The 72,089-nt window shown below is 43.4% G+C and overlaps 1 protein-coding gene across 1 annotated transcript; it reads right to left on the bottom strand.

The window, feature by feature from the left end:
- Positions 1-32,881: 32,881 nt before the first annotated feature.
- On the bottom strand, positions 32,882-41,125 carry LOC124719629 (ankyrin repeat domain-containing protein 65-like). Its single transcript, XM_047244845.1, has 2 exons — positions 41,019-41,125; positions 32,882-33,266 (listed from the first exon to the last, which is right to left on the bottom strand). Exons 1-2 carry the CDS (start codon positions 41,123-41,125, stop codon positions 32,882-32,884), a joined length of 492 nt encoding a protein of 163 aa, XP_047100801.1.
- Positions 41,126-72,089: the final 30,964 nt, after the last annotated feature.

Here is a 72,089-nt window from a genome sequence, read left to right as displayed (position 1 = left end):
GTTATTATGACGACGATGTGTATTATGCTGTAGAGGTATGTTTATGATTAATAGGCTGATGCTATATGAGTCATTTGATTATGCTACGTATCTGTTATGATGAAATATTGAAGAAGTGTTGACAAATAAGGTAAGGAATAATGAGTAGTGGTTAGGGACTCTGGTTTGTGAAAAAGGATGTTGGAAACCAAGAATCGTACTTTAAGAGTTATGAAATGTATGTAAATGCGTGAATGTATTACAATACCGACGAAAATTTTTTGGACAATGTTATATTCATAGGATTTTGTTTCTACACATTTGCAACGCAAATTCTTGACCTGTGAAATATTTTTATATGAGACTGTCACTGTAGCAGAAACTGCTGTCGTAAATATTTCCGTAAGAAAGTTAAGTGACCACCTGCACGTAATGCGTCGTGGGCACCCAGCTGTGTCAGACGCCTGGAGAAAAAGCCATTAGTGGTGCCTTTTCAGCGGCACAGGCAGAAAAAAAAGGGGAGGCCATTATCCTCGCTATTGACACACCTTTGTAGAAAGCATCGCATATACGACATGCTCAAACTTGAAAACATATGATTATACTGTGGAGCTCTTAATTTATGATATTTACTAAAATGGCTAATGAAATGATGAGAAACATTTCACGGCTATTGTCTTGCTAGTTGAGAAAAATGCCATATGGCTTGCTTTATGTATTTATTTACTCGTTTTGTTTAATATCAAGTTTCTAGCTGCTGCAGCATTGGTTAAAATAAAATTTAATAGATGTACTAATATAAATACTTTATGCCTAAAGATCCAGTAAATAATTTTATGATCTATTCAAAAAAACGAAGGAGCATAAAAAGACGTTTCCCTTCACAGGAATTGCATACGGAATTTTCTTTTCAACTACTTGGTAATTTTTTTGGTAGAATAACTTCTTGTGGTGCACCACTTTAATTACATAGACATTAAGATGTGAATATACATTTCCATTGTCTGCATTATTGTCTTCAGTATAATGTTTTTTTCTGCTTGAGCAATGTCATGTTTAGACATAAGTTATTTCATTTGCTGCTGCTGTTTGCCAGGCATAGTGTTACTGAATTTGACTTTGTGTTACTCTTCTAAGCCAGTTTTACTACGGATTTATTTTCCTTGTTTGCTGCACAGTGCCTTATATTAGTTGTAATATTGCAATTGCTTTGCCTATTTAAATTTTTTGTCATTGATGTTCATGTTAATTGTTTTGTGCTGCTGCATTGCCTCGTCCCTTAGTTTAGCATCTGAGCTCAGTAGATTTAATTTAGCTTAAGAGGGGGTAGCCTATAAGAGAATAGGTTGCGATGACTTTGAAGAAATGCATTGAGAGGTTATACAAGAAAAATAGAGAAAGCATCTTGCATAGGATTTTTTTGGGTGGAGCAAATATCGAAATAAGACGAAAGATCTATGGAATGAAGTTTTGGGTTGGACTGCAGTACCAAATGTTACATTGAAAACGAACCCTGTCCTTTCCTTTTGTGTTATCCCACTATGTATTTGTGTACCCTTGTGTATTTGTTTTCTTCCTGTCTCTGTGTAGTTTCATAGAATTTTTTTTTCTTCTAATACTAAGCTACATTCACTATGATGAGGAATACTGTTATCCTCAAATATAATTGGCATTAATAATATGTTACTTACCTTGTAAATATGCTTAGATATTATTTATTCTGTTTTGTTTTAATGCTCATGTGTAAAGTTGATGTTTCAAAAGTTATTCTGATCTTTTATGTATGTACTCATGTCATAATTCCTGTAACACTGATGTATATGTTATTTCGATTCTTTTGTAAAGCTTGTACTACAAATGTTATCTGTATTTTTATGTTCTTTAATGATGTATTTTGTACCTTGTAATTGTATTCTTATGTTATAAAATTGTAATTGACACCAGTTCATCATATTATTAACTTGTAAGTTCCATTTCACTGCACACGTTTCTGTTGGTCATAGTATATGGACAATATGTGAGAAGTAGGGACTATTAGTGTTTGCACATGTGTTAATAATTCAGCAAGGGACTGGATAATAGCATTGCTGGTTCTAAGGACAATTCAAAAAACTTTGTGAGTGCACAAGTGGTGGTTATGAACTTGCTATATTCTCCGCAAGACTCTTCGATGGTGATTGTGCACCTGCACAGTCACAACAGATGGCTGCTGGCCATCTCTACAAGGACTACAGTGGGTCTGCATCTTTGATGACCCACCAATACCATTATTTCTACAAGGACTACAGTGGGTCTACACCTTTGCTGACTCACCAATACCATTATTTCTACAAGGACTGCAGTGGGTCTGCACATCTGGTGGCCCACCAATACCATAATCTCTACCAAGACTACAGTGGGTCTACTCTGTGATGACCTACCTACCAATATTCTTCAAGTTCGAATGACTCTGCTGTGGGTTTGCTCTGTTGTGGCCCATTACCTGTCTGCATGTCAAGAATCAGCACAGTCTTTCCGTTGGAAGGACAACACTACTCCTTCAACACTGCATGGAAATCCACTACTTCCATGTGCATTTTATTTTACTGCACAGACTTTGAGAAAAACACTGCAATTTTACTGTAATGAATGATCAGGACTGTCTTTATGGACTGTAAGAAAATTTTAGCTTTTGACCAACATTGTATTAATAAGTGTGTGCATTTGATATTTTTCTTACTGTAATTATGACAAATTTTTTCAAATCTGTATTGGCCAGTGCCCAAAACAATTTGTGGAATTTTTTGTGGGGAGCATGGGGGCTATGTAAGTAGGCTGTTTAGGTTTTTATATTGGTAACGCCACATAGCGCTCGGTATGAAAATCACTGGCTGTGCTGTGTGCAGTCTGTGGCTAGTTTGCATTGTTGTCTGCCATTGTAGTGTTGGGCAGCGGCAGCTGGATGTGAACAGCGCATAGCGTTGTGCAGTTGGAGGTGAGCCGCCAGCAGTGGTGGATGTGGGGAGAGAGATGGCGGAGTTTTGAAATTTGTAAGACTGGATGTCAATTATGACTATTAAGGTAAATACATTGTTCATTCTCTATTAAAATCTTTCATTTGCTAACTATGCCTATCAGTAGTTAGTGCCTTCAGTAGTTTGAATCTTTTATTTAGCTGGCAGTAGTGGAGGTCGCTGTATTGCAGTAGTTCGAGTAACCAAGATTTTTGTGAGGTAAGCGATTTGTGAAAGGTACAGGTTAATGTTAGTCAGGGCCATTCCTTTGCAGGGATTTCTGAAAGTCAGATTGCGTTGCGCTAAAAAATATTGTGTGTCAGTTTAAGCACAGTCGTGTATAATTGTTCAAAGGGGACGTTTCAACTTGCTTGCATAAACTGTGATAATAATTAATTTAATGCATGAAACTTCCTTGCACATTAAAACTGTGTGCCGGACCGAGACTCGAACTCGGGACCTTTGCCTTTCGCGGGCAAGTGCTCCACCAACTGAGCTACCCAAGCACGACTCACGCCCCATCCTCACAGCTGTACTTCTGCCAGTACCTCGTCTCCTACCTTCCAAACTTAACAGAAGCTCTCCTGCAAATACAGGAAGTTTGGAAGGTAGGAGACGAGGTACTGCCAGAAGTACAGCTGTGAGGATGGGGCGTGAGTCGTGCTTGGGTAGCTCAGTCGGTGGAGCACTTGCCCGCAAAAGGCAAAGGTCCCGAGTTCACTCATCAAACAAAAGCGGACAATTGATACACTCGTTAATATTTCTGTCAAACTGATTTCATGGCTAGTGCATGTCCCACTAAGGTCTCGTTTTCAAGACCCAACGTGAAATGCCTTCCCCTTGTTTTCTAACACAAGATTTACTAAGAAGATAGTAATAACTCAACATTATTGTAAAATGAATAGAGCACATCCACAACTCAAAATTTCTACAAAAATAATAATAATACCATAACTAGTAATGAGTAAATTTTCCATAAAATAACTTTTTTTTGCTAATTTTTCTCTGTAAATGACTAGATCGTACAATCAATGCTTATTCCCAATCTATTCTGCCACACGTACAGATGTAGTGTACAAAGACTCAGAAAAAGCTAAACTGCAACAATAAACAGTGCAAGAAACAACTAACGAAATGCGACTGATAGACTCTCGAAAAATATATATACAAAGAAAAGCACCAAATGAAATAATTACCTGGACAGTACAGTAACAGAAATATAAAAGCAAAGAATGGATTGTCTCGTCTTTACAAGTAAAACGCAAACTGTAATTGTAAAACGAAAATTGTTATTTTGTAAATAAAAGTCTATATACGTTCCAAAAAAAAAAGTTCGAGTCTCGGTCCGGCACACAGTTTTAATCTGCCAGGAAGTTTCATATCAGCGCACACTCCGTTGCAGAGTGAAAATCTCATTCTGGAATTATTTTATGCCTGTTTGTTTTTAATGTTGTTGCTTTCTTTTTTCTTACCTCAATTTCTTTGCGATATAACTTGTGGCTATTTAATTCGCGTGAGCTGCTATGAAATTTTATTGTATGTATGTCTATTATCTTTCTTTTCTGCGATACATTCTTTGCTTTACGAGTAAAGCTCACTGCCTTCAGATGTAGCGTCTGTGACTTACGTAAGACGTCGGTCAAAGCCATAGAGTAGAAAAATCTCTGGAGTGTGCACTGCGTGATGCTCACGTTGTCAACATTAAGCAGAAATTATCACGTGATCTCGGCATGACTGTTTTTAAGAACAGTTCATCTTGCCCATTGAGTCCCGTCAAAATGTTCCACAATGCATTTCAAATGGTGGCATTCAGTCAAGCCGTCAACAGACCGTCGCATCTCGTCACGTCACGGCAGGTCAACGATTTTCGGGAAGAAAATGTCGACGGTATCATCGTCTGCTAACGTCCTAAGTTAACCTATTTTGCCGCACTCACAGGTGTTATAGTAGTGGATATTGTGCTTTGTATCTTCTTAATATTTCTTTTATTATTGTGCTTTATTTTCGTGGCAAATTGTAAATGTTTCATGCCGACTTGGAGGTTTTTTGCAATGGATGTTTTTACACAAGCAGTGTGAGATATCCGAAAGAGACAAAACTATTTAGGTTTGCCAGTAACAGAACAGATGCTCACTTTCCCACAGCACAGAAATGTCGACGTTTTGAAATGTTGTTTCACGTCTCAGCACAAACGAAACCGATCAAGAACATACCTTATGAGGTTTTCATTGGCCATTAACAACCTTGTTTCCTCAGTTGCAATACTATACTCTCACACGGACTAAGCGAACTGACGTGACATGACGTGACAGGCAGTGTGAACACACGCTGACGTGACGGTGCAGCGAGACGACGCCCGCTCATTTTAATCATCAAAGCTGAGAGAAGAATTTGTTCCAGGTATCGAATGCAAATTGTTATGGCGTCTACAAAACACCTGTCCCAAATACACAGCGCATACGAAGGGACCCTGTCGGTACTAAGGATATGGCGGCATTCCAACTTTGTGGGACGTTTTACGGACAGACCTACGCCGCCCCGAGGTCACGTGCCCACTGTGGCAATGTGTGTCGACAACAGAAAATCAAATCCGTGCATCCGAATGCTCACTCTGTGGTCAAAGCGGAGGGTGAAACGGGACACTAGAATTTATTCATTGCTTTTTTACCGTTTGTGTGTCATTAAATGAGGCGTCTTTATCGTCCTTGCGCCAATGAAATTCGTATCCTTAACACTAGTTCAATGGTGTCACGTTATGTTGGCTTCTCATCTCCCTGGAACTGAAATAGTAGAGACTGCACGAATTCGAGCTGCTGATACTTTGATTCATTTCGCTGTCGACTTTGGCAAAGGCAAATTCTCGTACTTTTCTGTAGTATGGTACATATGACACATGGACATGTTTCTCATTTAAACCTGTGTATGATGTGGGTATTCCTTTTGCCATGGTGTCACATTTTCATGCTATGAAGTGCTGTTTACACCTTGTAGACACAGAAAACACTGATCTTCCAAAGATGTATTTGTAAGTGTATTCACAGAAAACATAGTTATTCCAAAGATGTATGATTTTATGTACCTATGATCTTCCTGTGAACATGTGTCATCGTACAGGGACATACAATGCATGCTATTCATCTGTGGCCATCAGTCAATCACTATCTTCCATAGTATATTTTCAGACCAAATTCCCCAAACATGTAACTACTGTACTAATGTTCATTCTGTGGCTCGATTATTTAATGACTGGAAAACATATTTGCTACCTGTTTCTCATATATTTAGACGATTTTGGATTTTCTGCATGCTGCACATCCATTTCAATAGATCTCAACGATGACTTCACTTAACAATGTCTAATTATACCGAATGAACGTGATAATGACTTAAGAACAAAACCACGATATTAATATAGGACAAGGAAGTCTGTACAGTCAGAAGGCGGAAGAATCATTCAAGAGCTGTGATCGTCATTGATTAATGCTGTGTTTCATTTCGGTGATATGTAATTTACAGCAGTGAGCATCATTAACCCGTGACCTCTTACACACTTGTGTATCCTATTATCTGATAGGTTCGCCGACGACGAGTTCATCTAGCAGCCTACACATGAGCAATATCTCGCTGGCAATGTCACCAGCAGTTGTTCCTAGTAATTGGTCACAAAACACACCAGCGATTTATATAGCAATTTTAATCAGTAATTCGAACGATACAAAGTCTGGAACACCTGCTATCGAAAATTATCTGCAGTGATTAGCAAAACGTCGTATGTGGATTAATACTCGCAGAAAAACAAGAGTTGAAATGTAGTAACGTTGTTTTGGGATGTTACCGACTGGAAATTGAAACATGTCAATTAAAATGGCGTTCAGACTTAAACTATCTGCTTTTCTTCCTTTTCCATTATCTTGGTATTTCTAACAAGGCGTCAGGATTAACACATTGCAGCTTATATGTGTTATGGACATTTTATGCTGTACTACATTGTTGTCAGTTAATTTTTCTCAAAATTTCCCTGGAAAGAACTACTCACGACAAATCAAACCTATTTGTGAAAAATGCGTGTTTCTCCTAACTCGTACACATTTTTAAGGCATAATATCCAGGAACCCATAACAGAGAGAAAAAAATCGTAGATGCAAGTTTGGAGAAAAATGCTCTACAAAATCTATTGACACTGCTTCTACCGAAATTTCCACTGGAAAGTAGACATATAGGGAAAAAGATTTTGTCGCGATTTCGGCTGGTTTTTCGAATGTGACCACATGCACACGTCCGCTCTAATGTCGAGACCTTAGATTTTACAGCAGGGGTAAGTTAATATAACATACTAAAAATCTGGAACTACCGGAATAAATGCGATCGCGGATTAATGGCATTGAGCTACAGGTTGTTCGGAATTTCCGGTTACAAACTTCTAATACTTGTAGAGGGGAGTGGGTACATAATATTTTGAACAAAAACCCGTGGCCGAAAACGTACGGTTTGTGTTCAGCTGTTGAATTCATCCACTTCTACTTGAGGAATTGTATTATGCGTTGTTGTTGTGGTCTTCAGTCCAGAGACTGGTTTGATGCAGCTCTCCATGCAGCTATCCTGTGCAAACTTCTTCATCTCCAAGTACGTATTGCAACCTACATCCTTCTGAATCTCCTTAGTGTATTCATCTCTTCGTCTCCCTCTGCGACTTTTACCCACAGCGCTGCCCTCCAATACTAAATTGGTGATCCCTTGATGCCTCAGAGCATGTCCTGCCAACCCATTCCTTATTCTAGTCAAGTTGTGCCACAAATTTCTCTTCTCCACAATTCTGTTCAGTACCTCCTCATTGCTTATGTGATCTACCCATCTGATCTTCAGCATTCTTCTGTAGCACCAAATTCCGAAATCATCTATTCTCTTCTTGTCTTAACTATTTATTGTCCATGTTTCACTTCCATACATGGCTACACTCCATACAAATACCTGCAGAAACGACTTCCTGACACTTAAATCTATACTCGATGATAACAAATTTCTCTTCTTCAGGAACGCTTTCCTTGCCATTGCCAGTCTACTTTTTATACTTCGATCATCATCAGTTATTTTGCTCCCCAGATAGCAAAAGTCATTTACTACTTTAAGTGTCTCATTTCCTAATCTAATTCCCTCAGCATCACATGATTTAATTTGACTACATTCCATTATCCTCGTTTTGCTTTTGTTGATGCTCATCTTATATCCTCCTTTCAAGACACTGTCCATACCGCTCAAATGCTCTTCCAGGTCCTTTGCTGTCTCTGACAGAATTACGATGTCATCGGAAAACCTCAAAGTTTTTATTTCTTCTCCATGGATTTTAATTCCTACACCAAATTTTTCCTTTGTTTCCTTTACTGCTTGCTCAATATACAGATTGAATAACATCAGGGATAAGCTACAATCCTGTCTCATTCCCTTTACACCCACTGCTTCCGTTTCATGCCCCATAACTCTTATAACTGCCATCTGGTTTCTGTACAAACTGTAAATAGCATTTCGCTTCCTGTATTTGACCCCTGCCACCTTCAGAATTTGAAAGAGAGTATTCCAATCAACATAGTCAAAAGCTTTCACTATGTCTACAAATGCTAGAAACGTAGGTTTGCCTTTTCTTAATCTATCTTCTCAGGTAAGTCGTAGGGTCAGAATTGCCTCACGTGTTCCAACATTTCTATGGAATCCAAACTGATCTTCCCCGAGGTCAGCTCCTACCAGTTTTTCCATTCGTCTGTAAAGAATTCGTGTTAGTATTTTGCAGCCATGACTTATTAAGCTGATCGATCGGTAATTTTCACATCTGACAACACATTCTTTCTTTGGGATTGGAATTATTATATTTTTCTTGAAGTGTGAAGTCTTGAAGGCCTGTCTCATACATCTTGATCACCAGATGGTAGAGTTTTGTCAGAGCTTGCTCTCCCAAGGCCATCAATAGTTCAAATGGAATGTTGTCTACTCCCAGGCCTTGTTTCGACTTAGGTCTTTTAGTTCTCTGTCAAACTCTTCACGCAGTATCATGTCTCCCTTTCCATCTTCAACTACGACCTTTTCCATTTCTGTAATATTGTCCTCAAGTACATCAACCTTGTATTGACCCTCTATATACTCCTTCCACCTTTCTGCATCCCCTTCTTTGCTTAGAACTGGTTTTCGATCTGAGCTCTTGATATTCATACAAGTGGTTCTCTTTTCTCCAATGTTCTCATTAATTTTACTGTAGGTAGTATCTATCTTCCCCTCAGTGAGATAAGCCTCTACATCCTTACATTTGTCCTCTAGCCATACCTGCTTAGCCATTTTGCACTTCCTGTTGATCTCATTTTTGAGACGTTTGTATTTCTTTTTGCCTGTTTCATTACTGTATTTTTATATTTTCTCCTTTCATCGATTAAATTCACTATTTTTTCTGTTACCCAAGGATTTCTACTAGCCCTCGTCTTTTTATCTACTTGATCCTCTGCTGCCTTTACTATTTCAACTCTCAAAGCTACCCATTCTTCTTCTACTGTATTTCTTTCTCCCGTTGTTGTCAATTGTTACCTAACGCTCTCTCTGAAACCCTCTACAACCTCTGATTCTTTCAGGTTATCCAGGTCCCATCTCCTTAAATGCCCACCCTTTTGCAGTTTGTTTAGTTTTGATCTACAGTTCATAACCAATAGATTGTGGTCAGAATCCACATCTGCCCCTGGAAATGTCTTACAATTTAAAACCTGGTTCCTAAATCTTTGTCTTGCCATCATATAATCTACCTGAAGCAGTCCAGTGTCTCCAGGCCTCTTCCATGTATACAACTTTCTTTCACGATTCTTGAACCAAGTGTTAGCTATGATTAAGTTATGATCTGTGCGAAATTCTACCAGGCGGGGTCCTCTTTCATTCCTTACCCCCATTCCATATTCACCTATTACTTACCCTTCTCTTCCTTTTCCTACTATCGAATTCCAGTCACTTATGACTATTAAATTTTCGTCTCCCTTCACTATCTGAATAATTTCTTCTATCTCATCATACATTTCATCAATTTCTTCGTCATCTTCGGAGCTAGTCGGCATATAAACTTGTACTACTATGGTAGGCGTGGGCTTAGTGTCTATCTTTGTTACAATAATGTGCTCACTGTACTGTTTGCAGTAGCTTACCCGCGCTCCTATTTTTTTATTCATTATTAAACCTGCTCCCTATTTGATTTTGTATTTATAACCCCGTATTCACCTGACCTGAAGTCTTGTTCCTCCTGCCACCGAATTTCACTAATTCCCACTATATTTAACTTTAACTTATCCATTTACCTTTTTAAATTTTCTAACCTACCCGCTCGATTGAGACGTAACACATTACAATTATTGGGTAACAGTTCGAAAGGAAGCATAACGAAACATCCACTTATCACTATAATACATTAGTTTGTATCAACACACTACGCCCTTCCTTACACGTCGGTGATTATATACAAGCATCGGAGTCATGCTGGCTTTCATATTCTTTGCAGCAACACCCTCATACTGAAATTTTTAGATAGCTATTTACAGCTCCTCTCAAAATACGGAAAGTAAAGAGCTGGCCGTAGAAGCGATTTGCTTCACGGTATCGAAGATGAAGAAGAGGTCACAGCTCTTAAGGTAAGTGCTTTAGAGCACACGTTTGCTAAGGCTTTTTTGTTTCGAATGATTGCCGCTGGAATATCCGCGAATATCGAAGGTCCCTGCTGAGACACCTTCTGCATTTGTGTCTGTGAGGTATATTGTAGCGCTAACAGTAGCCCGGCAGAGTCATTTCAGGCTTCACAATATAGTTGGCGGCACTGCTGCACAAACTGGTTGTCACCAACCCGACACCACAGCACCACAGCTACCGATTCGTTCAGTACAGCGTTTTCGAATTCAGATCATTCGTGTGCCGCGCAAGGTATGATGAAGATAAAAATGTCGTCAGCGTCAAAGTAGGTGCCATCAAATTCGTAACACGTATTTCCTGATTCGCATATCGGAAAAACCCAAGCCACAAAAGGCAATCGATATGACTAGAAAGGCATGCTGTTATGGCATTGACGACAACACATCTAAGTTTTCTATATTGTTTGTGAAAGACAATCAATAGTTACTGTATTGGTTCTGCCTATGAAGGTTGTAATGTATACTGACTATTGTGGAACAGGGAGAAACAGAGAGAGAGACAAAACGCTAAAAAACTATCTGCTTTTCGAGCACATATGTGATTCATACATGTTAAATGGCGTAAGACAAATGTCACGAACGACATACGAACATTTCAGCTCATTTTCCACCTGATCTGAAGGCGAGTAACTCACACCGCAAAAATTCGCAACTGCGACTGGTTACCATCACAGCTGTCTCCGCTCTCCTGCTGACTGGTGAATTATTCTTACCTTTGCGCCGAGAAAACTTCCTTGTCCACACTGAGAACTGAAATTCAAATCCCGTGTTACCGATTTCTTTAAAAGAAAACTAGTAACTTCGAATTCTCTTTTAATGCAGGTGTCTATTACAGAACAACCGTGACAAATGCCGAAAAGGAATAAATAAGATTTACTGTTTGTTAGAGCCGCGTTTGTCGACCTTTTCGACTCTTTGGCACACCAACTTACGTGACACCCCTGCATCTGACCATTTCTCGTAGATGCAGAAAAGCGAACACATTATGTTAATACAACATGCTTGTAATAATGATGAGTGATTTCTTACGAATTCAGCTATTCTAAGAAATGGTTTCGCGATAAATTTTTTGTGGTCAAGATGTTTTATCTGCGGACCACGGGAACAAAAAGGACTCTGCCCGAACACGCTTTGAAGGCACAACGGTTCCGACCGGCCGCCGTGTCATCCGAGGCTCACAGGCATTACTGGATGCAGGTAGGGATGGGCATGTGGAGAGCACCCCGCTCTCCAGGCTGTTGCCAGTTCTGGTGACCTATGTCGCTGCTTCTCACTCGAGTAGCTCCTCAGTTTGCCTCACGAGGGCTGAGAGCGCCCCGCCTGCCAGCAGCACTCTGCAGACCCGGACAGTGACCCAGCCAGGTGCCAGCCAAGCCCGACAGCGCTTAACTCAGGTGATCAGATGGGAACCGGTATTACCACTGCGGCGAGGCCGTTTGCTGGAAGATCAGAAGGCACTGAGGATCCTACGACACACCTGACATGTATTTGTGTATATCGTGTCGCAGCGGCTGCGTGTTGTCTAACCACAGTGTAGACTAACATGTTACTCTCATCACACTGGTGCCCGTTTTCCTTATGCACAGCGACGGCAGCGCCCCAAGCGGACAGTAACCTGCACTCCTGAAGACGATAAGGGATGAGAGCGGGTAGTGTCGTGTGTGATGACTTACAACACAGTTTTCACAAGAGGCAGTCTGTGTAGTGCAGTAAAAATCGGCATTAACTAAAAAACTACGCCGTATTTGTCTCTCTCTAGTTTGCTAAAGACCTCGCGAGATACAGAGTGGTACATTGAGCGGGGTTTACACGGGCACGTATCGGTCGCGCACGTTGACTTACACATGTAAAGGTGCACGTGTGGACACCTAAAATAGCACGTCGTAGCAACTGGCGCATGTGGAGATGAAAACTGAAACCAGGTGTACCTAGTATCTTGGCTCGTTTTGACTTTATCCATTCACCTTCCTTCGTGCAAAATTTGAACCTATTTATACCAGTTAAAAGTACAGAAGCTGCACGTTTCAAAAAATTCCCGGATAAACGTGTTTTCTGCATGTTATTGCACACAAAGTGCTATCGGTGCAACTACAAATGGCACCATTAGCTGTGCATTAGTTTCATCCCAATTAAAATCTTCTGCAAAACGAATTAATAGCATTGCACAACTTGCCTGGGCGCCAGCTCGGGGTCGTCGTTCGAACCTCTCTTAATACAGTACACTGTAACGTAGCTGCAGTAAGACAGATGTCGAATGGCTACACAAATGGCCGCCGGTTCCAAGTAATCCAAAGGCAGTTAACCCTATGCAGCCAGCTCAGGCAGGAACCGAGCACCAAAACCTCCCTCCCTCCCTCCCCCCTCCCACACACACACTGTTACAGTGCTCCTGCGTTGTAATGATAAGTAGCCCGGGACGGGAAAAACAGTCTCGTAGCGAACGTAATTCAATGATTACTGTCAGTCATAACAAAAAAGTTAAGCGAACTGTCGATTTGAAAACAGCTACTGCGATGGTACTAGTCCCATATTACCCAGTATACGTATTGGCAAAAATGTTACTCCAATTTTATCCAGTTAATGAATTTTTCGCCCCTGTATTTTGGACGGTGCGTCTTTTTTAGTAAGCCAAAATTAAACTTCCTGGCAGATTAAAACTGTGTGCCGAGATTTGATCTCGGTCTGCCAGGAAGATTTATATCAGCGCTGACTCCACTGCAGAGTGAAAATCTCACTCTGGAAGCCAAAATTAGACGCACCTGTGCAACTGTGTTTTGTTAGTTTGCTGAGGATGACAACCAGATTCGCAGTGTGTCTCAAACTAACCGGTGCTCTTTCGCCCTGCACTCAACACAGAGCATTTTCTTAGAGCAGGGTTGCCCAATCTGTGGCCTGTGGAACATTGGTGCTCCGCGAGGACAGAAAATGTGCTCCACGAAAAAATGTTTATAACATGGCGTTTTTTTCGTCAACACCTTGACGATATTAATTTTCACTCTATTTTATTATGATTACTGTGTTATTAGTCATGAGTTAAATTGAAGTAAACACTGAATGAAACTAATCCTTCTCATTTTTTAAAGTTTCATTAACATTCAAAACAAAAAAGGCGTTCCGTAAAAGTACCAGCATTCTCGAAGAGTTCCGTCAGAGGAAACGTTTGGATACCCCTGTGTTAGTTGGGTACTTGATATTACGTTGCAGTGTTTGTGCCACGCCTTGTCCGTCTCTGTGCTATATTCGGAGTAGATAAAAGTGAGGCAAAGTACCTTAGGTTTCAGAGCAGTGTGTTCTGTACGAAGCTTAACAGAGCGGCACTACGAATGGAACCCTATACGAAATGGGCAGTGGCGAAATACTCCGTGTTGGTGAAAGAGATGTAGGAGAGACGAGCACTACCGCAAAAGACAATGACAACAGACTCTTTCTCTCTCAGGAGTTTTCCATCTTCAAGATGTCCTCTATGAAAATGGGTAGGTCGTAGATTTGTGTTTACAGACAGGAAAAGTAATATTGTTGAGTTTACTGGATTACAGCGAACGACGTTGTTTGCTCCTTCTTCTACATTCGAGGCATACGAGGGTTTGTAAGGGTGAGTGACGCGTGTAGGTAGAGTGCACAACACGAGGACATTAAGACGAGGAATGGAGAACGAAGCAGCCGGCCTCGGCGGCCGTCGAACTGGAAGCTTTGGACCGAAGTTCGCCTCGTGCGCAGCTGTGCGCCGCCGGTGTACTGCGGTGCTTCGTGAGGAAAGCCTTCGTGCGGCGAGCACGGCGCGGCTGAGTCCGCGGGGGACGCAGCCGGGAAGCTGCTCCAGCGGCAGGGGGGGGGACCCTCACGTCTGGAGCAAGGTGCGGAAACTTAGGGGCGGTACGTTTTTGTAGTACACTCCGCAAACGAAAGTAAAGTAGAATAATACACATTACTTTGTTGTACCAACCAACTAGGAAAGTGTTTTCAAGGCCGTTCCGCTCCCCAGACAGGGTGGAATGGACCTCGACCTTTTCTTTCTTTTTTTTTTTTTTTTTTAAGTTTCTTCGATGACACGTCTTAGAGGTGAGCTGGGATCCACCGTCCTCGCTGCCTGTGCCAGCACACGAGTCACCAGCCCACTGTTTGCTCTTCTGTCGGGCAATCCGTCCCTCAGTTGGAGTCCAGTACAATTCCTTGCGATATGTTCGTGCCGCATCTTCGTCGTCTTCGGATGTTTCATTTTCTGTAGAGTCAATTTGTTTTTCTTTTGTGTTCCTCTCCTGTAAGGGAAGACATCTTTCTTTTCCTTTCTTCTTCTCTTCTCCAGCCAGCAGCCTGATCTCTGCTCTATTCTGTTCAGATTCTTTAGCTTAAGTGGTTTCTTGGTCTCTTGTTGTACCTCATTCTCGTAGGCAGATCATGTGAGAATGGCGGTTCGACCTGTCTTTCTCGTCACTCTCAGCTGCTCTGAATACTGGCGTGACATTTTCCGGGGTAAAACCAGGGACGGTTGACCCAGTGGAGTTACTTATGGACGAATTTGGAGCGTCAGGCGTCAAAGAACACTGACGGCTTTGCTCCAGCTCAGTATTTTGTAATCTGGCGCTGCAGTCAGCTTGCACGAGTCCACGAGATGCGTCTGGGGAGTCAGCGGGAGCGTCAGTGTGTGGGTTTTGCTGAACGGTCGGCTGAAGGCTTCTCAGTGGCTGCGGAATACCAGTCGTCGCGGCTGGTCGCAAGTCACCGCCTGAAAAGGCGTCGAGGATCGTTGGACAAACACCAGTCTTCTGAAATCAGTTCATTGCAGTTATCATGTTGGCAGCAAACACGTAGGATGAGATTTGCCACAACATAACATATTTCCCCGGGTTCTATCTTAACCACCTTCTCAGTTTGTCATCATAATATGGGCATTTGGAGCCGAAGGCCCACAAACCTTTACGCCTGGCCTGGGCCCGTCAACACCGACATTGGACTGTTGATGACTCGAAACATGTTGCCTGGTTGGATGAGTCTCCATTAAATTGATCGAGCGGATTGACGTGTACAGCTATGGACGCTGCGTGTCAGCAGTGGACTATTCAAGCTGGTGGAGGCTCTGCATTGGTTTGCGGAGTGTGCAGCTGGAGTAACGTGGAACCGCTGATACCTGTACATACGACTCTGACAGGTGACACATAAACAAGCATCCTGCCTTATCGCCTGCATCCATTCATATCCATTGTGCATTTCGACGGACTTGGCCAATTCCAGCAGGACAGTGCGACACCCTACACGTCCAATATTGCTACAGAGCGGTTGCAGGAACACTTTTCTGAGTCCAAGCACTTCCGCTGGGCACCAAACGCCCCTTAGTGAGCATATCTTCGATGCCTGGCAACGTGCTGTTCAGAAGAGATCTCCACCCCCTCGTACTCTAACCGGTTTATGGACAGCAGTGCAGCATTCTTGGTGTCAGTTCCCTGCAGTACTACTCCAGTCATTAGTGGAGCCCATGCCACGTCGTGTTGCGGCACTTCTGCGTGCTCGTGGGGGTCCTACACGCCATTAGGTAGGTGTACCAGTTTCTCTGGCTGTTGGGTGTATTATATTCTGCTACCTCAAATGCTCTCTACTGATTCATACATGAATGTAGTAACAGAGTTGTCCTCCAGTAATTTACCACAGCAGGTTACCAAGCGTTTCTGGCTACCGCCATTTACTCTCCCATTGGCTGCTTTTTATCTGCAAACGGAACATGCGATACTCGAAAGCTGGCTTCGAGAGGTAGAGAAACGAGTACTTCTTTCTTTCATTTGATAAAAAAGATATCTACAGATTCCTATAAGAAATGTAGTACATCTGCATAGGTACCCCTGAAACCACCGTATTGCGCGTGGCAGAGGGTATCCTGTACCACTACTTGTCATTTGCTTTCCTGTTCCACTTGCAAACAGAGCGAGGCAAAAACGATTCTCCATATACCTATTTATAAGCCCTAATTTCTCGTATCTTCTCTTCGTGGACCTCACGCACAATGCATGTTGGTGGCACTAGAATCGTTCGGCTGTCAGCGTCAAATGCCTGTTTCCTAAATTTTCGCAATAGTGTTTCTCCAAAAGAACTATTATATGGAGTTCATTTTATTTGGAAAGTGAACATGCCCTACTCAAAAGATAGCTTTGGGAGGTAGGGAAATGAGTACTTCACTGATTCGTTTGGTAAGTAATAACGTCTGGTTAGCATTTATTAAATTGCATTAATGCAATCTACAGATTCCTGTACGAAACGTAGTAATAGGGTTGTTCTCCTCTTCTTTATCAGCAGGTTAACGACCTCCTTTTGACTGCCAATATTTACTCTGCAATCGACAGCCTTTTTCTTCCGAAGATGAAATGTGTTACACGAAATCTGGCTTTCAAATATAGAAAAATGAGTACTTCCTTCTATCCGCTGTTAAGTAATTAGATCTAGTTAAAATTTTTAATACCACATTCTGCTACGTCAAATAATATCTACAGATTCCTATGTGGAATGTAATACTGAAAGTTTCCTTTAAAATAATTCCTTTCATTTGAGATTTCGTGCTAGTTTCCTGTTGTTTAGCCTTGGCTGCATTTCCAACAGCGAGAGAAACGTATTATAATTGTCTGCCAGAATGAGACATGTTGCATAATCATTCTAAACATGTGAACTTTACTATTAATCTCTTTAATTAAATAAAGTTGTCCCTATGCGTTAATGATCCGCCAAATAATGCTGTTCATGAAATGGCCTCTGTGTGCGCTGATAATTTTCGTAGCAAACAAATATCTCACCTGGTAATGTAATTGCTTGCTTGCTGCTGTCTACACGCCAGTTGCGAATTTCTGACTACAGTTGCTGAGAGCCCAGTGCAGTGCTCCAGACAGCAAGTAAACTATTTTATACACACATCACTGAGTGAGGCAGTCCTTAAATGAAAACGAGTTGGATCGAGGTTGTGGACAATGCCCGTAGATGAAATGTCTCTTTAACCACCTTTTTTAAAAATTATCTGATATATTATTACTCGTACGCTGTTGATATCACAACATTTATTAACGTTGACAAAGGACGACACCGATACCAAACTCTCACTCTCACAAACGTTAGACAGATAATCAATAAACATGAAAAATACCTCACAGTGAAAATCACACAATATTTACTGAAAAACCTCAAGTTCCCTGATGTGGATGTCTCATTCAACAGTGGATCTAGCTACGTGTGACTGCGGTGTCACTAAATAAGTAATGTTACCTTCATTCCTCTTCATACTCTTCCCTGATCTAAAATGGCTCTGAGCACTATGGGACTTAACTTCTGTGGTCATCAGTCCCCTAGATCGTAGAACTACTTAAACCTAACTAACCTAAAGACATCACACACATCCATGCCCGAGGCAGGATTCGAACCTGCGACCGTAGCAGTCCCGTGGTTCCGGACTGCGCGCCTAGAACCACTAGACCACCGCGCCCGGCTTCCCTGATCTCATTTCATTCCAAATCACTAGTCAAATCTTCCTCCCCTGTCTCACAATATCCAGACACAGTTCACTTTAACTCAGACGCACCCACGCCCACCTCCACGGCTGCTCTGCCACGAGTCCGCTGCTCGGCGCCTGCCTCGCTACCCCTCTGACGTCACAACTCCCGCACTCCAGGCAGACTCTGGCCAAAGACTGCCCGTGAAGAATAACAGACTCAAGATTGTCGTTTGGCGTCTCAGACACACATAGTACGTATAAAGTACTGAAATGCAAATGACAAACTCACAGAAGGTCGGAAGAAGAGTTTTAAGGAAAATACTGGGAGCTAAAAGAAACGATAATGACGAGTACAGGTTAAGACCAAACAGAGTGCTGTACTTGAAAACTGAAAAACTAACTGATGTAATGTGGAAGAGAAGACTACAGTTTTCTGGAGGTATTTTCGGAATGGATAACAACAGACTAACCAAACGTAGATTCACATTACTTTGTAGCCATCAATCCAAACCCGCATGTTTCATAGAGAGTGAAAAGGACATGGAAAACGCTGGAATTACTATACACACAACAGAAAACAGAATACATTTCAGAAAGTCAGTACAAAAGACAGAATTTCAGGAGGGAAAGAAAAGAAATAGATGAGAGTGGACTCAACAAGAAAGGGAACAACACTCTAAAACGGTGAAGGAAATGTGGTGTCACCGCCAGACACCACACTTGCTAGGTGGTAGCTTAAATCGGCCGCGGTCTATTTAGTACGTGTCGGACCCGCGTGTCGCCACTGTGTGATCGCAGACCGAGCGCCACCACAAGGCAGGTCTCGAGATACGGACGAGCACTCGCCCCAGTTGTACGACGACATTGCTAGCGACAATACGGACGAAGCCTTCCTCTCATTTGCCGAGAGACAGTTTAAGAATAGCCTTCAGCTAAGTCCATGGCTACAACCTAGCAAGGCGCCATTAGCCTTACCTACTTTGAGAGTTATCGTATAAATGTCTCAAGAAGAACGATGTATACAACAATAATTAAAAGTTAAGTATAAAGCAGCTACGTACTTTTCTTGCTACCATTCAATAGTTATCCTGTTCCAGAATTCACGCCCGTCTGCGTTAGATAGCGTGCCTATCGGCCCCCTCAAAATAACACTGTGTCGGCACTTCTGTCGACACATCAGGAAATTTGAAAACTAAGGAAATCTAACACAATGTAGAATAGCCAAAGTTGATTCATCGTACCTTCCAAATAGGTTATTCGAAAGAAGAAGAAGAAGAAGAAACTCATAGTAGACCCATTTCACTATGTATTTGACTATCTCACGCCCTCTCTTGGCAGAATTTTGCAGGAGGAGTTTCACACATGCCAAATATTGTACTGAAAAATTCGTCTGCGTAATATTACACAAAAATAGTAGTAAACTAGGAAGTAGTGTAGTATATTATAAAGAAACATAAAAAGATAACAGAATATGCAATATATACATGTGACTGGCATATATGCAGTGTCAACAAGTCATGAAAAACATTTTTGTTTTGTAAGTGGAAGTGCCCCTGTCGCTGATAAATTAATTTGCAAAAATCATCGTCCATTTCTTGCTCAGGTGCACTCCAAGTAAAGGTGTATTTAGAATACGCTACATTCCATTTGAAAGCAGTCTGCACAAGTTAAAGACAATTGTCCACTACATTAGTGTGCACTAGTTATAAAGTCGTTAATTGTGGGAAAAATGACACTGACGGCATTTTTCTTTGCCGTTATTCTGCACAAAATGTCGTGAGACTGGCTGTGATTACGTCGTATTTTTGTCGTAGCAAATGTGTATCGAAGCAATGTCTTTTCGTGGTTTTCGTACACGAAGCTGCTGGCTCGAGTGTACACAGTGCGCTGTGTAGCTCATGCTGAAGTGTCTTCCAGCACTCACTCACAACGCTGTGATATCTGACCAGGTGAGAGCGTCGTACCGTGACTGCGTGGGAGGCGGCTGAGGGCGGACTTGGTGGATGCTGTACCTGTCCACAATGAACCCAGTGACAACTCAGAGCCAGACCGCTCACAAAAGGTACCTCCACGTCACTTTAACAAAATGTCTGTGAAGCCATCTAAAACCACGATAATCGATGTGGCATGCCGTCGTAAGGAAAACGTCCATAATACGTCCAACTGTCTCACAGTGCAGAGAATATCTCTACTCGAGTCCATCAATGTGCTGTTTTCGCAAAGTACGTGTATCCTGCTACAACGCAGTGAAAGAAAATAAATCTTTTACATTTATCTGAAATTGCATATGGTGAATTCTCAGATTAAAAAACAAAGAATAACAAGCATTTCTTACGAATATTCAAATTACAATATACACTGCTGTGTCGGCAGTGACATGTCAGACAGAATAATCATAATGGAAATTGGTTTCACGCTGTGAGAGAAAAGAAACATTAAAATACAGTAACCACTACACGTACAATGCGTTGTGAGAATATCAGTAGGCAAACATTGCCGTCTGCCTTCTTACTGTTCACACGAGCATGCGTCTGCCACTCGTGTTGTTATGCAAGCGCACAATACCGATTTCTGCAGCGTGTATGTTTTTACATACTCGAGTAGATGCCCATAAGGATACAGGCTAAAGGGAGGGAAAGGAATGGAATGTGAACAATATTTTACTTCTGTAGAGAAAAAAAAAAGAAATTATTACGTATGTCTTTTGCCTGTGACTCACAAAACATAAAGCAAATGAAAATGTGTTCACAAAACCTATGCACGTGCCAATTACTTAAAACTGCCCCAAATGCAAAATTTAAGTGGTATCAGGAAGAGTACGTAATATCTACGAAAAAGTAAAGTCAAGGTGCAGAACGGAAACAATTAAGAATTTGAAACTTCCTGGCAGATTAAAACTGTGAGCCCGACCGAGACTCGAACTCGGGACCTTTGCCTTTCACGGGCAAGTGCTCTACCAACTGAGCTACCGAAGCACGACTCACGCCCCGTACTCACAGCTTTACTTCTGCCAGTACCTCGTCTCCTACATTCCAAACTTTACAGAAGCTCTCCTGCAAACACGGGAAGTTTGGAAGGTAGGAGACGAGGTACTGGCAGAAGTAAAGCTGTGAGGAGGGGGCGTGAGTCGTGCTTCGGTAGCTCAGTTGGTAGAGCACTTGCCCGCGAAAGGCAAAGGTCCCGAGTTCGAGTCTCGGTCGGGCTCACAGTTTTAATCTGCCAGGAAGTTTCATATCAGCGCACACTCCGCTGCAGAGTGAAAATCTCATTCTGGAATTAAGAATTTATCTCTTTCCGATTAAGTCTGTTATCTAGAGGCGAAAAAGAATGAGAAATGGTATTATCCTGTAAATGAGAAAAAAATACACTAGCACAAGCAAAGTCAGAAATTCATCAAAGCAAGTGCATCGTAATAAGAGTCTTCAACCCTTCTCATTGCTGTTCACAAAAAATTGCATATTTTTGAAACAATGTGTTTATCTTCCTTTAAATTCATAGCCTTGTATTATCGTTTTGCAACACTTTTTCTCAAACCATTGGAAGTACTACTCGTCAGAGATACAGACCAAAACATGATCAACAAGGAATGCAACAAGGGCAAAATTATCATGTAGTCCGTGACAATCCCTAACATCGATATGCCATTTCATATCATAAATAATAAACGTCTGCATAATAATCATAAAAAGATCACTATTCCCACTTCCTATTATCTCATCGTATTCTCATTATAAAAAATCCATAAATCATTGCTACACATACTTCATCTATAATGAAGCCTTAAGTCTTCGCTTCACATACGACACCTACAATAAAATTCTGACAGTGAATGAAGAAATCCTGGTTATATCTCAGGGTTTGAGTATCTCAGTGCAAGGCGCTTAAATTGAATATCTCCTCCGATTACTGACAGTGCGTGGTATACCTGTGAAAAAAATATATACTCTACCTGTTTTATCAGTACTGTCTGGAATCCGTTGTTCCATACTTCTGTACGTTAGCCTGTAAGAGAAAATGCTTTGCGACGCGCAAAATTCTATTTATTGTTTCTCGTGTTGGTTTTATCTTCTGTGGTGCCTTTGTCACTGAGAGAAAAATCATTGCTGTCTTCTTTTACGTAATCTCTGCTTGTAAAATGATGTAGTGTAAAGATCGGGGTGAGTTACGTTAGAGCATGACGTGATGTGTGCTCTGTTGTATCTATTACATAAAAATCATGACAGTGAAAATTAACATACAAAGTGGCTTGTACTTATAGTACTGTATGAGAAAAAATTGTTATTTTCATGTACACATACATGTCAGTGAAACAAAAACTGTAGAAAAAGCTTAACTACTACTTGCAAACGCTTGACGTCATAAGAGAGTGAAATACGTGTTGTCAGAACATAAGTGTTGTATATTGGTGTGGTGTAGTCATCTCAAGGAAGAGTAGAAAGTCATATAATTATACAATGAAAGGTTTTATGTTGGTGAGGTGATGGAAACCTCTGGAAACTTTCGTTCTGAGTGTTTCAAGATGTACTGCGTTCGGAAGTGTGATCCGTCGACTCCGAAATCGTCCGTTATACAGGAATACAAATATTTGACACCTGTTCTTTGCTTTAGAAGACAAAGGGTGTGCTCGAACTAAAACTTTTTGTCCAACTTTGAATTTTCTATTGTGACTTACCTTCTTTATTAGCATTTTCCTTTTCTGAGCTGCCTTTTTTGTATTAGTAATTGCAATGTCATTCAATTCACGATGACGTAAACATTGTGACTTGCGGAGAGAAAGAAGTTCTTTTATTTTGTCTGGCGGATTTTCATTCTTCAAAACTAAATGCAGCGAGAGCAAAGTTGAATCATTAGAAATTCTATGAACGGTGTGCTGAAATATCTGCCCCTTCAGTGTGTTGTTTGGTTCGTCTGTTGCTGCTTCACAAGTGTCTACCTTGGCTTTGATTCTTCACCTGTATTGGCGAGAGCAAAAGACGTGTCGGTGAAAAATTGTGTATACCATTGTGTATTGTTTGTGTGTGGAAAAAGCTCCAATCTGTTAATTTCCTGTTCCTCGATGGAAATGCTCTTCTCAAACTCTAATGCAACTTGCTGGTTATTGTTGCATAGAAGAATAGAAGAGTCTTTAAAGCCCAAAATCGCTTCATGTTCTATCAAGAAATCCATACCCAGCATAACTTCCGTTATAAAATGTGGGATGATCAAAAACCCTGCATAAAATGTGTGGCCATGAAGAGTAAATTTTGAGTGTCCTCTAACTTTAGTCCTTTGTAACGGGATCGTAGAGCAAGAATTACTGGCATTGCGTTCATTACATGCTGCATCACAAAACAGTGTAACTGGAGAGCCACAGTCAGTTGCTGCGGTGAAATTATGCGAGTCAGTTGGTACGTTTATAACCGGATGGTACACATTCATTTGTTGCTGTTTCTTTGCCCTGCAATAGCGTGTGTCTTATGTCTGCCAACGACATGATACGCTCTGTTACTGTGTTCATTTTGTAAAAATGTGCAAACTCATTAAATCCTGAACTTTACTGTTAATCTCTTGAACTAAACAAAGTTGTCCCTGTGCCTCAATGGTCTGCCAAATAATGTTGTACATGAAATGGTCCCTATGCGCTGATAATTTTCGTAGCAAACAGATCGTGAAATGGAAATGTCTCACCTCGTAATGTAAGTGCTTGGAAACGCAGTGCTTGCTGCTCTGCGCACGCCAGTTGCAAAGTTCTGACTGCAGTTGCTGAGAGCTTACTGCCGAAGCTCCAGCCAGCAAGTAAACTGTTGTACACACCACTGAGTGAGAGACTGCTTTAAATAAAAACGACATGGACTGAGGATGTGGACAATGCTCTTAGGTGAAATATGCCCCGACAAACAGTTTTTACATTAACTGATACATTATTAATTCTATGAAATTTATGTTACAACATGCATTAACATTGAAAAAGGACAACATTGATGTCAAATGCTTACTCTCACAATTGTTAGAAAAATAATTGACAGACATGAAAAAACCCTTACAGTGAAAACTAAGCAATCTTTAATGAAAAATCTCAATTCCCTTCACATGGCTGTCTAATTCAACAATGAATCTAACTACGCGCGACTGCAGTGCCACCAAATAAAAAAATGTTTCCTTCATCCCAGCAGCGATGACAAAAACGAACACACCTTCCAGCGACACAGTTGCCCTGAGGAAAGACTGCGAGCGAATAATAAGCGACTCAGAAGTGTCTCTCAGCGTCTGAGAGATACGTAGTAGGTACAAAATCCAGAAGTGCAAATAACAGACTCCCAGTAGACCTGTCCAGTGACAGGTTTGTTCTCCTGCTCTTTCTCGACAGGTTAAGCTGTGTATTCTGGCTGCCACCATTTACTCTGCCACCTGCTGGGCTTTAACTCCAAATAACGATGAGCTACTGGAAAACTGGCGTTGAGAAATGGGCAAATAAGTACTTCAGTCTTTCATCTGGCAAGCGATTACATCTGATTAACGATTTTAATATTACATCCTGGAACCTCGAATGCTGTCTACAGATTCCTATATGAAATGTAGCAATGGCTTTGTTCGCCTTCTTTTTATCAGCAGGTTAATGAGCATCTTATGGGTGCCGCCACTTACTCTGCCATCGACTGCGTTTTATTTGCAAAGGGAAGACGCGCTGCTGCAAAGCTGGCTTTCAAATGTAGAGAACTGATTACTTCCTTCTTTACTCTGGTAAGTAATTACATCTGGTTAACATTTTTACTATTACGTTCTATATACTAAAAGCATCACCTCGGTTCCGAGACTTCCGGAAAATTAATAGATGCAAATTTCTCCACAGAACTGACAGAAATAGCTTAATTAAGAGATTAATGGTTGATTGTTAATAACGTCGAAATAATATATAATCAGAAAATTGAAACTACTGACTTGTTTTAGTCTTTCATTATCATAAGAATGTATATTAATTCACTTGATGGCTGCCAGACACAAATCCGTTTTGTTTTCATTTGATGTGGAAGCTGTAAACGAAGAGAGACCGGCAATATCACGAAACATACACACGGGTCACGTGGAGAATGACCCCGCACTGTAACTCAGCTTGCTCTGCGCAAGCGCGAATCTGGCATTATTAAAAAAAAATTTCTGGGTACCATCTGGCTGCTCGCTGCTGCTGCTCATACGGCAAACAGCCGCGTTTCAAGTAGCCAGGAGCGGGAGAAGGCACTGCTCATACGCGAATTCAGCTCTGCGCATGCGCACGAACGCGCTGGCAACTGCTCACAGGAACCTCGGGCTTCCCACGCAGTCGCCGCCGCGCGTGCGCAGTGGCGCCTGTTTCCTGGCGCTCCCTGGCAGCTGCTCAGACGGACGTAAGCAGCCGTAGCAAGACGAAAGGCCCCACAAAATTGTCGCCAGAAATAGAAAATACTCTTTTCCGTTACAGATGTGACACAGGCTGAACTTAATTTAATGTTTATCAGCGTATGACGCGGAATGTACAAAGTAGCTGTTTAGCGGAAGAGTGGAACTGTTTTCTGGCAACACTTCGATGATTAATTCTGGTTGGGAAAGACGGTAGCTTTTTAGTTTCATTCCGTTCAGCTAAACACAAATCTAGAAAGAAGAGGGATTTGGTTCGTGAAAGCGGAAGGAAAGCGTGACGCATTACAACTGTGACAACACTCATGTTGCCACTTTTCCAGATGTCGATGAGTCTATCACTACTTTGTGTGTGGGTGACGTTGACCTTTGCACAAGTCCTGCACTTTCCAGCCGATTGACACAGGTAACAATGAACACCTGACCCACCCACAGTGATAATGTGTATTACCCTGTATAGAAATGTGGGTGCAGATACTGACTCCAAAACCGCCTCTTCGCGTCTCTCAATGAAAGCGTCCTTTTATCGCAAATTCAGAGGCTGGTTTCATTGTTCACGGTAGAGTCACTGTGAACAGCGGTCCTATTCTTTACATATCAAACAAAACGTACCAACAGCTAAATATGAATTATATACTTTTAAGACCTTCTTCTCGGTACCTTCTTTATTATCTTTCTGGACGTGATTTTCTGCGATGTTTTGGGAGCGGATAGTCCAACTTGGTGAAGCTACAAATTCTTTCACTCCTTATATCGTTAGCAATATCGGAAATCATGTCATGCAAGATGGTGTTTCTGTCACTGATTGACTTTTCTATTGCTTCATAGCAATAGGTCCAAAGTGTGTATATTAAACGTCGCGATTATTAACGACCGGATTTCACGTTATTCTGCATCTTCCTATTCATCGGATTGCTTTCCATCAGGGCTACCAACATGTAAGCATTCCTTACGACACACTTCTCAACACGTTCTTTTATCTCATACACCAATACTTTCTGCACTTGCGGCATGGAAATTTTAACTCTTAAATTTATTTCGGAAACATTTGCTGGTCATCTAAGTCACTATGGTTGGCCGTTTCTTTACGAGAGTAACTGCCTACGATTTCTTCACTTCGGAGAACCAGCAGTCGGTTTTATCGAGCATTTCAGTCCCAACGAACCACATGCTGCACCACTTAAACGCTCATCTGAGAGGTTAACAACAATTTTGTTCTTCACACAGTCCTTACAGGTGTCTGCCTTTGATGCGTGTTTCACTTTGATGCATTCAGTTGGCGCCAATCCTAAATCTCCGTAGCAAGCTGCGAAACATTCACGGCACTCACTATGACCTGGGTGGCGAGACTGAACGCGAAGAATTTTTTTAACACGAATTACGCTCATGAGGTGATGGTGCGGATTTATTCTTTGCTGGGCGTTGTGTAGCTGTGGCTGTGGATAAATGACGAAACGTGTAAGCAGTTGGCGTGGCGCGAATTGTGTACGACGTGAGATCGACTTAACGGCACTACTTTGAGTTCTGGAGGACACGGTGTGTGTTTTGCCGTAACCTCTCACACCTCGCTACAGCCGGCAGCTGGGTACAGGAGTGCGCTGTGTCACCTCTACACAGGGTGTCCAGCACCACGGCGACGGTGTGGAACATTGCGTGCGACGTGGTACGACATGATTAATGCAGTTCCTATCGCAATATTGGGTATAAATAGCAGAGGACGCGAAAAAACAAAACTAAAGCCAACAGGCGCTCGCCATCCAGAGTAGCTTAACTAGGGTCGGCAGACGAGAATCGGTGTATTCGAAAGGTACGGCCGTGTGGGCGTCTCTCCAGACATACAGAATTCACAACTGTCGGCCGAAACCGGGCAATATTTTATGCAAGGATGGCCGCCCTGCATTGTGTAGGATGCGGTAATGAAGTTACGTGTGTAAGTGGTGGTGAAGTGTTGGTCTGTTTCTACTGTACTCCACTCCGTTCCACCCTCGACTGGATTCAGGAGTTGATACTGCTGCTAAACTGGACGCTCCCGCTTTTTGGAAAATGCCCATAATGCAGAAATATCTCGTGTTGGCACTTGAATGAGAAATGGAAACGGGGTGTCCTATTTTCTGTGTCAATTTTCTAGAAGTCTGGGCCACAAATCTGAATGAAGTTGTGAATTTGATAAATGAACTCAATTTCTGTAGTATCGTTGTAATCATATTCGTTGTAGGTCTGTTGCCGACAGCACGGGTGTTGCTTCCTTTCACGGCAGTAGCAGGCAGTGTGTGTGTCGGGCGGTCTGGCTGTGTACTCGGCCTGCCGTGTGCTGGAGACAGCGTTAGCTCAGGGGGACTTTGTACCGACATACGTCGAGTAATGAAAACATGTCCGTATTTCACATACTTGTAACTGTGTACTTTGTTATTGTTATGACACTGCGTACGGCTGAAGTCTGCACAAGAAATTTCATATTGCAACATAACGTTTTGTCTCGTAAGTGAAACAACTGTCGTCCAAATAGTGTTTAGTGTTTGTACACCGTATACGGTCATTAGGTAGATGTAACCTGCTGAGATACAACTGCGAAATTACTAGTAGAGCAGAAGAAAATATCTTTGTAATATCGTGACATTAACTGCCAGCCGGACGCTGGTGTCTGCGATCACGGCTGAATTTTGAATTGTTGAGTGGAACTGGAGCTCGAATCGCCAAACAGTGTTGCAGATTTTATATGCTAAGTGATAATCCCGATTTAGTTTCGGCCTCCCCGTCGCGTGGCCGGTCTTTTCTCTCTCTCTCTCTCTCTCTCTCTCTCTCCCTCTCCCCCCCCCCCCCCCTCGCTGCTCGCAGCGCCCCTACCGCCTGTTCCCGCCCCCACCGCTGCTTCTGCGCATGCGCGGCCCTCGGCCGGATTCGCTGCCCACATTCCGCGTCGCGCCCCCACCTACGACTTTCCCCGCGCGGCGTAAATGTCGCCCCCTGAAGCTACTTGTACGTGGATAAAAGTGCTGTAAGCATTTTTGCCTAAACCACCAGACCGAATGTTTACGCAGGTTTTCGTCACGTAGGGAGTAACGCAGCATGTTACAGGTGTGGATCGCTTCCCACAAAGAACTCTTTCTTTGGCTCGAGTTCCATAGTTGACATTCGGATCTCTGACATTTCTGTACTGTTCTCTCGTGTTCTGGCGTGCGCCGACGCGCACTTGTATGCAGATCGGTGCCTTAAACTCATCGCTGTGATCCTACAGCGTACTGTACGATACTCTTCAACTTCTCCCACTGACACCCACGCTGTTTGTGCTGCAGAGGGAATTTTGGTGCTGACTGCTCAGGTAACCTGAAACCTGTTTCTCGTCGCTCTTGCTAGGCAGAACGACCTTCCCACCTTTTTTTGTATTCCTGTTTACAGTCGTCTTCAGTGATGCTGTAACGGCCTTGTGATCGCCGATTCCCATTTCTACCCCAACACATTCGAAAAGTTCGGGTCTCTTTGTTACCGGCAGGCCTAAGATGCTATCTTCACCAGTCGCTTCTCAGATTAATGGCTCAAGGTAGTTTTTGGGTAAAGCACTTGGATTAATTTATTATGATTTTCTGGCCCTACCACCAGTTTTAGCCACCTGAGTCTCCCTGTATACATGGCAGCATAAAGTATCCACCTAAAACTATAACATGGCCAGCAAATTCACGCGAAATATTCTCCAGGTTCCCCTCAAACAGTTGCGCCACTGTAGCTGCTGAGTCTATAGATGCGTCCGATCACCACGTTTGATCCAACTTTAATGCTTGTCTTGACACCAATTATTTTACATTCGGGATCTCCACTGATCTCTCTAATGTAATCCTACTTTTCACTGCTTTAAACACCAGCGGTCGACCTCTCTTTACAACCTACGTTGCGACCGGAATTTAGAATCTCGTTGCTACTGACTTCGCGCTTCACCCAGCTTCCCGTCCCTACTGCTGTGTGGACATTGTTACCGCTTATAAGCGAGATGAGTTCTGAGAACTTTCCGTAGACGCTCCTGCAGTTAACTAATACCACGTTGAGACAGTGAGAACAATTCAAGGCCAAGTTCTCCAGATTATAGCGTGCTGCATGCGTGACGGCGCTGGATCGGTTGTAATAAACACGTCACGAGTTGCGCGGATTCTGGGAGCAATGGCCGCCCAACGTCGGTCTGTCGCCAAAGGACGCTCTTAATAGACAAGTAGTCCAAAGATATTTCTCGCACCGTCCCTGAGGACTAACCTGCCACAGCATTTCACTTACCAAATATTCTAGAGTCCTCCGTTCCGAATCATTGATACATGGGAAGCATGTCAGTACAAACGGCAGAATTTCAGCTCCGTTCTCGATTGGTTCCTGAGTCACAGTAAGCCTAGCGTGAGAATGAACCTTCTGAACTACAGTTGTGAAGGAGCTTTTAGGAAAAGGAGGACAATGCAATTTCATAATCTCAATACAGTTCAACAGAACTGTATAAAAATTAAATTTTGAACGGAAGTACGTGAAGGATGCGCTCGGCACTTCTGCTAATCGTAATGGGAACTGATACTTTGAGCTGAAACTTATGAAAGCTGTTAACTCTTGTGGACGTGGAAGTTTTTCAGTCGATTTCAAACCTTTTGATGAGAGTACAACACATTGGCGACTGCAACAGGAAAAGGCTGAAACACCTGTGGTACTTAGACTATCCTCCGTCACACACCAGAATGCATCTGTGAAGATATCGTATCATTTCAGACGTTTCTGATCGGTAAATTGTTTCAGAAAGGTGTTATTTGTCAATTTATAAGCAGTTTGACACAAACTCAGATGTGTTAAATTTTATGTTCATTTGCATTATAAATACAAAAGCATTTCTGGTACAGTCATTGCTTCCATGTCTAAAGATATGGATTAACAGTATCCAGGGCCAAAATTTTAATCTAAGTCATTAGTTTTGTAGACAAGTTGCGTATATAAATTACATTCAAAACGGTCTGCTCTCTCGCAGGCAAATTGTTTGATGAACTGGCTAGAGGGGATTTCGCATCGTGCAGCGTGTCCTTCACATACATTTTTATACAGTTCTGTTGCACTGTATTGAGATTTACAGTATTTCGGTATCAAATTTCAACAATTACTCAGATACCAGACACACTTTAAAAGACGAGTTTACATAAATACGAACACGTTTCAAAAGATATCACTTTACTTTTATCACAACATATATGCTGTGAATGCCGTTGTGTTTGACGATGCGAGGAAAGGGGATGGAGTTCTGGGATGTTTCCCCTCTGCTGTAGCGTGCTGTGCCGTTCCAGTGAGCCGCAGCAGCAGACAACACCAGGTGGAGAGCGTCAGGCGCGTCCCGAACTTTCGGCGAGATGCATAACATGGCTCTCTGTTACCTCCACAAAGAGCGGTTAATATCACGGCGGAGGCGTGTAAGATTGTGTCTGATGTGGCAGTCATAGTTGCACACAGAGCAACGAAACGTCAGCTTACATGTGCCACATGTGGGGAAGACGTGGCAAAAAGAAGCACTCGAGTTAACTGCGATACTTCCCGATGAAGTTTCTCCTCTGTCTCCAGTACAACTGCTGTTTCTAAGAAACTCATTTAAAATGAAAGTGGCAGCTACGGACAATTTTGAAAGAAAATATCGGCAACGAGAGGGTCTGTGTGGGTAGGTGCCATGCGTCCATTTGCCGAGAATTGGCCAGGATTACAACGGGCGGTTGAACTTGCTAATAACCTGGACTGCGGGAGCAACACATTGAACTAAGGAGGATTCAGAAGTATTTGAAATTATTGGCTGCAATAAACGTACGTAAAGTTGTACTTCAAACTGGAGAAACATATGTTTCAAGTAGTATTAATAAGGGTCACGCTGAAGAATTAAATCAGCTGAGAAATGTTGGGATACTATTTACGCAGGAAGTTGCAAAGTAGCAGCAAATATTGGAATGTCACCTGAACTGAATGTAATGATTGATGACGGAGAGAAACGGCAAGGCAGAAGAAAACGCTTTGTTGATGAAGCATCAGGGGACGATTTAAACCATAGCTCGAGGAACAGTTTTCAGCTAAATGTTTGCCACGTTATTACACAGCTGTAGGGAACTTGACTGTACCGCGTGCAGCCACACGCAACACGGACACATTCCGTTCCCCGTGGAACTACGTAAGCGAACACGATTCTCCGGTCCAAGAGCTTGTGGGAAACGACGAATCTTGCTACAGTGTAGACGTTAATAACGAGGGTCTCGGAGAAGAAATTTTACTGTTGAAAAGATTCGTGAAGGCAATGTTGTGTCCGAGCATTTCTTCTGCGCCTTGTCAGTACTCTTTGTGAGTGAAGTTTGTTGTGCCTTTTGCCTGCTGGCGCCTCACAAGCAGAGGGGCGGCTGACAGTTGTGGCAGGAGTCACGGAGTGGCGGGGAGCGGCGAGCTGCGGACACAGGGAGTGAAGTGAGGTGACAGCAGCTGAGTTGACAGGCGTACACTCTCCACTACACTTATTTACTCGATGTATGAGTCAAAGTAAGTGTAATTTTATTACCTGTAGCCCCACGACTTGCGTTACTGTCTCAGCTTTGCCGTTGTGACCGATGAGTGTCGAGACTCGTGTGCGTCGCTGCGAAATTGCTTTCGTGTGCTGAAACTCGGGCCCCGGTGTTCTGACTCCAATACAACTAGGATTGCTTTGCTCGTTGCAATCTTTTACGTCAAGTAGAGACAACAGTACCAGATAGAGAGGATTTCCTTCACATTTTGTATGCGTGTCACGTTGTGGTCTGATTGTGTTTAGTTCAATGTAGACTGACTGTATGGTTCCAGATGATGGTCGCATTATGTGGTGTGAATACCGCTACTACTATGTCATTGTTATTAAACACAACAGGTACGGTAGAGTAGAATGTTTGCTGAATATGGAGAAGTAAATTGAGTCTGGTATCAGGAGCGAAAGTTCTGGTGATACAACTGATACAGCATTAATCTCGGTATGTTGCAAATTAGAATAGTCTGATGCAGCACCTTGCTGACTGGTATGAAATACTTTTCAGCGATCAGATATTATAGAGCAGTTGTGTTTGTTCACAGTGAACTGTTGACTTTTGCCAAGTTTAGTCTGGAAGTTTTACTCGGGACATTTTTCTTGAGAGAAGGATTGTCCGTTGTTACCTGAATTATTTTGCTGTTATCTGGCGTTGTCTCAGTTTTGCTACAGCATTGCTTAGAGTATTTGTGTGCTGTATGCTACTCGAGGAGGGCTGAAATTAGTGAGTCACAATAGGATTGAGTTTTTTGGATCTTTATTTAAAAAATTACGAATATTGCTCTGGTACAAACTCTTTCAGTTCCTGTTTTTTTGGACAGAGTTCGCTGGACTGCCTGCCTCATGACAGCATCTCCACCAGCCGCCTCTGGTTGTACTCCCTGGCGATGTCCAGCGCTGTCTGCCCACCATCACCAGTTGTGGCCCCCCTGTCGGCCCCCGCGACGAGCAGCGCAGCCGCCACTTCTGCGCGGCCATTGACTGCCGCGTAATGCAGCGGCGTCCACCCCCAACTGTCCCTGGCGTCCACCGCCGCCCCCGCCCCCACCAGCAGCCTCGCCGCCTCGACGTCTCCCCTGTCTGCTGCCCAGTGCAGGGCGGTCCACCCCCTCCCGCCCCTCGCCCCCACGTCGGCCCCTGCGGCGATCAGCGCCCTCAGCTCCCCCACTGCCCCCTCTGCAGCCACCTGGAGCAGCCTCCTGCCCCTCTCCTCTGCAGAGAGGCTCCTGCACAAAACACACAAACTGCCACTCTCTGCTGCAAACACACAACACACAGAATGGGGAAAACAGCCACACGAGGAAACAACTGTTGCGAATACAAATCTGTCCTGAAACAAACGTACCGTATTCCCCCTCCCACAGTACAAAACAGTGCGCAATTGTGTGTATGTATTAAATTACAGCAAATCTGTTCTATCCCCCTCATAAGAAAATCTTCATTCATCGTCCGTTACAAATAGCATTATACAACCTGTGAAAGAATTTCATTACCACATTTTGTCACACTCATTCCTGCAAGTTGAAAGGTGGCTACACTGAGCCACAGCGCCAGAGATTGCACCAAAGAGTTTTATTCCGCCGCCTCCACTGGCAGTTCTTGTCGAGATGTGGCAGTTGTCAGTGCTTGCTGAGATGTCGTAGTAAAGAGTTCTTGTCGAGATGTCGTGGTGGAGTGTGCTTGTTGAGATGTGGTAGTAGCGAGTCGGTGTTGAGATGTTTTAGTAGGGAGTGCTTGTTCCATGTTTTATGCAGTTGTTTGATGGGCTAAACAGCAGATGTTGTTCTAATGGAGATATTGTAATGATTAGAGTGCTTTTCATCAATGTATATGAAGGTAACAAAACTCGCTTTTTTTTTCTCATTATTTCAATGTCTTGAATAATGCGTCATTACAGGTTCAGTCAACAAAGCATCTGGCTTGTCTTCTTGTATTAGAGTGTAATTCTGGTTTTCTTGCGTAATTATAGTATTTCTATTTTCTTTAATTACTTCAGTATAAATGACATTTAAAATTTCTTGTCTTATTGAAGAAGAACTGTGCCAGATGTGTACGTTGAATCACACTTCCACACACAGAACAGCTACACTTGTGCTTTGTTGGCTTCGTAAGTTTTATAGTTGCTGGGGACTTCATTAATTAATTGTGTTAACGGAAATTTTCTTTCATTCTTTGTTGTTGTTGTTCTATGCAGTCTTTGCCTCTACAAAATGTTCACTACATGAGCCCACAAGAGAAAACTGCTCTCTGTGATTATCGGTTTACATGCAAACTGACACTTCGATGATGCAAATACCAGAAAACGTGTTATTGTACATTACACAGCCACTACGCTTGCATATTCAAATTTATTGTGATAAATGAAACCTCAGAAAGCAGCATCCTCCTTTAAATGACACGACGAAAGTTTTCTTACTGCGTTACCATCGGGGAATGCAATCTAACAAGTAAAGAAGGAATATCTCAAGTACGGTTACAGTCACAAGTAACAAAGAGTGTGCAACTTGAAACTCGAAATGATCTGCCATAAAGTTTCATGTTTCCCGGAGATTCGAACGCAGCACTTGATCGGATGTTTAACTAAGCACAATGAAACGTCAGAAACCGTCATTTTTAACCAGCAATGAGATGACAAACTGAAACCAGGAGACGAAAGTGTTTTGTGTTATGGGCATTCGAAACCAACACCTATCCACACTGACTTCTATCATGCGTAGACGTTGAGCAGCGAAATGTGGACATGTCATAATTTTAAATACAATGATGAAAATTTTCTGCCGACTAGGAATGGAACCCTAGACAGATCCTTGTTGACTACATACAAAGATACCTCGACTGTACTTTTCTCTTTCACCAGTAGCTAGGGGTGGCATGTTTGAAACTGACACGACAGGACGAAAAGCTGCCCGTCTGACTTGGGACTCGAAACCAGTACCACCATTATTGTTAACAAATCCCAGAGAATCGAAAAATCATAATAATATCTCACATGTATTTTCCTGTGCTCATGTTGCAACTTAAAGTGACATGCCAGGATTCGAACCCAGGGATGTGTCTCTTGTGAATGTCTTTATGACTTTGCAGACAAGTGGAGACAATGAAGCAGTGGAAATGCATCATCTGAAAGTGATCAAACGTGACGACAAGGGAGATCTGAGTTCGAATTCCAGTCCATCCTCAATATTTTTCACGTAAGAGTCAAGTGCGCTGCGGACTTGTACAGCAATTGGCTCAATGATTTAAAAAAATATCGCTTAAGAAAGGTGACTGGTGACAGTGTTTCGACCCAGCGTGACTTCCGCCTCTGTCAGGGCCCAACCTGTAGCGACTCTCCTCCAGGCTACCAGAGGTGGGAGAGATGCTGCTTATGCTTGGTAAAAATGATTGCCGGATACGAGAAACGAACCCAGACCTTCAGCATTCGTAGCAAGAATCATTTCAACTTTTTCTTAACTAGCAACTGTTACCACGAATTAAAATTCATGCGAGTTGCGGTATTCGAATCCAGTACATGCAGACTAGAAACTCGCGCCCTTAACCCCTTTTCTTTCATTTAATTTTTTAACCATTCCTGATACAGCGGGTGACGATGAATCTAACGCAGAACAGCAGAAATCAGTGCAGTCGCTTCTGGTTAAAAGGAGTTTCGACATACGGAACGAAGTGAAATAAAGTGTACTAAAAAGTACCACGTGTTCTGTCGTGAGGACCAGCTTTTCCTCCGAGATTCCTTCAACACAAAATAGAGTGCTTCTGACCTATGTATTTTAAATTAGATTTCTGTTTCCTTAAAAATAAATAAGTCAGTAAGAAACACCGTTTAACACAAAAGAGCTTAAGGACGATACATTATGTTGTTCTTGCGTTACGCCTTTTTCTATTCAGTTTGCACACTGTACCACGTAACTGTATGTACTGAAACATGTTGCGAAGTTCCTCTCGCAGTTTCCCGCCTCAGCGACGCACGCGCCGCCCCGTGGCCCGCTTGTGCCCGGCGTGCGTGCGGCGACCCAACCAGCGCCCGCCCGTCTCGCTTCCCTCTGCTGGCAGGTGGTGCGTTGTCTGTCCTCTTAGCCAGTTTACAGCATTCCTTTATTCACGCGGCACGTCGCCACGATTAAAAAAAATTGGAAGGCAAGGTACTGGGAGTAGAGTTCGTGCTATTGTGGCTAACAATTGTGCGATAACTCACCAGATGTCCTTCACTTGAGGGCGTACGAACCTCGCCTGCTGTCAGGTCGTAATTCTCTCACGTGCTGCCGACCACCCAGGTGGACTGCCTCAAGTTTCGCTTTGGTTGCTACTTTCCTGTTTACTGCCCTCTACCGAGTAGTTTTCACACTCGTTGGTAGGTGAGGGGTGCCGATGTTTGTACAGATGGCCCTCCAGCCGTAGTGCGGCTACTTTTGTACAGTGACGTTTCCGCTTTTGCTTCTCATTAATTCCACGCACATGTTCTTGACTTTTACCATATTCGACGGCCAACTCTGGTTTGAGTATAACTGAGTTGGAATCAAAATTGTTCAAAATGATAAAAGCCATTGGCGACGTGCCGTACATCTGTGGGTGGATTCGAAGCAGTGGGAGTAATTTCGTCTGGTAAGTGCGGCGTGAGGGCCGCGTGTGTCTTCTTCCGCATGTCGTGTGTGGAACACACGAATATAGTTTCTGACTTTCTCCCAAAGTCGGTGAGGTTTCATCCCCCCCGTTTCCGCCTGAGATGGTAAACGTGTCAAACTTTATCTTAAAAATATTACCACAAGTTAGAAAATGACTCGTAGCTGACAGAAATCTTGCTGCTGTTTCACGTGGTATGGGTAAAACTTGTGCTGTAGAGATGCAGCTCATTCACCAGCTTTAGCACAACGAATTGACGCATGGTGCAGGGAATGGCAATTTAACCTCAATGTAGACAAGTGTAATGTGCTGCGAATACATAGAAAGAAAGATCCCATATTATTTATGTTGTGGCGTAGCAAGACAGCCACGCCACGGAAGTAGCCGAAAGGCACGCGTTTAGTTTACGCAGGCAAGAGATAGGTCTGTAACTGGATACGTAATGAATGCTATAAAGAAGAGTACGTAGCTTCTGGAATACTTAACTTTACTCCATCCTTGGTACATCGCTATTGACGATACAAGTGAGACTCCATAGATACGTGCAATGTTACTAATGGCGCCTTGCTAGGTCGTAGCCATTGACTTAGCTGAAGGCTATTCTAACTATCTTCTCTGCAAAGGAGCGAGGCTTCGTCAGTATAGTCGCTAGCAAAGTCGTCCGTACAACTGGGGCGAGTGCTCTTCCGTATCTCGAGACCTGCCTTGTGGTGGCGCTCGGTCTGCGATCACACAGTGGCGACACGCGGGTCCGACATGTACTAAATGGACCGCGGCCGATTTAAAGTACCACCTAGCAAGTGTGGTGTCTGGCGGTGACACCACGATTTAGCTACAGTATATCAGGTCAGCAACTGGAAGCAGATAATTCCATAAATTATCTGGGAGTAGGCATTAGGAGTGATTTAAAATGGAATGACCATATGAAATTAATCGCCGGTAAAGCAGATGCCAGACTCAGATTCATTGGACGAATCCTAAGGAAATGCAGTCCGAAAACAAAGGAAGTAGGGGACAGTATACTTGTCCGCCCACTGCTTGAATACTGCTCAGCAGTGTGGGATCCGTACCAGACGAGGTTGATAGAAGAGATAGAGAAGATCCAACGGAGAGCAGCGCGCTTCGTTACAAGATCATTTAGTGATCGCGAAAGCGTTACGGAGATGATAGATAAACTCCAGTGGAAGACTCTGCAAGAGAGACGCTCAGTAGCTCGGTACGGGCTTTTGTTGGAGTTTCGAGAACATAACCTTCACCGAGGGAGTGAAGCTGTATATTGCTCCCTCCTACATATATCCCGTGAAGAGACCGTGAGGATAAAATCGGAGAGATTAGAGCCCACACAGAGGCATACCGACAATCCTTCTTTCCACGAACAATACGAGACTGGAATAGAAGGGAGATACAATAGAGGTACTCAAGGTACCCTCCGCCACACACCGTCGTGTGGCTTGCGGAGTATGGATGTAGATGTAGATATAGACACTATTTACATTATAACTTAATAACTTTATTTTTAATACTATTCACTTAAAGCGCTCTCCGTTACAGATACGTTCCTTGGCATCACCAAAGACAGTGTAACACCGATTACAAAAGATTTTTCATAAGGCGCGAATAACGGAATGCTTCCAATCAGAAAAACACACAGTACAAGGAAATCTCATCAATGACCAAAGAAAAAGCATTAAAAATGTGTTAAGAAAATGAAACAGTCTAATGAATACTATGCAAGTTCGATAACGTTAGACAATTTGGGAGACTACATTCCTAATGCTATTTCTTACATTTAGCTGTAGAGTTCAGTAAACCTAGAAAAGAAAACAACGAGGTGTACGCTGTAGTAACACGAACGTATTGCTACTTACCATGTTAACCTTACAAGAAAAATATTCTAGAGTAAAACAATGTTCCCATAGCACAAACGCCCATAAATAGTCGTGAGTTGGCGAGATATTGTGCCCCTCCTGCACAAAAGGAGGCTTTGACAATGCGCAGCCCACAGTCACAATGAAGTTGTGTCACAGGACTACCACGAAAGTATGTGTGGAAAAGTAGCAGTGGGTGCACACATATAACGAACTCAAGTTAACAAGTTATTCAGTGCCCCAATTGAGTGACTACACTTGTTTCTGCATTTAAAAAAAAAACTAGAAATTATCTCTGGAGAAGACGAAACAACAGCAACTACGTTTTCAAATCCATAAGTTTTTTCACTTTTAGACCTACAGTGCACTGAATCAATTTAGGAAAAAAACTTATGTGGAGACGTTTTCTAAGAACTTCTTAAGTGGTTGTGGGTCTGTCTGAGGATAACTTTGCTACAGAAGAAATAAAAAATTCTTTCCAGCGAGATTTCAGCGTACATCTGACACAGTCAGCCCTTTGAAGGGTTAATGCTTCACCCCCGAGCTATCGGACTACCATCACATGTAGCTCGCTCCTTGACCCCGTGGGGGTCAAGTTGGATAATTTTCGGTGTAAAAGGTTAAAGTGGCTGTAGTTTCAACTTGGAACGAGCTTTCTGCACTCGGAAACATAAATCTTCTAATCTATACCATCCCTTATTTAACGACCATTCAGAATGTTCAATGGTAACGACAGGAAAATATCAAGTAAATGCGTCAGGACGATTCTCTGCCACTCCAGGAACTAAGTCTGAGGTCACAGTGTTGAAATGAGATCAGTCGGAAATTTGAGGGAAGTAAAAGTAGGATGACTGCAGGAAGAATTAGAAGAAATCGAAAAGGAAAGGAACATAGGAAGGACGCATTCAGCACATGCGAAAGTCGGAACAACCTTCAGTGAAATTAAATGCAAGGATGGCTACACAAAGAGTTCGAAAGGAATCCCAGTGTTAAACGCGCAAGAGAGAGCAGGTGGCAGAACATAGTACGTTAAAGACCTCTGTGAGTGGGAGGAACTAACAGATAACGTAACAGAAGAAGAGATGGAAGTCGAATTGGAAAACGTGGGGGACTGGCCATTACACTCATAATTTCACAAAGCTCTGGAAAACTTGCACACAAACAAGGTGGAACGGTTAGTTAACATTCCGTTGGAACTTACATGATCATTTGGGAAGATGAAAATCAAACGACAATTCAATTTTGTCTGTAGGATCCATGAGACAGGAGTCGTAACAACAGACTGCTTTCGCGCAGTGAGCTAAACAGCTCATTAATCCAAATTACTAACAAGAATAATTATAACACGCAGAAGAATCGAAGATAAAACTGAGGATCTGTTCGAGGACGCTAAATTTGGAGCAAAGGATCGAGAGAGACCTCTCAGACCTTCGACCTGATTGTGGAAGGAATGTGTAAGAAAAATGCAGATCTTTATTGGATTTGTAGATCTTTAAATGACGTTTGACAATGTGAAATAGTGAAAGTGTGCGAAACTTTAAAAAAAATAGGTATAAGACATAGGGAACAGCAGATAACACAGAATATGTACAGTAATCAGGAAGGATTGGTGCTTTGATTAAAGATGGTGGAAGACAGCGATGCTGGTAGTCTCCACAAATATTCAGTCTGAACGCTAAAGAATCGTTGGTGGAACTGAAGAAACTTCCAGGAATTTAATTAAAACTGAGGGTAAAAAGCATTTCATTGGTAAAATTTCCTGGCGATATTTCTATCACTGAAAGTGAGAAAGAATCACTGGAGTTGGTGAATGTTATAAATAGTCGAATGATCACTGAATTAGGATTAATGAACAGAAGAAAGAGGAAGATATTGGGGAGTGGCGGAAATAACATCAGAATTAAGGACCACGAAGCTGACAAATTGCAGGGATTCTGCTATATGCGAAGCGTATTTACACTTAGGGACAAGGCGAGGTTGTTATAAAAAGTTATCTAGCACACAAAAACAGGACATTCCTCGCAAAACAAGGCTACTGGTAGAAAAGATAGTCCTTAACTGGGGAAGAAACCTCTGAATGTATGTTTGTAACAAAGTACTGTATGAAAATGAATCGTGGATTACGGGAAAAAACGAGAAGGAAATCGAAGCATCCTAAATCGGTGCTATTGGAGGATGTTGAAATTGGGTGAACTCATACCAGAGGAACCCTGAAACGTCCCTCCAGAATAGGTGAGGATAACAATATGTGGAAAACCGTGACATGTACAAGGGTCAGCGTAATAGGTTACATGTGAAGTCATCAGAGGTCAACTGCCATGGTGCTAGAGGTAGCTGTAGAGGGTAAAACCTGTAGGGCAGGACAGAGATAGGAGTGCACAGCACAAGTAAGTGTGGACTCTGGGTGCTCACAGCGCTCTATACTTGTTGTTCACACAGACAGAAACATGGTCAACAGCAGGCAGAGTTTCTGCTTCGCATGTGTGTTGTTACTGGGACTGGCTGTTACTCCAGAGTGCGGCGGGTCGACCAAAGTCGTCCACACCCTGACGAGCTGACGCTCTGCCGACATTTGCTTCTCTTTGCTGCTTGACGAGCATATTTGTTGTTATTAGCGGAAATTTTATGGCAAATAACTGTTTTTCTTTTTGTCCTGTCTCAGTGCTGCCAACCACCCCAAATGGTCTCACAAACATGTGTTTATCTGACCCCTGCTAGACCATTCCAATATGCCAAGAGTGCTGGACGTTTACCTCTTTTGACATAGAGAGTCACACATTCAGTGCAATCACAATGGCTCCCCGCCACCAGATCTTCTGTGTACGACGTTGGAGTATGTGCGTGAATTATCGCTGACATTCGCTGCGTGAGAATAAATCACTGAACTGTTGACAATAACTCACTATTTTCCCTACCAACCTATTCTTAATGACTCTCTCTCTCACGATACAACCTCCTATCATGTCGATACAGCCCCATTATTCATCTGACTGTATTGTTCTGATTTTAGTGCCAGTTCGCTTTGATGACCGTCATTAACTCTAGACTCTGCATTTACGCTTTGCTTTTCGGTATTTAAATCTTATCTACCGCAGAATGGTCGTGTGTGTGTGTGTGTGTGTGTGTGTGTGTGTGTGTGTGTGTGTGTGTATGGTGAGAACTTACCGCAAGTGAGAGACAGTGGCGTCATCAGGTGCAGGAGTCGTGGGCAGTGCAGCAGCAGCAGCAGCAGGAGTCTGGCGGGTTGTGCCGGCAGTGGTGGCGGCGGCGGCGGCTGTGGTGGTGGTGGTGGAGGTGGTGGCGGGCCTCAGCTGTGCAGCGGCTGGTGGGCTGCACACACAGAGAGAGAGAGAGAGGCACAGTGTGAGCAGGCGTGTCCTCGTGGGGTCCTGGGGACGGCTCACTGCAGCGCACACACACACTCATACACGCCGACAACAGGAGTAGCGGTCCAGCAAATACACTCCTGGAAATGGAAATAAGAACACATTGACACCGGTGTGTCAGACCCACCATACTTGCTCCGGACACTACGAGAGGGCTCTACAAGCAATGATCACACGCACGGCACAGCGGACACACCAGGAACCGCGGTGTTGGCCGTCGAATGGCGCTAGCTGCGCAGCATTTGTGCACCGCCGCCGTCAGTGTCAGCCAGTTTGCCGTGGCATACGGAGCTCCATCGCAGTCTTTAACACTGGTAGCATGCCGCGACAGCGTGGACGTGAACCGTATGTGCAGTTGACGGACTTTGAGCGAGGGTGTATAGTGGGCATGCGGGAGGCCGGGTGGACGTACCGCCGAATTGCTCAACACGTGGGGCGTGAGGTCTCCACAGTACATCGATGTTGTCGCCAGTGGTCGGCGGAAGGTGCACGTGCCCGTCGACCTGGGACCGGACCGCAGCGACGCACGGATGCACACCAAGACCGTAGGATCCTACGCAGTGCCGTAGGGGACCGCACCGCCACTTCCCAGCAAATTAGGGACACTGTTGCTCCTGGGGTATCGGCGAGGACCATTCGCAACCGTCTCCATGAAGCTGGGCTACGGTCCCGCACACCGTTAGGCCGTCTTCCGCTCACGCCCCAACATCGTGCAGCCCGCCTCCAGTGGTGTCGCGACAGGCGTGAATGGAGGGACGAATGGAGACGTGTCGTCTTCAGCGATGAGAGTCGCTTCTGCCTTGGTGCCAATGATGGTCGTATGCGTGTTTGGCGCCGTGCAGGTGAGCGCCACAATCAGGACTGCATACGACCGAGGCACACAGGGCCAACACCCGGCATCATGGTGTGGGGAGCGATCTCCTACACTGGCCGTACACCACTGGTGATCGTCGAGGGGACACTGAATAGTGCACGGTACATCCAAACCGTCATCGAACCCATCGTTCTACCATTCCTAGACCGGCAAGGGAACTTGCTGTTCCAACAGGACAATGCACGTCCGCATGTATCCCGTGCCACCCAACGTGCTCTAGAAGGTGTAAGTCAACTACCCTGGCCAGCAAGATCTCCGGATCTGTCCCCCATTGAGCATGTTTGGGACTGGATGAAGCGTCGTCTCACGCGGTCTGCACGTCCAGCACGAACGCTGGTCCAACTGAGGCGCCAGGTGGAAATGGCATGGCAAGCCGTTCCACAGGACTACATCCAGCATCTCTACGATCGTCTCCATGGGAGAATAGCAGCCTGCATTGCTGCGAGAGGTGGATATACACTGTACTAGTGCCGACATTGTGCATGCTCTGTTGCCTGTGTCTATGTGCCTGTGGTTCTGTCAGTGTGATCATGTGATGTATCTGACCCCAGGAATGTGTCAATAAAGTTTCCCCTTCCTGGGACAATGAATTCACGGTGTTCTTATTTCAATTTCCAGGAGTGTACAAATGAATTACCAGTGCGGTAATCACATTCATTTGCACCACCTGAGTTCCCCACAGCAGTTGCTCACCGTACCACACAACAGGAAGTTCAAAATCAAGCATGAAGAAAATGTACATACAGCGCCTGACACTTACACGAAACTTAATTACAGACCCACTGTACAGGCCAGCTCTGGTACTATCGTTCTCAAAGATCCGAATGATCTGAACTGGACTGTGCCTCCTTGTACGTGACCCACATAACTTGACTACCTCGCAATTCATGTGCACCCTTTTAGATATTGTCGTTTTACTATACATAATAAACGTCCTAGGACTGGTTGGGTACCAATCCCTGAAGTGTGGCATCTGAGACCAGTACAGACCAAAGTATGTGCTTCAGGTAGAGGCATTTGTACGCCTGTCTGTCTTTATAGCTGTTATAATGGTAACAGACAGTCAAATGTTAAGGACAAGTGGCCCTTCCAAACTTTGAAAAATATCGTGATTAACACTTTGAGCTATTTCTAAATTTCCTTATTTAACAACCACTTTTGAAATATGTATGACCTGTAGGACAGCAGCTCCAGAAAAAATTTCAAGACATTTGGCTTACCATGTGCAGTCATTACTGAACAGTCCTCTGGTGGACTTGCTCATCAGTTCGAAGCTGGTTCTGTCCACACCGCTCCCTGTGTGAGAGACCCCCTGTTCTGTGTGGCGGGATTACTGCAAGTCTACACTCTCTGTTCTGTGATATTTGTATGACTGCTTCAGCGCCTCAGCGTCTCTGGCTATCAAGAAGGTTAAGGAGGAAGGTGGTGGTGTATATTTGGTGTATAAGACAGACCTGGAAGAATTGGAAGGTTCCAGCCGTATTATATCATTCCCAGATAGAGAATCCGATGAACTGCAAGAGGTACGCACGAGCAGACCTAGGGTCAGTTAGTTATGGTGGTGAACAAACTGAAAAGAACTGTTAGGAGCAATCAGTGTGTAGATAAATGGGATACTGAAGAGCTGACGAAAGGAATGGGTTCTTCAACTTCTGTGACACTGCAGATGACGCGATAATGAATGTCTCAGCTGGAATTTCAGGTGAACAGCAGCTGATGTCTCTGACAACGCGAAACACGAAAATTGAACAGAGAAATGTTGGAGCAAGGAAGGCAACTCTGAAGAAATCTGAGCAAACGAAAAAATACATAAAATGATTGATGAAAGACAGAAGTACTAAAATAGCCAGGGAAAGCCAGGAATAAAGTATTACAGGTCGCTAAAGAATGTAATTCTAAGTTCGAGGGACGATGAAGTAGAATGACTGCAATAAGTTTCAGGTAAATAAACAAAAAGTGATCGTAGGATGCACGCAATCAGCACATAGAAAAGCCTAAAGATACCTCAGTGAAATTAAATGCAAGGATGACAACACTAACACCCACCCTTCCAGATGTCAGACTCTCAGATCGGTGCCAAAAGCCGTTATGTCGATGGAGTATGAACCGAAACAGGGCACGTGTAAACGGTAGTTAAAAGTATCACGAGAGCTACTGAGCACGGGAAGAGCGTATCGGTGAGTAACTGCATCCTAGATCTCGCGTGGATGAGAAGGTATAACGTTCAAATACCACTAGTGACAACCGTGTTGGCGCGAAGCTGTTACATGGGACAACATTTTCCTGACGTGTACAAAGACTTTCCGGAGTTTGTAGCAATGTTCTTTTGAGTCTGCTTCTTTTGCTCCGTTAGTTGAACACCATGTACTTATCATTGATCTTCTTATGTTGTCTATTATTGATTATTGTTATTGCTGTTATTTTCACGTGTGTGATGCAACTGTTTCTTTATTTTTCGGTTCTGATTGTATATTCTGTGAAACAACTAAAGCACTCTACAGCTTTACTGCTTTCAGTGAAACGAACCGAAAGCGGACTACCAAGAGAACATTGCTGTGAACTCCAAATAGCAATTTTACATGTCATGAGCACGTCCAGTATTAGAATCAGAATATAAGAGAGCTTTGGAAGGCTTAAGATCCAATAAGGCAGATCATATAGGTAAAATTCCATCATAATTTCTAAAATCATTGGGAGAAATGGCAACAAAACGACTATTCACGTCGGTGCATAGAATGTATGTGTCTTAGGACTTCGGAAAAATACCATCAACCCAATACAAAGACTGTTAGAGCTGACAAGTGCGAGAATTACCGCACAATCAGCTCAGCAGCTCATGCATCCAAGTTCCTGACAAGAATAGTATACAGAAGAATGGAAAAGAAAATTGAGGATGTGCTAGACGACAATTAGTTTGGCTTTAGAAAAGGTAGAGGCACTAGAGAGACAATTTTGACATTGTGGTTGATAATGGAAGCAAGACTAAAGAAAAATCAAGACACGTTCATAGGATTTGATGACCTGGACAAAGTGTTCGACAATGTAAAGTGATGCAAGGTGTTCGAAATTCTGAGAAAAATAGGGCTAAGCTATAGCTAGAGATGTGTGGTATACAATATGTACAAGAGCCAAGAAGGAATAATAAGAGTGAACGACCAAGAACAAAGTGCTTGGATTAAAAAGAGTGTAAGGTGCGGATGTAGTCTTCCACCCTACTGTTCAATCTGTAGAAAGAAGAAGGAATGAAATAAAGGAAAGGATCAGGAGTGGAATTAAAATTCAAGATGAAAGGATATCAAGGATATGATATGCTGCTGACATTCCTATCCTGAGTGAAACTGAATTAGCATCAGGATTGATGGTCATGAAGCAGGTGAAGTTAAAGAATTCTGCTACCTGGGCAGCAAAGTAACCAAAGACGGATGGACGAAGGAGGACATCAAAAGCAGACTAGCCCTGACCAAGAGAATTCTACTGATATAAAACATAGGCCTTAATTTGCAGAAGAAATTTCTAAGAATGTACATATGGAGTACAGGATTGTATGGTAGTGAAACATGGACTGTGGGAAAACTGGAATAGAGAATCTAAGCATTTGAGCTGTGGTGCTACTGGCGAATGTTGAAAATCATGTGGATTAACGAGGTAAGGAATGAAGTCATTCTGTGTAGAATCGGAGAGGAAAGGAATATATGGAAAACACTGACAACGTGAAGGGGCAGAATGATAGCACATCTGCTAAGGAATCGACGAATGACTTCCATGGTAGCAGAGGGAGTTACAGAGGCCAAGGACTCCAGAGAAAGACAGAGATTGGGATACATAGAGCGAATAATTGAGGACATAGATTGCAAGTGCTACTCTGTCCTGAAGAGGTTGCTGGCACAAGAGAGGAATTAGTGATGGGCCGCATCAAACCAGTTAGAAGACTGATGACCCCAAAAAAAAGCGCGTCGTCCCATATAGCACTTTCACACATAATACGGTAAAAATTTAGGGTCGTTGGGTTGTGAACCCATGATCTTTGATACAGGAATCTTAGACTCTATCAACTTCCACATGAAAGCAACATACGTTACATACTCACAGTTAGGCTTGTGAAGTGTTCTGTAGTCCTGGTGTTACTTTTAATTAACGTTTATGTACTCTCTGCTGGACAACAGCAGACAGCATGAACTAAACCGCAGTTTTTGTTGATAAGCTATCGACCTGCAACTTTTGGTACTGATCTGAATGTCTGACATCTGCAGGGTTGGGCGTAAGAGTTAGAAAAGAATTCCGCTGCTAAGTGCAGGGGGGCGGGGGGGAGGAAAGAAAGAGAGAGAGAGGGAGGGGGAGGGGGGAGAGAAAGGGATGGCTGACAAAAGTACAATGAGCACCTCCATGAGGGAGGGACTATTGAATGATATGATGGAAGGGAAACTGAAAGTCGAGCTGGAAAACATAGCAGACTGGTCATTAGACACAGAGTTTAACAAAGCTCTGGACGATTTGTGCAAAGAGAAAGCGAATGGTTAAATAACATTCCCTTGCAGTTTATATGATGCTTGCAGGAGGCTGCAATGAAACGACTATTCAAATTCCAGAATGGCAGAAGTGAAGCTGTGAGCACCGGGCGTGAGTCGTGCTTCGGAAGCTCAGATGGTAGAGCACTTGCACGCGAAAGGCAAAGGTGCCGAGTTCGAGTCTCGGTCGGGCACGCAGTTTTAATCTGCCAGGAAGTTTCAACTATTCAAATTCATCTGTAGAATCTATGGGACTATAGACATAGCAACAAATTTACAGAAAAATATCATCTACACACTCCACATGCGTGTAAGGACCACTAAATGCGAACGATTTCGCACAATCAGCTAAATAGCTTATGAATCCTAATTGCTGACACGATTAATATGTACAAGAAAGTAAGTTTGGATGTAACAAAGGTAAAAGCACCAGAGAGATAGATCTAATCTTACACTTCAAAAGGGAAGCAAAGTTTAAAGAAAGTCACGCAGCCTTCATTGCATTAGGCCACCTTTAAAAAGATTGACAAAGTAAAGTAATGCGACATGTGTGAAATCTCAAAAAATACGAGTGAGATATAGAATACAAGCAGATTATATAAATTACTATATGTACAATAATCAACATGGAACAGCAAAAGCTGAAGCAAGGAATACTGTCATTAAAAAGGTGCAAAACAGGGACCCAATTAGTATCGCCAAGGGTTCAGTTTGAACTTCAAGGAATCGTTCGCGTAATTTAATAAACTTCCAGAAATTTAATTAAAATTGAGGGTGAAGGCATTTCATTGATAACATTCACTGGTGTTATTACCATGTTCACTGAAAGTGAGAAAGAAGTACCCAAGTGGTTAACGCAATAAACAGTTGGATGAGGACAGAATTATGATTTAAACTAAAGAAAGACTGAAATATTGGGGAGTAACAGAAATAACATCAGTGTCAAACTTAACGTCAAAATTAGGGACCACAAAGTAAATTAATTTGAGTGATTCTGCTACCTGGGAAGCCAATTTACAATGAGGGACACAGCGAGATTGTTATATGAAGTAATGTAACAGAGGAAAACAGATCATTCCAGGCAAAACAACGCTACTGCTGCCGAAGATAGGCCTCAATTTTGTGATGGAATATCTGAAAATGTACATTTGGAGCACAGTATTGTATGAAAATGAATAATGGATTATGGGAGATACAGGAAGAGAAGTGCCTTGGAGCATTCAAATTGGGATACAATAAAAGGATGTTGAGAATTAGGTGAATTGATAAGAAAGGAACTGTGGAAAGTGGGATATATCTGAAGACATCAGGGAATAATTGCCATGGTAGTGGTGGAAGCAGCAGAGAGTAAAAACTGTAGACAAAGACAAAGATTGTACTACATCCAACAAATAACTGGAGACTTTGGATGCAAATGCTGCTCTGTGGTGAAGAGTCCGACCCGGCACCCCCTCTTCCCAGAAATAAATGATGGGATCTCAGCACTCTAAGTGTGTTGACAGACAGAAATGTGATCTACAGTTGGCAGAGTTTCTGCTTTGCATGTCTGTTGTTACTTCGACTACCTGCTATAGCAAAATAAAGTGGTACAATCATGTTGGTCTAAACCCTGAGGAGCTTAGGCTTAAGAGACCACCTCTGCCAACTACTGCTTTTGTTTTGACTCTTGAACAGAGTAATTCTTGTTACTTGCACAAGTTTAATCCAGGGGTCTAGGATCCTTTCTTCTCTTTTGTTTCTACCAACGACCCTAAATTGTCTCATAAATAAATCTGTCTTTACTCATCCCCTGCTACTGCATTCCAATACACCATGATTTTTAGAAGTTTATGTCTCTTTAAATATAGTGTTACGCATCATGTGCTCTCATAATCCCTATCTGTGACTGGATTTTCGGTGTGTGAAGTCGCCTTACATGCCAGAGTTGTTGTTGGATTGGTTTACTGGTTCTGATGGGAATATATCACTGAAATGTTCACAATAGATCACTGCTTTCCCTACCAAACCATTTTTAATTGACCTTTCTCTCATAATACAACTTACTCATTCTGTGGATACTGCCCCATTATTCATCTGACCATATGTTATGATTTTCTTTCCATTTCATTTTGCTGACCCTCACTGAATGTAGACTGATCCTTTACATTTCCTTTCTCTGTTTTTCTACCTTCTGTACAATGTAGCGCTAATGTGTGCGTGCATGTGTGTGTAGTGAGGGAACTCACCGCATGCGAGAGACAGTGGCTTCTCCAGGTGGAGGAGATGTGGGAAGTGCAGCTGCAGCAGGTGTCTGGCGGGGTGCGTTGGCAGTGGTGGTGGTGGCGGTGGTGGTGGTGGCGTCAGTGGTGGTGGTGGCAGTGGCGGTAGTGGCGGTGACGGCTGGTGTGCTGCACATACAGAGAGAGCAGAGTGTGAGCTGGCTGGCGTATCCATGTGAGGATGTGGGGGTGGCTCACTACAGCCAGCCCTGCTGAGGGGCCGTGCACACACTGGCAACTGGCAGACGACAGGTGCCGAATGCTGCAATAGCGGTCCAGTTAATACAAATGAATTGCTGTTGAGTTAATGACATTCAGATGCACGCCTGAGCTCCCTACAGCAGTTGATCACAACACCATACAACAGGTAGAAATCTTGAAATGACATTCCATAAAGTTTTGCATTGGATGCCAATTTGAACCCAGAACCTAATAGAATTGTTAACGATTTACTGGGATTTGCTTCCAGCACCTATCATTGTTTTATAGCTACAAATACTCGTTAAACACCGTTTTAGAATGCTTAAATAATAATCCTTATAACCTTCAAATGTATAACATTGAATACATCACTGCATAAACAGTTTATACATTCAAATAAAAATGACAATAGATAAACGAACTTATAGTAACCTGTGTAACAACACATCGAACAATATCTCTACCATCTTATGCATGAATCTACTTGTTTCAGTTAATTATGCCCTTTAAGGCTATATGCATCAATGTTGAATGTTATGTGAGAAAGAGTATGCACTTTACTATGCAGTTGCATGATACTTTTTTTTAGGCCTGCGCTACATAGGCTACATTTACTGAAGACATGCATCGTCTTTGCCAAGATCAATGGTGTGAATAATAACAGAATAATAATGAATGACCTCCTCCAAAAACTGTTATATTGGATAAACAAAGTTGCTTTGTAGCTTAATACCACCTCATGGTGAAAAAGAAATTCCTTTTGAAATTGTAATAAAAGCACAACACTTTCAGAATAACAATGGACTCAGTGTCTGAACAGAATAATGACTGTCTACGAATGACGTCCTTATAAACCAAATACATCTCTTCTTTTAGTAAAATTATAAACCTCTAGCACAAAAATAAAGCACTACAAAATAATAAACTGCTTTGACACAATGACACATATGGCAGCTATAAATACGACAACACTATCTGGAGAACTTTCTGGAAATTCGATTGATACTTGTCGCCGAGTTAATTTTGTATGATCGAGTGTTAGTGTAACCATAGATTCGTACGAAGTCACAGCTGCTCAGATAGGGGCCAACACTTCCTACAGAAATTTCTGCATCATTCCATAATGCCAATAGTGTAGCTGACCGTTATTTATTTCAGCGATTACAAAATCAAGTCGAAATTATATATTTCACAGCGCAGGTATTTGAGGTTAAGATGTTCAAAATGTTACTGCTGAGCTGGGGAGCTGGGAGTTTAACACAGATATCCCTTTCCGCAGTTTTTGACCCTTTTTGGACTATACAGTTCCATCGTTTTGTTGCTTCCCCAACATTACCAACTCTTCAGGTTTTCCAAGAAAAGTGCAAGTCTGGTTTTAAATAGTGGGCAGGTGTAAAAATTTTCATCGGGTCACTTCAAGTCGTAGCATTTGCATTGCAAATCATAGGTGAAAGGCAATAATAATTTTTTTACATCTCTACATGCATTGTCAACAATAACGATTGGTGCCGGTTTCGACTCTCAGTCGGGCACAGAACTTTTTATCACATCATTTCAGGATTATAAATTCCACTTCTAATTACTGGTGAAAAACTATTTGACAGTCAACATGTCTTCATGTGTAGTCATCAGCGGTGATAGTATGTACGGGGTTAGAATCCCAGTCAGCACAGAACTTTTCCTCGTGTAATTTCTAGTTCAGGCACGAGCATATCTCGCTAGTGGTGAAACAATCCAACTGGACAGCCACGGCGCTCTTCTGGTTGTGAAGGATATCTTAATTTAATTAACAGGATACTCTGATCATCAGTCTTCAAAGCATGTGTTAAAGACTGGGTTTTGGGAGGTACATATAATGAAAAGGTCGACAGCGCGTTTCGACCTGAGCCAGAGAAGAAATTCAGTACAGTGGGAAGTGTGGGAAGGTGTGAGGATGTAGCAACGCGAAATTTACTTGGCCTAACAGAGTTACCATATAAATCTAAATTTCATCCAAGAAACACAATTAACAGAAACTGAAGTATTTTTCAAATGAGCCACCTCACTTTATAAGCACACACAAAATGATGAGTCGCTCAAAGTAGGCTGTGTCATTTCCCCATTATGGAAAACAAAGTGTGTGTGTGTGTGTGTGTGTGTGGTGTGTGTGTGTGTGTGTGTGTGTGTGTGGGTAGGTGGGTGGGGTGGGGGCTGGGGCGGTGCTCAATGTTTGTGACTGATGATATTGTGGTCTGTAAGCTGTGCTGTGAACTCACTACTGAAACAAAGTGAAGTTTGTCCTCCACATACAGGAGACATGAATGGTAAATTCTATGAGAAACTTATGTCTACAAGGTCCTGGCACAGATACAAGGAGAGAAGGATAAACGTGAGGTAATGAGACATCTTCCCCAAAAAATTCAAAAGCACTGTATTATTGAAGTAAAAAATTATTCTGCTTATATGCAACACTTTTATACATCTTATTTTAATTATTATTAAAATCCTAGGCGTCTGTGATGTATAAAATTTGAGTGTGAGGGGCAATGGGGGGAGAAGAGGGGAATCATGCAGTAAAAGACGGTGGTAGACCCAGAAAGGAACAGGATATCTCTGTATGCAACTGACGCCCATAGTGTGTGCAGTATGCGGCAGTGAACTAGGTGAAGATCAGGAATTACAAGGATCTAATATACATCAAGAGAATTTGTAAAATGTACACAAGGATTACTGTCAGTAAAAAGGTTACTGTTAACAAAAACGTTCTCAAACTTAAGACCTTGTGTCATTCCCATAGTGTGAAAAAGGAGTTTGGAGTAATGTAGGAAAATATATTTAGGTGCGATGTATTAATTTTTTTTTCAAGAACATAACTAAAGATTGTAATATGATCGATGTTTCAAACATGAATTTTCATGTTGATGTCTATTTAACGAAAGAGAAACACATTGAATGATTTACAGTATAGGCTATAAGTTCATTGCAGTTGTTTGAGGGAATGCATTTAGCGTCACCTCAAACACAAGCTTACCAGTATGTCAAATACCACACAAAATATTATCTAAGTATTAGAATACAGCTGCAAAATAAATGACGGTTTATCAGTGTAAATGGCTACTAGACTTGTATGGACATATGTAACTGTAAGATGGTGCAGAAAAAAGGGAATGTTGGTCTCAGAAACTGTTTCATGTTCAGACTATGAGAGGTGGAATAGCAACAGTAATAGATGGGGTAGATAATATCATAGGTAGTGCCACAGTGGAATGAAAGTCTGTGGTGTTCACTGGGTGGCTATAGAAATCCATAGAGCAACTGAAACAGGCAGAGAGGTGTGGGGTACCGGTTCATCAAAGACTCAGTAAAGCATGGCACAGAAGGGAATGTATCCAAGTATTGTATGAGGTTCATATAGCGGCTGAATAGAGAGAATAAGGAAATGAGGTGGAAAGTCTCAATTTTATGGAACGAACTGGAACCACCATGAGGACTGGTTTTGTGTTCCTGTGAGGTGGTCCAAGGCTGCGAGAGGTGTGACCAGCCACACACTGGAGCACCAATGCTTACTTCAACAGGTTTTCTGATCATCTTCCATACAAGACCTGACAGTGAACCATTATTCTGTCATATAATGTTCCTTTAGAGAAATTCAAAATCTTCCATGTACTGCATGGATTTGGAGAGAACAAAGAATTATGTTGGGGAGGTTACTGGCATATGGCTTGCATGAAGAAAGAAAGTGACAGAGAAGGAAGCTGTAGTACTGAGGTGTGAACAGCGATTACTCTGATATTCTCCTTTACTACATGAAGAAAATTCCGCAGATCAACATCAGCTGTCGTAAACTGTAAATATGTTGCCGCCCTCCTCGAACCGTTGTGCAGTACGCTTCCTTGCTCGAGGTGTCGGCCAGAAGTGACGTACTCGGTCGTCGTCTTCATGCAGCGTGACTCTGTTCAGAGGTGTCTCATTGTCATCAGCCACAGAGGCACTGAACAACTTTAAACGCTGCTCTATACGAACGGGCTTACAGCAACCCGTAAGGGCTGCCGGCTGCAAACTACACACATCACTGTGTTTTAGGCTGGGTTGGGCAATACAGCTTTGTGTGCACAGCAGACTGCGTGATGCTGCATTCACACAGTGAATGTATCCTATTCTCCTCACACTTGATGCCAAAACCTAAAGAACAACTTTTCATACACGTGTAGTTTGACAGATAAATGTCTACAAATTGGTTGTTTGATGCTTTTTGCTAGAAAACATACCTGTTAATGAAGTGGACTCAGCTTAGGGATTCAGCTAACCTGATAGAAGAGGACAATGATAGCATCGTGAGCTAGCAGCAAATGACGGTCTATGATGGTGTATCTTACAGCAGTGACACATCTAAGGAAATTCAGCAGCAAAAATTATAGTCATGCAAATGCACACACACACACACACACACACACACACACATCCAGAACTGAGAGACACGAATGAGTGGGTTGTCTCGCCCTTACCTGCTTTGTGGTGGTGGATCGTACAGCAACCGGCTCACTTTGACCAAGTCTTTTGGTTGATGAAGCATCGCATCTGTCCACCCCTGAGTGGCCATCACCTCGTGGGTATGTGCCTTAATAAATTCGATGGCGGTTCGCCTGAGGTCACTGCAGGAGTGGCGGACTGCGAGTACGGCCGCGGCCGCCGCGGTCTCGACGGTCAGCTGAGCGGCCACCTGCCGCTCGCACTCCGCCTTCAGCCCCGACGCCCCGTATTTATCTGCTGCAGCCAGCAGCTGGGGGGCCATGCCGGGCAGCTGGGGGGCCCGCAGGGTGTACAGGTAGGAGACCAGCTGCCTCAGCACCGGGCCCCCCACGTCCGGGATGCTCACCGCGCCGCTGCTGGCCTCGAGGGTGTCGTGGCCGAACATGGCGGCGAACACAGGGCTCCTGTCCGCCAGGACGGCCCTGTGCGCCAACAGCCGCGTGTCGCCTGCCTCGAGTATCACCACGGCGTCGTCCCCGGCGTCCAGGAGGTCCCCCAGGTCCACGGCTGCCGTCTCCGTGATGTCCTTAACCACTTCCATTGCGGACGATTCTGAAACACTGCATCACCGGGCAGCCCTTTCAGCTTACAGGTGACTACTGATACTTCTCGAGTGACGGTTCATAAAAAGTGGTCCATCACCAGCCAGTGGCAGTATCGTCACATCTTTGCTGTGTTAGACTGATGCCATTGGTGAATACCTGCATATCTTTAATAATACCTTTTTAAATAGTTACGGTTTTCTTTCAGCACATTTTATTTGCGCGACAAGCTCCAGAAGGGGGGAGGCTTCATTTCCATAATTTTTTCTACAGCGACATTTTATTTGAACTGGCAATTGTTCGAAGTGGACATCTACCAAAATACTAAGAAGGTTGTACAGAACTATAGCAGTACTTTATTCAACGAGATATTCTGTTCACTTCTTTCCTTCAAGGAAACAACATTATTTTATGGCTGGAATCTATATTATTCGTCATTGAACCAACAATTGTGCATGTAGCCTTGTACGAGTTGTTTCACACAGGTCTACTGCAACCCGGAGGGTGCTTCTGGGAAACATTGCCTATGGGAAGCAGGCCTACTCAGCCTGCAACTCATTCTCAACACTTCTCAAATAGTCCAACAGGACAACATCCGACAACCACACGCAGCACGATATGTCAGAGCCAGCCACAGAGAATATTCTTTCCCTTCAACTAACACGTATACTATCATTTTGTAGCAGAAGTCACTGAACCTCCGCATTGCAGATGGTACTGATAATAGTAGATAACCACTCGATGATACAGATTCTGGACAACGAGGTCTAATTTTCGCTGAAGAATTTCTCAGTTCGTCCTTACACTGACTGTGTAGACTGTGTGCATTAGATGCCGAGATTGGACCTTTGAATAAAATGGGAAATCACTATCTGCTTATTGGATTTACGTTGTTTCATTAGTAACAGTCGCTGAAGAATCCATTTTAAAACAGCAATTCAGAATAGTTCTGTAGAAGTCGAGAATCAACATGAGCCATGTACTGACAATGTTCCTGCTCATCTTCTCGGTGTGGGAGCAATGAATGTGAAAGGTTGGCTGTATACTCTTATGTGTTGAACAAGTGAACGAGGGAAACCGTCCACGAATCTTGAAAGAGACATTTGAATTTTCATCCTCAGAAAGAAGAATGACTTAAAAAGAGAGAAAGTACTGAACATTTAAGGTAGTTGTCCAGCGGAAATAGTAACTTTATTTCCTCAAAAAGGTCAAGCCACATTTTAAGAAACTCAGTCTGGATTTATAAAAAAGTGCGGGGCTGGTGGCGGTTACATGGACCGCACACACGCACACACGCACACACACACACACCACGCTGCCATCACACTGCTCCAGTGACAGCCGAGTACCTCCAGACTGGAGAACAGCAGACGCCACGTACACACGCAGGGGCCGCCAGAAGCGGCCACGCCCTTAACACAGCCGAAAGTGTTCATCCGCTACTGTTTAAACGTCGACGGACACGGAAAACTAGACAGAGGAGGTGCGACCAATACAGGAAGACTGCCGTCAAAGCGTCACAGAGGCACCACATCATCAGGGTACAAGAAGCTATGCGGCTGTCAATCTACAGATTTGTTCAGGTAGATGAACAAATGTCAACTTGACAGGGGATGGTGATAAATACCTTATGTTGGTAGTTCTGCCAACTTGACTACACGATCACTGGAAAGAAAAGTGTGTGAATTTTACCCACGCAACCGCATGTCTTTGTGCCTTTGGTTTAAAACGTCGACCTGGTAACCACCTCCTATAGCTGCAGACAAAACAGAATCTCAGGAGGAATGTTAGTTCTCTTATCTGTTGAGACATAAAGGGCTCCTAGAAACCATAACTGGCGAATCTGCCCATGGGGAAAGGACCAGAGGAACACAGCGGTTGGAATGAGAGAGACATGGAGACTGGAGATCGACTGTCAAACAATCTCGGGACTGCACATTACACACACATACACACACACACACATACATTAAATGGACGCTGCTTTCATCTTGCAAAATTTTACTCCTTGTTCTCCATGTGGGTAATTACCATAACAGCAAAAAAATTATAAACATAGGAAACTGTTTCTGTCTCAGTGTCAGATCACATGTTCTTCAAGACACTCATAAGGAACTTGCAAACTTGCGACCGATGATAATTTTCTGTCTCAGTATCTCACAGTTTGAAGTGACGGGCTATGCCTGTTCAGGAACTCCACTGCTGCAACGCAGGACCCAGTTCATCGACTGGACGTTAGAATGTGTGGTTTAGTTTACTGGAGGTACCATTAGCTCTATTAGCACGGGACCTTGGCGTTTAATGCCATGTTGCACTAATTTCCAATTAAGATAGTTGTGTCGCATAGACATAATACACAAACGAAAGTAGTTCTGAGAGATGACTAGCAGGCATTGTACCAGTTTATAACTTTGCTGTCCATCTCGTGTGACTTCCTTCACAGAGCCAAAGTCATGCTACCTGAGGGGTTTGTTTATGTCTGACATTTTCTTTTTTTTTCCACTCTTGCACAGTTAATGCTTCGATCTAGGACTGTGATTACACCAAGACAACCCACATATGTATCTGGAACACTGGAATGTTTGCAAGTGGGTAAACTGACAGAGTGATTGTGAGCTGTCTTATCGATTTGGTGTCACTTTTCGACTGTTCTACAGTGTGAGTCATTCTACAGTCCAGACTTATTTCGACAATGTGTGTAAGGCACAGTATCTAAATCAAGCTTGTTTTTCTCGGGAATCCTTAAAACAATTATGCAATTGAAAAAGTTCTGTGTTTGCAGCATATGTAAGACGCTGAGACTATCACTGATTAATATCACCCCAGCCCGTATAAATCGTCAACTGTAAAACGATAAAGGTATGTAATTTTATATACAAATTTCTCGCGCATGCCTTACAATCAATTCCAGGAAATTTATGAGACCGTGCTGAAAAGCAAGACCTCCGAATTTTTTCATCTGTTCTCAACATCAGCTGAGGTATGACACGACAAAGATGTTGCTCGGTCGACTTTCCCGCCTCGCTGAGGAATGTTACAACTTGAGAACTTTTAACACTGCAGCACGTCAGCAATCGTGAACGATTTAATGATTATAAAGAATGCACCTCGAAGGCAAATAGAATCCGGTTTCTGTTTGCAATCGAGGCGGATTCTTTATAATCACTGAATGTTACAGGCCTCTGGCGCTAGAGGGCTCTGACTTAGAGCGTGTGACACGGCGCAGTGCAGCCTAGCTATGTTAGTGCCTGAGAGGCGGTGTGCTGTGCTTCAGTGTCTGACTGCAGGAGACTCTGCCCACACGCGGAGCGAGCTCTCCTTCAGGGTGGCGACGCCAGACCACACACGAGCCATGCCACGAGTTCACTCCGTACAGTCCCGACTTGGCGCCATCCGATTTTCAGCTGTTGGCGAAATTTAAAGAAACGGCGTCAAGATCTTTGCTCTGATAGTGGTGTCTGGTGTTGAGGTTGGGTCATCAGCGCCCGTGCAAAGTCCCAATATTTCACACAGTCCAATTCCTGTACTCAGCCGCTGTCACGAATGATGTTGATTATGAAGTGACGAGGACAACACGAACACGATGTCCCCAGGCAGAGGAAATTCCCAACCCGGTCGGGAATCGAGCCCGGGTCCCCGTGATCCAGAGGCAGCAACGCTAGCCACTAGACCACGAGGTGCGGACTCTGGCAGTGGTGAGGCAGTGCGTGGAGAGGTGAGGCTGTGGGTTCGTCAACAGACTCAAACATTCTACAGTGACGTCATCGAGAAACTGGTCTCTTGTTGGGAGAAATGTGTTCATCACAAGGGTGGCCGGGTTGACTAATAGGTACGTAGACATGCATATAGATATGTAGAATGTTAATAAAGTTTTGATTTACTTAAAGCGCCTTAAGAGTTTTCAGATAAAAAAATTCAGAGGCATTACCTTTTGGCTAGCACTAATATTCGCAATCTCAAATTTTACTTTCCCATTCGTTTTCATGCGTCTTATTAAGGTATTAATAAATACAATGTCTGGAGTATTATCGCGGTCTATTTGCAGTGTAAGTGACATACAAAATCAACAAAACTAAAAACACTGCAAGTAGAGACTCGACACCAGGACCTTCGGATTATCGCTCTGATCTCTTTCTAGTGCGCCAACCGCCGGCTGGGAATTTTGCTGACATAAATGACTCACTCCTCGTCCGACCCGCGCCATAAAACCTAACGTTTGCTAAACGCTTGACGTTCTGCAGCCCCCATTTACGTCACTTTCACTTGCGGCCGAGTCCGGCAGAGACTACACATGTGGAGCGAGTCGGTGTCGACGGGCAGGCGAGCCGCCCTCGTGAGCGTGGGGTAGAGCCCTGTATGAGAGTGTTTTTTTTTCCTTTATTGTTATTTTGACACCTGATACAGGTAGGCTAGCAGCGGCATACTACGCCGCTCTTCGGCCACACATATCACTAATGATACAAAAGGAGACAATTGCAGAACAGACATGGTGGATATAAAAAAGTAGACATACAAAATTAAAACACACGGAGCCGTACACGGCCACAGTGTTCAAAATAAAAATGTTCAGAAACGTGGACACGCACAGAGAAGACAGAGATGACACACGCGAAGTATGGAGCACAAACGATGAAACACTGGCGACGATCTCCGGCCCGCGAAAGTTCTCTATACGTGTACGGGTCTGGGGAGCTGCCAAAAAGGGGAAAAGGCGGGGGAGGAGGGAGAGGGGAGGGTGTAGATGCCAGTTGCAGAGGAGATGGGAGGGGGAGGAAACAAGGTAGGGAGGTAGGAGAGGCCCGGGGGAGAGGAGGGAGGGAGGGAGGAAGGGAGAGAGTGTGCCCTCCCTTGGGGAAAAAGCACGGGGGGGGGGGGGGGAGTGGGCTCTGAGCACTTTGGGACTTAACACCTGAGGCCATCAGTCCCCTAGAACTTTGAACTACTTAAACCTAATTAACCTAAGGACATCACACACATCCATGCCCGACGGAGGATTCGAACCTGCGACCGTAACAGTATCGGGGTTCCAGACTGAAGCGCCTAGAACCGCTCGGCCACCCCGGCGTGCGGGGGTGGGGGGAGGATGGGGATTTTCAAAGTTGGTAGGAGGGGTAGATGGAGGGGAGGAAGGCATCATCAGGGAGGGGGAGTCGGCGGAAGCCACCTTGGGTATGCGAGAGAGCGCCACCAACCTCTTATGTGCGGATTGCCGACAAATGGCGGCTGCTATTGGTCGGCTGAGGCGAGCGGAGGGAGGCAGCCATTTTGAGCCTAAGCAATATGTGAGCGTAAGTGGCAAATCTGAATTAACTAGCCGATATTTTAGTATTTACAGGTGTTGGAAATATATATACTCTTTGTGTATTAAATTAAGATCTTAAGGTGGCATTTTCCACTGTTCTATAGTGAAAATGCCGCAATCCAATGCTGTAAATTGTTATACGAAACCAGTCCGAGGTAGCAAGCTTTTCCGCATTCCACAGGGCGCGAAAGGAATGCGAAAAGACGCGAACTGTGGCTACACCGTATTGAAAGAAAAGATACATTTCCATACGAAACAGCTAAATTGTGTGAGATAAGGAAACTTATCTTTGCAGCAGATAATTATGTGAATCACATATTACAAAGCACAATGGAAGAGTGCAAGTATACCTCAGTCGCCGGCATGGTAACTCAGTGTGTTCGGTCAGAGGGTTAGCTCCCCTCTGTAATAAGAAAAAACTGAGTTGATGGATCAACGGTGAACATAAACGGGTGTTTTAGGACGTCCGCCCCGAACAGATGCACCGAACGAAGACGAACAAAAGAAAAAAGAGATTTAGTTAAAAAAAAGTCGGTATAGCATTTGATTTATGATGTGTGGTTCCTGGGTTCAGTTCCACCTAAAAACCAAAAATTTTTTTCACTTTATACATTTTTGTTGTAATAGTTACGTAGAAATAGCTCTAAATGCATTAAAAAAGTTATTGATAGTATTAATAAAGCTACATCCACATCATTTTTACAATAATGCCTACGATCACCATTGAATAAGAGACAGAACCTGAAAATCAAATCTTCAAATACGGATGTACTTCATGTATATGAAATTTGAACTTTATTTAACAGTGTAATTTGGATTGTCATTATTAGCTTCACTTCGCACCTGATCAGTTTGAAGCAAATGGTAAGGATGGTGTTAAAAACTGAAACCTAATGCGGTACCCACTATATTTAGCCATCGTCCTCAAATTAAGGGACGAAAGGCACCAAAGGACAGGGGTGTGCAAAGGGAACCTGAGTGCACTTACACTAGACAGAGAGAGCCAGGTACTGTTTAAATATATGTAACTAAAGAGTAACTTATCTATCTTATTCACTACTAACTTTTTATGAAACTTAAATTTCTCGCGTTGTCGTTCGACAAAACATTTTTTTCTTTTCAGGCAATGAGCAAGTTTGCGCACTTCCTCAAGACGTTTTGCCGGATGTTCACAGTTCTGACGTCGGATTACCTCCTGAGAATGACACTGAAACGGAACTAGAAAGTTTGAAAAGGAAAATCCACTTGTTGCAGAAGCAACTACACAGTGCGAATGGTAAAATTGGTACAATGGCGGCATCTGTGAAACCTTTTTTAAACGACGATCATATCTCGGCACTGCAGAAAAAAAACTATGCGAGGGACAAAGTGCTCACCAGAAGCTATTAAGAAGGCTTTCATAATTCGATTAGCTTGTGGAAGCGTTGGATATAATGCGGTAAGAGAACTGGGACAACCATTACCAAGCGAACGAACTCTACAAAGGAAACTTGAGTCTCTGGCATTCAGCCCAGGTATTTTGGAGGATTTCGTATCCGCTCTTAAAGTGAAGGTAGACACCACGAATCCTTTTGAAAGACATGTTGCAATAATGATGGATGAGATGAGTCTCACGCCAGGCCTAAATTACGTCGTTTCATCGAAATTCGTAATTGGCTATCCAACACTTCCAGCAGCTAATGGTTCGTATGAAAAACATGCTTGTCACGCCTTGGTATTTATGCTTGGTGGTCTAAGTACGCGATGGAAACAAATAATTCGTTACCATTTCACCGGGAACTCAATTTCAGGTAAAGAACTAAAGTCTTTCCTGTGGCAATTAATTGTGAAGTGTGAAGCGATTGGTCTGATGGTAGAAGTTATTGTATCAGATGTGGGTGGACAAAATCAGGCAGTGTGGGGTGAATGTGGTGTTATTGCTGGCCGTCATAATGAAACAAGGAATTTCTGCCAACATCCATTTACTCCAGAGCGGAATCTGTACTTCGTGCCTCACGTAGCTCATATCTTGAAGAATGTGAGGAATCACCTAACTAATTCCGACAACTTTATCCTACCACGGCAAGTAATTGCAGACAATAATTTGGCGGGACCGGTAGTCTCGATTGAGCCTATTAAGAAACTGTACGAGTTTGACAAGGAAAAGTAATTAAATATTGTTAGGGATTTAAAAGATAAAGTCATAAGGCTAGGGCATTATGATAAAATTAAGGTTGGTCCTGCTTACGCACTTTTAAATCACAGCGTTGCAGCATCGTTACATTATGCAATAGAGGAACATGTACTTAAAGATTCTGCCACATTAACAGCGTTTTTCATAGCCACAATTTTCCGTTGGTTTAAATTAATGACCTCAAGGAACAGGAAAACTGCCATGAGTAGAACCGTAGAGGACATACACAATGATGTCGTACAGTTCCTTAAGAGTGTCATCTCGCTGTTTGAAAATTGGAAACAGGGGTATCTGGAAACCTGTACAATCTGGAGTTATTCTAGCAACATGCACAACTATTAATATCCAGGATTATCTTCTGAACGAAAAACGTTTCCAGTGTGTCGTGCAGGCTGCTCTGGACAACCTTTTCGGTATGGTTCGAGCCAGTAATCCTGTTCCAGAGTGTCTCAGTTTTAAGATGATACTGCGGCTTATTGCTGTGTCACAGTATTTTCGTCCCAGTCGCCATGGAAGTTATCAGACAGAAGATGGTGAATTTCTTGTCGACTACTTGGAACACAGACGGACGTACGACGAAGCAGAAGGCACAGACGATGCAGGCTTGCTTGCAAGTGCGAATTCAGACGTAAGCGATGTTGAAGAAATGCCACCTGAGGAAGCACAGTCTCTACATTATTTAGCAGGCAGAACAACAAAGCAAGTGCAGAAGAAGTATTTGCTTTGCGAAGCGTGCCGAGATTCACTTTCACCAAAGGAGAAGTCTGAGTGTGAAGCAGTACGAAGACTCACTGAACTAAAAAATTACACAACTCAAGACAGCTTGGAATGCATTTCCCAAGAAATATTTCGCATTATTGAGATGACAGATAAAGTCTTTCGTGTGGATGAAAAACTGTTCCTGGAATCTAAATTATCTCACCAAGCACTGGAGGCAGTTGCACAGAAGTCATTCGAGGAACTCATTGAGAATATTCCTTCCTCTCACAGTGTCGTGGGCAGAGTTGTAGATGAATTTCTGAAGACTCGAATTTACGTTCTTCGGAGGAAATATAACTGCCAGGTACTGAAGGAAGCCACAGCAAAGTGCAGTATTGGTATGAGAAATGCGGCAAAGGTATTTGAAGAAGAAGCAATTTATTGTCTTTCACATGTTTTAGCTAAATTGATGCACCGGTAATTTGTAATTTTGTGTTTTTTTTATTTTTAATTACAAATAACTACCATCATTTGTAACAAACATGCATTAAAAAAGGAAATATGCAAATCGAAGTATGCATTTGTAATTTAATATGTACTGTAAGTCATGTGTGTACCTCAGAGACCTTGACTGGACTCTATCGTTGAAGCATGTAATACTTTTCACAAAGGTCAGCGTGAGAAAAAAATTACTGCTAGCTATATTTATAAGCGTCTATATCTCACAGGGGAACCTCCCCATCGCACCCCCCTCAGATTTAGTTATAAGTTGGCACAGTGGATAGGCCTTGAAAAACTGAACACAGATCAATCGAGAAAACAGGAAGAAGTTGTGTGGAACTATGAAAAAAATAAGCAAAATATACAAACTGAGTAGTGCATGGGCAAGGTAGGCAACAGCAAGGATAGTGTGAGCCCAGGAGCGCCGTGGTCGTGTGGTTAGCGTGACAAACTGCGGAACGAGAGGTTCTTAGTTCATGTCTTCCCTCGAGTGAAAAGTTTACTTTCTTTATTTTCGCAAAGTTATGATCTGTCCGTTCGTTCATTGACGTCTCTGTTCACTGTAATAAGTTTAGTGTCTGTGTGTTGCGACCGCACCGCAAAACCGTGCGATTAGTAGACGAAAGGACGTGCCTCTCCAATGGGAACCGAAAACATTTGATCGCAAGGTCATAGGTCAACCGATTCCTCCACAGGAAAACAGTCTGATATATTCTGTACGACACTGGTGACGGCATGTGCGTCACATGACAGGAATATGTTGTCGACCCACCTAACTTGCACACTTGGCGAATGGGTAAAAAGATTCTTCTACCTTGCCCGATTTAGGTTTTCATGTGGATGTGATAATCACTTCCAAAAAAGTGATGAAAACATGAGAGTGTGTCACATAAACTGCAACAAATGAATGCAACACTTTCACAGTCGCACAGTTTTCTCTGTGCTCTGTCAAAACATATGTTTTTAACGTTTTCAAATTTTTCCGTGTGTAGACCGTCAAATCCTGCATATGTCCAAGCAAAACTGAACATGTCCTGGAATTTTGGAGAGCGAAGTTGATTATGTGTGAGTGCCTGAACTCTGATAATTGTCTGAAAATAAAAAATTAAAGTTTTCACTCGAGGGAAGACTTGAACCAAGGACCTCTCGTTCCGCAGCTGCTCACGCTAACCACGGGACCACTGCGCTCCTGAGATCGTATTATCCTTGATGTTGCCTACCTTGCGCATGGACTACTCAGTTTGTATATTTTGCTTGTTTTTTCATAGTTGCACAAACTTCTTCCTGTTTTCTCGATTGATGTGTGTTCAGTTTTTCAAGGCCTATCCACTGTGCCAACTTATAACTAAATCTGAGGGGGGTGCGATGGGGAGGTTCCCTTCTCAGTGACAGAGTAGCACATTTTCAGTAAATTTCACAGTAGACGCCGAGTTATCAAGGATGTAACGATTAATAACGACAGTTATTTGTTCACTTAACGCACTGTCGTATTCAGGCGAACTTTACAGTTCCGTCCACAGGGCTGCCATTGCGCAGTAGGCCCAAAATGGCGGCGGCCGGCAGGCTGGCCCTACTCTCCCGTGTAGAGGGCTCCAGCGTGGCGCTGGCAGGCGGGAATGCCGGCCATTTGCCACGCCGGACATTTGCCACACTCGCCCCTTCGCCAGGTAGCGAACCCTCAGGTAAGGGACGCCCTTCCTCGCACTTCTTCTGTCCGCTTTCAAACCGCCGTCTCCACATCTTACTCGATACAACCAGGCCGTAAGGGACCTTCTTCTTCGACATCTTGGCCAAATACAGAGCTTCTTTTACGAAATCGGAATATTTATAACTTTTGGGAAACGAAAGCAATACCGAGGATAATGTCAGTATGTAATTACTTCTGCCAAGTATAAATATAGATCCCTCGCCCGTACGGTAGCTTCCTTTCACGCTTACTGATCGCGATAGAAACAGTCCATCGGCAGGGGAGCAACAAGAAAGGAACGATGTAAAGCGAATGCGAATTTATGCTAATCATTTCTTTTTGATCACTGCATTTGTGCCTACTTTAATTATTACAACTGCACGCCCAAAAGACAATAAGTAAAGAAGAAATGGGTATGTGAATGTGGGAAAAGAAGAACGACATACTCCATATTAATTTACTCTCTAAAACGCGGTATCCCTTGCGGTGAAACATTAGTTAATAAAGTGTAGCGGGACAATGTTCAAAACATGACTGAAAATACGTTCACTAAATCGAGATAAGAACATCTATGATTGGCATGTCATCTAAAGCCGACGTACATTTTTAAAATGTTAGAAATAAGGAAATGAGCCGGCCGGTGTGGCCGAGCGGTTCTAGGTGCGTCAGTCTGGAACCGCGAGACCGCTACGATCGCAGGTTCGAATCCTGCCTCGGGCATGGATGTGTGTGATGTCCTCAGGTTGGTTAGGTTTAAGTAGTTCTAAGTTCTAGGGGACTGATGACCTCAGATGTTAAGTCCCATAGTGCTCAGAGCCATTTGAACCATTTTTGAAGGAAATGAAGTAATACAGAACGCTATGCTTGTAACGTACATTGTTGTTCTACATTCTTTAGCTCTGGTATTTACAGGGTCACAGAGAAGCATCCTAGGTTTTCGAGGGAAAAGCTGTAATGGTAATGATCTCCACTACAACAGAAACAACTTAAGGAAAAATAATGTAATGGGTGTTCCAGCTCACAAGCGACATTGAAGCAGGTAGTTCCTGTGACTTAGTATGGACAGAGGTTATATTCGACAATCGGAATAAATTAATAACTGGCTCCTTTTACTGACCGCCGGTCTCAGATGAAACAGTTGCTGAAGAGTTCAAAGAAAACTTGAGTCTCACCACAAACAGGTACGCTACTCATGCAATTATAGTTGGCAGTGACTTCAATCTACCTTCCGTATGTTGACAAAAATACATTTCCAGACCACATTGTAGATATAAAACAACTTCCGTAATTGTTCTAAATGCTTTTTTAAAATTATTTTGAACAATTAGTTCACGAGGCCATTCAAATTGTAAATGGTTACGAAAACACACTTGAACTCTTAGCCACAAATAATCCCGAGCATCACGACGGATACAGGAATTAGTGAACACACTGTCGTAGCGAGGCTCAATTCCGTAACAAAGAAATTCACCAAAACTAAACGCGAGATATATCTATTTATAAAAGCAACTAAACATTCGGTTGACTTCTTAGAGACAGTCTCCAATCCTTCCAAACTATGTAAGTGAAGACCATATATGGCTGAAGTTGGAAAAAATAGTATCAACAGCAGTCGAGAGATTCATACCAAATAAATTAATAAGAGACGGAATTGATCCCAGATGGTACACAAAACACGACAGAATGCTGCTCCAGGAGCACCGAAAAAGGCAAGCATAATTTAAACGAACGCAAAATCACCCAGATTCGCGAAGTTTTGCTGAGGCTCGAAATTTGGTGTCCATTTCAATGCGAGATGCATTTAGAAGTTTGCACAACGAAACTCTCTCTAGAAATGTGGCGGAAATTACCAACAGATTCTGGTTCTGTGGTAAGTAAACCAGCGGAAAGGGTCAGTAGGCGATGGGGAGGAGGAGGAGGGGGAGACAAGAGACCAAAACCTTCGGAGCAGGTAAAATCGAGGCAAATGTCCGCCGTGGCAAACGTCCGCACACCGGCAGGCGCACCGCCGCGCGGGATTAGCCGAGCGGTCTAGGACGCTGCAGTCGTGGACTGTGCGGCTGGTCCGGCGGATGTTCGAATTCTCCCTCGAGCGTGGGTGTGTGTGTTTGTCCTTAGGATAATTTAGGTGAAGTAGAGTGTAAGCTTATGGACTGACGACCTTAGCCGTTAAGTCCTGTAAGATTTGACACACATTTGGACATTTCTGCAGACGCGCGACCGGCTGGCAGGCGGCAGCAGCGGCGCTACTCACCCTACAGGCGGAGCGGAGCAGAGCGACTCGGAGCGAGGCGAGGCAGCGCAGCCGGCGGCAGCCGCTCTTATACACCTGCCGCGTGACGTCACGCCGGCCGGCTTATCTGCCGCGGGAGCACGCTGGCGCAATGCGCCCTTCGGATCCCAGAGGCACGTTCCATTCCCACGGGTTGTGATATGTCGCAATACACTCGATAACTGGATTAAACTCGACATCCTCGAGATTGAAAATTTTGTTTCGGTTTCAGTTTGAACAACGTCAAACAGAACCTTTCGGCACTCGATGTAGAAAATGTTTCAAATGGCTCTGAGCACTATGGGACTTAACTTCTGAGGTCATCAGTGCCCTAGAACTTGGAACTACTTAAACCCAACTAACCTAAGGACATCACACACATCCATGCCCGAGGCAGGATTCGAACCTGCGACCGGAGGAGTCGCGCAGTTCCTGACTGTAGCGTCTAGAACCGCTCAGCCATTCCGGCCGGAGACTAGATGTAGAATGACCGCGATTGTATCACAAATGATTGTCAGTCCGTTCTGCTTCATTCCAGTGAGTATCATGCCACGAAACGGACTCCCGAAATCTATTATAGTTTTTTTGACATAAGATTGAACACTTTGCCTGCTGATGGAATTTCTACAGCTGGAAGAACAGCGATTAAGGACACTTCTTGTGGATCTACTGCGTAATAACGAGGATACACCATTAAAGTTTGTAGGTGATTTGGGGTGTACAGGGGGCCACATTCAGTTCACGGAGCTGCCACCTCTGCCGTCAGCAGTCGCTCTGCTGTGGCTGGCCAGCAAGCTGAACCCAGCTGAGGCGACAGGTGCGGCACTTGCCTCCACGGTGCTGCAGCCGTGAGCCAGAGGCCGCCGCAGTGGCTGCCAGGTGGTGGCGTCCCAGCCTCACAGCAACCTTATGGTACCTACTGGACGATACATTGTCAATCACTGACCATTCCCCTCTTCCTGTTCCACTCGAGAATGCTTCAAAGCAGCAATGGCTGTGAGTACGCCTCCATGCGTGTTCGACTCTCTCCAATTCTGCCTTCACAGTCTTTTGCGAGATGACTGTTTGTACATTCTAGGGACTTCGACAGTAAACCACACAGTGCTGTGGAGTGCGTCTCTTCCAGCGTCTGCCAGCACACCTGCCTGAGCGTCTCCGTGATGCCTACGTAACGGAACGCGCTGCTCTTCTTTGGATCTCCGTTAATTCCTCTATCAATCCTATCTGCTCCAGATGCCAGACTGACGAGCAATAGTCAAGTATTGGTCGAACGGGTGTTTAGTGAGCTGCCTCCTTTGTGGGTGGACTACACTTCCAGACAGTCCTTCCAATTACCTTGTATGGTTTTTAAGTTTACCTGCCATTAGTTTCAGATCGCTCTGTACACACACATGTAGATATTTTATGGATGTAATTGCTTCCACTGGTTGTTCTGCAATCCTACAATCATCCAGTAGTCAGTCATTATGCCTATTTATGCGTAATAAATTACATCTGCTTATCTTGAGGGTCAATGGCCACTCCCTGCAAGCAAGTGTCGATCCTCTGTCTCTTGAACAGAACACAACAGCAATTACAACCCAAAGTAGCAGAATATCGAGCAGGATTTAGATCAAACAGATCACGTCTGGAGCAAATTTTCAACCTCACAACCATACTCAAAAAGCGGAGTCTCAGACAAAAAGTGTAGTAAGCACATTTGTACATTTCAAACAGCATACAATTCAGGAGACACGCCCTCACTACTCCAGATTTTCCAAGAGAGGCGATTAGATCCCAAAACACGAGAAATCATAAAACAAACACTCATTGGCACGAAATCTAAAGTAACGTATATGGGGGAGATCTCAGAACCCTTCGACATTCAAACAGGTGTTCAACGTAGTTCTGGACAAAGTTATGGAAGAATGCAAGAAAGAACTCAAGAAATGTGGGGTTTGGAAGCCAATACGACTCGGCATTGCCAAAGACAATGTCTACATACCAGATCTCGCATTTGCAGAATACGTAGCAGTACTAACAGAGAATAAGCAGAGGGCAGTGAAACAGCTGGAAGTACTCTAAGAATGTGCGGAAAAAGTAGGTTTACAAGTTTCATTTGAGAAAACTGAATTCTTTTGTTGAAAAACAGAAACTGGAAGCTTGAAAACAAAATTGGGTAAAATTAACAGGGCTCGACATTTTAAATACCTTGGAGAATTCATTGACTGACAGGTGTTGAAACAATCTCACATCAACATCGCCTCCACAAAATTAAAAAGGATTAGGGCTAATGCAAAATCTCTGCAACTAAAAATCAATGTCAAGATGGGCAAAAATTCGACACTACAATACTGTCATAAAACCAGCAATCCGCTATGCAAGCGAAACACTAACTCTTAACAGGAAACAACAACTTGAAGACATCAGAAAAGAAAAGAGAAAGATAATCAGCAAAATTCTAGCAGGAAGACGTAACAAAGGCGGATACATCGTTCAATCGATTAATACAACGGAAAAGTTTTCAAATATCGAAAATGATATTAGCAAAAGCCGAATGAAATATTTTGGTCATCTCAGCCGACTACCAGAAAATCGATTGACGAAGAGAATAATAGATTATGTAGCCAAAAAAGAATTCCGCACCTCGGCTAGATGAAATTCGAAAGGACCTAAATAATGGAAACATAAGACTAGCTGACTTCAAGAAAGAGACACTTTCAGACACAAAGAAGACAAATAGGAAGTTATATCAGAGAAACCAAAAGAAAAATAGTACAGACCAAAGGGATCGGATGTGCGTAAACAGGTCTTTTCGGAAAGAATGAATGCGTATTGGAAGAACAAGAAGAACTCAAAGAATAATTGATCGAGTTATTTGCTCAACGTTTTCCATTTCTGAGGAGAATTCTCCATATATATATATATATATATATATATATATATATATATATATATATATATATATGTGTGTGTGTGTGTGTGTGTGTGTACACGCACAGTGATAAAAAAATCGGCGTATAATAGTCCATAGTGGCCGGGGTGGCCAAGCGGTTCTAGGCGCTACAGTCTGGAACTGCGCGACGGCTACGGTCGCAGGTTCGAATCCTGCCTCGGGCACGGATGTGTGTGATGTGCTTAGGTTAGTTAGGTTTAAGTAGTTCTAAGTTCTAGGGGACTGATGACCTCAGCAGTTAAGTCCCATAGGGCTCAGAGCCATGAGAACCAATGCACAGTGCTACTCCCAAGCTCGTGCTGTTCTTCCGTCAGCTCCACAGCACTGCAGGCAACGGGGCTCAGGTTGGTGCAGCGTTCCTCGACTTAAGGAAGCCATCTGACACTGTCCCGCACTGCAGCCTAGTGGAAAAATTACCGGATTATCGAGTATGGGACTACATTTGCGAGTGAATTCAAGAGTTTCTCATAGATAGAGCTCAAGCTGTCACTCTCAATGGAACAGAATCCTGAGATGCATGGGTAATGTAAGCAATACACTGAGGAAGAGTGTTAGTTTCGTTACTGTTTGCAGTGTATATGAATGATCTAGCAGAAAGCGTCGGAAGCTCTTTGACACTGTTTGCAGGTAGTGCGGTTGTCTGTAAGAAAGTAGCAACGCAGTGTCTATTTCCACAACGACCTGGAGAGCACTGATGAATGGTGCAGGCTCTGGTGGTTGACCCTGAACGTAAATAAATGGACGACATCGCGCGTACGTAGGAGAACAAGGGCACTACTGTACAGCTACTCTGAGCAGCATGTAGGCGTAACTATTCAGAACGGCCTTGAGTGGAACGACCTCACGAAACAAATAGCAGGAAAAGCAGACGCCAAGCCGCCCGGGATTAGCCGAGCGGTCTGAGGCGTCGCAGTCAAGGACTGTGCCGCTGGCCCCGGCGGAGGTTCGAGTCCTCCCTCGGGCATGGGTGTGTGTGTGTTTGTCCTTAGGATAATTTAGGTTAAGTGGAGTGTAAGCTTAGCGACTGATGACTTTAGCAGTTAAGTCACATAAGATTTCACACACATTTGAACATTTTTTGAACAGCAGACGGCAGATTGAGAGGAAGAATCTTACGGAAGTGTAGCTCATACACGAAGAACCAGGCATATACGGCGCTTGTTTGGCCCCATTGTTGAGTGTTGTTAGTCTGCTACGCTTACGAGGTAGGTCTGAGAGACGAGAGAGAGAGTATGCTACCAACAGCGGTGTGTTTCGTCAGGTGATCGTTTAGTCGGCGCAAGAGAGCTACAGATATCAACAGCAGACTCCAGGGGCAGACGCTACAGGAGAGGTGTCGTCTATCTCGCAGAGGTTTACTACTGACATGTCGAGAGAGTACTGTATGGGAAGAGTCGGACAACACCTCACTGCCCGTCACGTTCATCTCGCGATATCAGCGTGCGCGAAAATTCTGGAAATCAGAGCCAGTGCGTGTCTCAGCCACGACCGCTCTTCCCATGCGGCATCCGCGACTGGAAGAGGGGAGGGGCGGGTCAGTTCGTGCGTCCAGACGTACTCTCCAGCGCACGCAGTCACGTGGCTTGCCAACTAGTGATGTACGCGTAGTTTTATAATGTATCTCTGCACATACTATAGCTTCTCATGCAAACGTGGAATTCAGCAACAGGCTAACATGACACTCTTTATCTAATTACTAGATATTATTATTGCATTGGTA

Source organism: Schistocerca piceifrons, chromosome 11, assembly GCF_021461385.2.
Source record: "Schistocerca piceifrons isolate TAMUIC-IGC-003096 chromosome 11, iqSchPice1.1, whole genome shotgun sequence".
Lineage (NCBI taxonomy): Eukaryota > Metazoa > Arthropoda > Insecta > Orthoptera > Acrididae > Schistocerca > Schistocerca piceifrons.
This window is presented reverse-complemented; position numbering and strand designations above follow the sequence as displayed.

Coding starts and splice junctions, on each gene's coding strand:
- LOC124719629 (XM_047244845.1), bottom strand. CDS start 41,125: ATGCTCGTCAAGCAGCAAAGAGAAGCAAATGTCGGCAGAGCGTCAGCT. Junction 33,267..41,018: donor TGGAGTAACAGCCAGTCCCA/GTAACAACACAC, acceptor TGTTTTGTGCAG/GAGCCTCTCTGCAGAGGAGA.